The sequence below is a fragment of the Rhipicephalus sanguineus genome, chromosome 6 (genome assembly GCF_013339695.2).
Source record: "Rhipicephalus sanguineus isolate Rsan-2018 chromosome 6, BIME_Rsan_1.4, whole genome shotgun sequence".
Taxonomy (NCBI): domain Eukaryota; kingdom Metazoa; phylum Arthropoda; class Arachnida; order Ixodida; family Ixodidae; genus Rhipicephalus; species Rhipicephalus sanguineus.
In genome coordinates this window covers 26,451,710-26,523,798 of record NC_051181.1, presented here as the reverse complement: position 1 = coordinate 26,523,798, position 72,089 = coordinate 26,451,710, and the positions used below count along the sequence as shown (strand labels likewise).

Here is a 72,089-nt window from a genome sequence, read left to right as displayed (position 1 = left end):
TTGAAACAATTCACTCTCAATTCACGCTTCCTCCCAGAGAAATGCTTCACTTGCCCATGTGCGGGAACCACCTCAGGGGCTGGCTGGCAGACATCCCAATGACACCTGGTATCATTCCAGGTGCCATGGATGCAATAGAATCAATCATTAAAGCTTGGCCTCTGCAAGACAAAGCATGCTGTCTTTTATTCGATTAAATAGCCTTGAAAAGACATTTGATGTACGATCAATCAAAAGATATAGTGATTGGCTACACATATGATGGAAACACAAGGACTTCTCGTGTGGCAAATGCAGCCATTCTAATGGCTGTGTCTGGCATATCGAGAATTTGGATGCAGCCAGTAGCCTTTGCAGTGTCCCGCAATGCAACGTCAGCTCTTGCAATGCACAAGCTGCTATTAGATGTAATTATGCAGCTTGAAAAAAAAAGGTCTTTTGGTAAAAGTGGTCATCTATGATCAAGGGTCAAACAATGTCAGCCTGTCAAGAATGCTGATCCATTCTCTTCATGAACCATGTTTTACTGTCAACAACTGCAAACTATACTTCATGTTTGACATCCCACACCTGATAAAATGCACGCGGAATAATTTGAGAAAACACAAGCTCACGATTGGCTCCGAGGTTGTTGACTGGGCGTACATTGAAACCTTTTACAAAAATACTCGCAAATCACGCCTCTAACACACCAACTGAACATCTAAAAAAGAAAGATTGCTAAGGAAGCTCAAAGAGCAACATATCTACAAGATGCCCTTTGCTGACACACGGCCGCTGGATAAAAAGTGCGCTTTTTCATCCAGCGGCCGTGGCTGACATAAGAGTGAAGTATGCCACACAAGTATTCAGTGAATCTGTCTCTGTGGCACTCCCCACTCTCATTGCCATTCAAGAGCTTCCTCTTGATGCTAAATTTACAGCTCTGTTCACAGAAAGAATGGATAAGATTTTTGACAGCCAGAACAGTTCGACCCCAAAAAATCAGGATGATAAGTTGCGGTATGCAATGATTGATGGGTCGGAACACCGTGCTTCCCTTGAGTCATGCATCAGTTGGATTGCCCAATGGCACTTTGGTAGGTCCTCGGGAAAGCAGCCGCGCACTGTTAAAGGTTGCAGATTAGAATCAAAGCCTTGTTGTTGCTGTGAGACTGGTTTAAAAGAGGACTTGATTTCACTCATCTTTTCACACGTTGATTGCAGCAAGATCACCTAGAAAACTTTTTTGGAATCATTTGTCAAAAACATGGCTGCAATGAGACACCAAATGTTTACCAATTCGTGGCGGCTCTAAAACATATTTGGATTGGCAAGCCTCTTCAAGCTTTCTCAAGGAAACTGTGAGGTGACAACAATTTCTTTCCTCAACAACTTGGAGAGTGCATCTGCATTGTTGTCAACTATAGCAGCACACCAACCACAAGCCACAGCACGCAGCAGGCCTCTGATTCATCTGATGTGCAGGCATCTTCACAAGATGCGACCGACATGGTGTATGAAAATGTTGTGTACCATGTCGCTGGTATCTTGTGAACAGCTTTCTTGAACTGAGGACTATGAGTGCATATGTGAGAGAACACTCCTTGAAGTGGATGGAGGCTCTCTCCATGGACGACACCAATTCTTTGCACTACTCAAGGAAAGTGGTGTACCCGAGAACTCCTCGGTTCCATTGCAGTAACCTCTGAAATCATGTCTGAATTACATAAAGGAATTAGATTCGGCCTTCAGACATGAAATAACTATTGTGCACATTTTTCCAATGTGTGCAAAATCTGGTGGAAGGATGCCAATCCGGCTAAGCTATTTTCTGTTCAGTTGGCTGCACTGAGAAATTTCTTAATATTCTGCCGCACAAGGCTACATTGGCACATTACATTTGTAAACAAAAACACACGAGAAACAAGTCAAGGCACAGTGCTTCTGCCAGCAATAACGTAAAGTAGCAGGCTAAATTTATCCTGTGCCTTTCTAGAACATGATTATGTAAATTGGATTTCCAGTGCAGCCTTCTGCACCCATTTCCTATCCATTTTTAGATGTGTTGCACTATTTCTGTTTTTATGTGTATATGTACGTATTTTTATGTATATATGTATATTTTATGTAGGTATATATTTCATATATGTGTATTTATATTCTGCTGTGGTTGTATGTAATGCATTGACTACTTTTGCTCCTGCTGCGTTACTTTTGTATTATACAAGTTTAACCGACTAACTTTTTTTGAAGCCTTGTGGTGCCCCCTATCAGCAATGAGTATTACAACCAGAGGTTCTGGATTGCTTTAGTATTGGGAAATGCCAACACTTCCCAAAATGCACTGGAAAACCCTGCTCGTTCTGCTTTCTTTCTGTTTGCTTGACATGGTTTTGGAAGGCAATCAAACATCCAGCCTCCCAAAAAATGCCAAAATTTATATAATACTGACGACTCGTTTTACACTGAAGCAGTCTTTACAAACAGTAACAGTGTGTTAATTCACAATGAACGTTGCAAAAATAGGTTGATTAATAAAAATGTGGAGGTTTTATGTCACAAAACCATGATACGAATATGAGGCATGCAGTAGTGGAGCACTTCAGATATTTTGAGCACCTGGCGTTTTTTTTAACGTGCACCTAAATCTAGGCAGATGGGCCTCAAGCGTATTGCATCCATTGATATGCAGCCGGGATTCAATCCCCTACGTTCGGGCCAGCAGTTGAGCACCGTAACCACTAGACCACTGTGACGGGCCACGAAGGTTGAAGCATGCATGAATTCAGGTGCTCGCCAAGTCCAAAAGATTTTCAGCACCCAGGGGCTCTGTCACTTTTCAATTACAAACCTCTGGTCATGACTGTTGTGCCACTGCAAAGAACTGATGATGTCAGCTATTCACAGGAATAAAAGATACATTGATGAAGTGCTCAGCTCTGTGAGGATTCCAGAGGGGTTTGTGCAGAAGCTGCGACTCGGTTGACATGCATGTTAGTTTGAAATAGAAGCATGCATCCATACTCACTGAAACTATTCACAACGTACTGTTTGTGTAGAGCAACTGTGTTTCTTGTTTAACTAAACTCTGCAAACTCCGACATTCCACTTCCTGAACCAACGAATGACAAGCGATGCAGTTCTAGTTAATGACACATTATGATGAAACTGTGCAGCGTTCCCCATCTGCAATTTAAGTACTGCTCAGAAAATCTTCTGACATTGTGATGGATCCAACATGATACCTGGTAGAAAAATAATAGGGAAGCTGCGTTCAACTTTGCACTTTACTCTACTTATTTCTTTGATAAGATGCTTATCTTCGTGTATATTTCATGTTACCTTGAGTATTTCGCACCACTTCCAACTTGACTAATGACCTGTGATCATTCCTGTTGTTCACCAGTCACAACCACAATGTTTCCACAAATTTCAAAGGTCACCTCTGCAACTGAGTCTAGACCATTCGTCGTTGTGTTTTTCTCCCTTTATTACTTGAAAATTAAAGCATCGCGTGTCTTGTTCACATCACGTGAGCTTGCCTGCAACACATTTACCTGGAGGAAAACATGATCAGGGATAGCTGAGCCAAACGGTAAATTTGTCTCACTGCTTTTACAAAATAATATGCTGTAGCACTGCAGCATATTATGACATTGATCTACTTATGCTCCATGGGTTCGTCTACATGAGCCAAAGGCTATGACTGTTAGGTGCACTTTCTGTGTACATATATGCAAAAGTATGTGTGTGTGTGTATGTGCAAAAGGGAGTGACACAACGCAGGGCAATAAAAAAAAAGTACAGGAAAGGGTGTTTTTCCTATACCCCTTGTTTTCTTCGGCTTGCGTTGCGTCATTATCTTTTGCACAGTATGCACCAACCATTCGAACAACTTGTTTTGTTATGATATATTTCAATGCGCGGGATTGTTTCGCTTCATGCTGCTAGTCATAATCTGTACAACTCGTATGTGTACACTTATTTACGCTGATGTAGCACTTTATATGCTTACCCTGCTTATGTGATTGTATTATGCTGTATTATGCGTTTTCGTATCCTATTTATATTGTACGCGTGCTCGATGTACGCATCCTGTATTCAGGTTTTACCACAGCAGTATTTCCAATCTTTTTCGTTTTCTTTTGTTATTGTTACCGATATTATAGCCCAAATATTGCCTAAACGTGCAGCAATTTACGTTTCCTCAATAAATGTCATGTGAAGAAAGTTATATGCGCTTTTTGCTTCTCGAGCGAGCGCCGAAAGCGGCTGCTATGCAGCTGCGACGGCGGCCGCTCGCCACCATTCGCCATGCTACCACAGAGGCTACAACGAAGCAGAAAAACGACTACACACATACGTACGTACATCGGCAATAAAGAGAGAAGGACAGTGCAGTAGCAATTAGTGCGCAAACGCTCGAACCGACGTCGCGGCCGCGGGGCCGGCGGCACCACGAGAGAGGAAGCGACCGCGAACGGGCGCGGCCATATTGGATTTTTTCCTTTCGGATTGGCTCGCTCCAGCAGAAATCCAAAATCCAGTCAATCCCCGCCGCTCCCAGGAACCGCCACCGTCGCCGGAAGCGGAAAAACGTTCCCACATTGGCCCTATGGGTGTGTCACTCCACTGACGAGGGGGTCCATGTGTAGTGAAGTATGTGGTATAGTAGAGCTGTTGGAATTCGTGGATGCCTCGGTCATCTCGTCGACAAATTGTCTGTCGACAGAGCCGGCGGCATGTTGGAACCTGAAGCCACCCTTCGCGTTGGTGAGGTGGAGGCCGTCGAGGCTGGTAGGTCTGGATAGTGCTACGCAGACCAACATCAGTAGCTGGTGTTTGTCGTATTCGTAGGCTACCTGGGCGTATGTGGCCTACGTAGCCTATCCACAAAGCGGGCTGTCAATCAATCTGGCATCATCCTCGGTCGGCATGAGGCCATCGCCCAGCTTCGTAAGAAATGAAGAGGAGACTGCGTCGTTCTGGCGGACGAAAGGCACTTTACGGTGCGGTGATGTGGATATCATATGTAACTTTCGTTAATGTATTCCTCTGGGTTCGAGGAATCCTTCAATATATCTTGCTCAATCATAGGAATACAAATGTAATCTTTATAAGACTGCTCTAAAAGCGGAGTCAACACTGGAACTACAGACGTTAATCTGATATTACGCCTGCATCGTAGGAGTACAGATCGTAGGAGTATCATGTAGTGTTGATTGCGTTTTTTTAAGATTAGACAGCCAGCACCACAACCACAATTGACGTTGCACCGATATAACGCCTGCATATGCTGTTTTTCCAAACCAGTTTATAGGCCTGGCGTGGCTCAGTGGTAGAATATCTGATTGCCACGCAGAATGCTTGGGTTCGATTCCGGCTGGGATCCTAATTTTCATTCTTTCCATTCGTTGAGTCAACGCTGCCGATGTTGGTTTTCCTTAACAATCTAGCATTTAAGTTAACAATGTCTCTCCTCGCTGTTCCTGGGTAGATATAAACTGTCAATCACCTGTGGCGCATACCCGTACCCCGCGGCCCGTGGTAAACGGGTATGTGCCACACGTGTCTAGTGGAAAGGGTTTGACGACGTACGCGACAGGATTTTATTGTTATTCATGTCCTGAACCGGCAATCATATTCGTCAAATACTCTTACACTCCCATGCAAATTTTGGTCTAAACCAAGTTAAGGAGGCGATCATGAGAGCACCCAGACGTAGGCGGCTAGATAGATAGATAGATAGATACGTAGATAGAAACGCTCAAAGTGCCAGAGGTTCGCTAAGAAATGCTTCGCATTTAAAAGGCATATGTAATCAAGCAACGACGAGCGAAATTCGAACTCAGACACGCGCAAAACCACTGATCTGTCCCTTACACACAAGTCGCCTTTCTTCTTTGTCCAAAAAGCTTCCATTAATTCCCGGGCCAGAGCCAGAGGTTTTCAAGCGTTTCCGTTCTTGCCAAAAGCTCAGATGCTCTGGCCCGGGTATTAATGGAAGCTTTTTGGATAAAGAAGAAAGGCGACTTGTGTGTAAGCGACACATCAGTGGTTTTGCGCATGTGTGAGTTCGAATTTTGCTCGTCATTGCTTGATTACATATGCCTTTTTATTGACCTCGTGTTTTTTTTTATGTGTAGTGACTAGCTGATGCAGTGCGGTGTGCGCATGTGTGGCGCGGCACATATATTTTCTGCGTTTCTTCTGAGAATAAACCAGTTGCGAGTGACGTTCTTTCCGTGTGCGTCTTCGTCCTTCTTTCGGTGTTTTAGGCGTCTAGTTTTTTCCCTCATTAAGAACGTCTCTGCACGGTGTAAACTCTACTAGGACACCTACTGGAAGTACAGATGCTACTTAGCCACAACGCAAGCAATCACAATTTTGCCATGTAGCGAAGTACTCCACTACGCGTCTCTTATGCAATACGCGCGCCGATGGAGCTGCTTTGTTCGTGCTGTTCCTGGTGATGATTGTGAATTATGGCTGAACCACTTTGTAACGACGGAAATGCTCTTCAACCGGCCACTCATTGCGCAGTTTACATGTTCTGACGTCTAATGCGATTCTGTGCTTCTACCACACCATGTTACTTAGAACTGTTAACGTGACGCTCCGTCTTATATACAACCAGTATAGAGTTTATTTCTGAAGAAGTTTCACGTAGTTGCGCGGGTGTGCGTGTATGAATTATTTATTGCTGTAAGATAGTTTTAGGGGCGTAGCTCCTCTTAGTCTAACCTTGTCACGTCTCCGTTGTCCGGCGTAAACGGATCTCCCGTATGATGCAATAGATGGCGCTGTCTCCTAGAAGTACATACAAACTGCAGTTCAGGGACGATATTCTAGATGGCGCTGTACACAATCTGTGTCGTCATCACCATTTCTCGTCTCATTTCTTAGATGGCGTTGGTCCAATAGAATTGTGTGCAATATGGCGCTTGTGTGAATCGACACTAGATGGCGCTGGAAGTGCCGCTGCTCTCCGATTAGCTGCCTCGTGGGCCTGCGCGGGGAGCGAGCGCCTCTCATTCTCCTGGATCGTCGCCGTACGTGTCGGATCGTTGGGGGAGCATGGACAATGCGCAGCGGCGGGCGCTCGCTTGGCGGCAGCCAGGCGGATCCCGTGACGGTGCGCGCCAAGGACGCCGCTGCGAAACGGGCTCAACGAGAAGCGAATCCCGAGACCATGATTGCTTCAGGAGCTTCGCCCAAGCTCTTCATCATTCACCCGTGGATATGCTGTAATTTTTTTTCTTTATTTTGGAGGTTCAGTACTCATATCCATCAGTCTTGCTTTTTCGAGTCTGTGCAGGCCAATAAGGAAAACAAGGTCGTGGGGCAAGAATTTGTCCTGTCCTTTGTCCCGACCAAGTACCTGATATTGAACGTTCTAGTGCAACTCTCGGCTGCTTTCATGTATTTCATTTGTGTCCAATATGTCTGACTATTAATTCTGGCAATGTGAACGTAAGCGTAAGCTTTCCTTCCCAATAATAAAGAAAGAAATAGTGGCGTCGGCGTGAGGTAGAATATTTGATGTCCACGCTGAATGCCTGAATTCAATTCCCAGGTTGGGCAACTCTGTGAAGTTTTTCTATGATGGCTTTGCTTTGCCCGTATACAATGCACCGCGCCAATTTCACAGATGCGGCATGTACGCTTGCGCGTAAAAGCGGGTTGACGAGAGAACGAAGTGGAGGACAGAAGCTCCTCTCGGTTGTAAGCATCGGGACAACCTGTTACAAAATGACGTAACAATGAACGTACACGTCGTTGTTTGAGGGTTCATTGTTTTTTTTTATGTAATTTATGTCGGGCTTGCTGTGAACCCTGCGTAGTGACCTGTTTCCACATCCTAATGATGAAAATAGAGGAACTTCCGGCCACCGCCACCTGAGCGGAAACGTGATGCATGATGTTATATCACCGCGTAAAATGTAAATGTCAAGGAGAGTTCTGCCTGGTGTTGAAAAAGTACCACTATTTTGTCAGTTTCAGTGGTACACGTGTGTGTTTGCAGTGTGGGTATTGGCCTAATTACGGTTTTTTCACCGTAAGTACTCAGAATTCGTTTCCTCTCTGCTGTTCAGCTGAAGACTATTGATTATAGTGTAAACAGTACAGATTGCTGAAAGCGTATTTCGTTTTTGATTAAAATTGCAGTTTGTCCTGCGCTGTGAACGCACAGAGCGCAAATAACTATGGAGGAGTAGGTCTGCCATTTGCCCGGGAATCGGAAAGGGGAGGAGGGTAAAAGGTCATGTTGTTCTCGACCGTGGGAGAGGAGGGGCCATGCAGCATTAACCGTGGATCGAGAGTGACGTACGCAAAATATATCTCATTGTTTTTACCGAAATTTCGGAGTTTGGGCAAGGTTCAATTAAGTGTTCTACTAAATGCTTAGAGGGGGAGAAAAAACATGTTTATTTGTAACCGGCCACCCCTCCTTGATTTGTGGACTCGCCCCGGTTTCTCGCTTCACACAAGCCAGCTGGCAGGTGTATTTTCAGGTGCGCACTCATTTTTGTTCTGTTTGCCTTTCGAAACTGTGAAGTGCGCTTGAAAATGCTCCACATGAAGCGAACGAGAGTGCGTGACAGTTTAAGGGCGTAGCATGACATTGGTGAGTCTCGAACGTTCTCGCTCGTCTAGACGCCATGCCTTCCTTTGCGCTATCGGCTGTTTGTTTCACGGTACGTACGCACTGTGGCGATGAAATTAGTGCGATCGCACACGCTGTCGTACTTTCCCATGTAATAAACGGCGTCCGTATGTTGTCTGTGTTTTTAGATGGAGACGTCACGAAACTGCGAGAAGGGACGGGACGTGTTTCTGGTTACGCATAGGGTGTTCCGAAAGAGTTATACTGTGGTAGTAAGCTTACTGTCGCGCGGAACGGGTTGTTTAATGTCGCCGATGTGTTATACAAAACTTGCCGACGTGCACGACGCCGGGGGGCACGGTAGCCTTGGTTACAGTGGTCATGTTAGGCTGCCTCGAGATACGAGTGCTGAAGCTAGCAAAACCTCCGTTATGGCATGACTCTTTCTTGAGCGCCATTCACTATCTATATTTGGATAAATATGCAACAATTTTACAAAAAATGAAATCATATAGCAGTGCTGCTTTGTCCTTGCTCTGTGTTATCCTAATCACAAATAAATACTTCGTGTATGTGTGTACATAAGTGTTAATTACGAAGTGCAGTAAATTAGAAATCCAGACTTGTGCATATGTGTCTGTTCAGAAACGTGAAGGTGAATGCGTTTATTGCATTTGCGCTGCCGTTGCGAATGTTCCTGTGCTCTTGGCAGGAACAGACACGCAAAAAAATTCAAACAGTGACGGATAGCGCCGCTGCACTAATTGAATCTAAAGTCCAGAGCGTTGGGAATGTACAGGTGGGCAGATTGGGCTGAAGCGCGGAAGCAGCTTGTTGACCCGAAAGAAGAAAGACAAACTGGGAACCTAAAGATTATGCTGTGGGTAAATACAGCACGATGACGCTACGCAAAAAATTGGTGAGGCTAGCACTCACTAAGTGGCACAAAACTTGAAGTAGCGAAACTGGATGATTATGATGTCAAATTTGGTTGCTTCTAGGTTGTTGCTAGGCTTTAGCTAGGTTAGTCACGACACGGATGTGCAAACTCTAGAACCGAACGTTCGCATATTTCATAGATCTACGGGCACGTCGTCGTTGGCGTAGGCGTTCCACCGCGTCGTGGTCTTCTCGCAGCTGCCGTTGCCTTTCTCGTTCCCTAGTATGGCAGCTTCGCACTAGTCGTGCGAAACTTTTGTACTTTTTCATGCCTTTATTTCCATTATTTCTCTCCCGCTTTCTATCTTTCTATATCTTTCTCTCTCTTAGTGAACCAGAGGTGAATAGTGGAATTTTCTCCTACTCAGCATCCTATCTCTCCTCCTCATTCTCACTTCCCTTTCCCACTCCATTGCTACACTATAATATACAAGGCTATGCTATGCTCGGCTAGCGTGCCTGTATAGCCGACATGTTAGGATGCTTGCCTTCGGATCGAGGATAGAGGGGTTCGTATCCCGCCTCGTTTTTTTTCGGCAAGCATTTTTCTCCTTTTCTTTCTTTATATATTTGTTTTCGTCTCTTTGCGTCTCTCTTTCTTTCTTTTTTCTTTCTTTCTCTCTCTCTCTCTCGCTGTCTGCACTCGTTCTCACGGTTATTACAGGCTACGCCGTAGCGGTACCCGTTCATGACGATGATAGTTTTCTGATAGGCCGCACGCACAAATTACGTCTAGCTTAAACAGCTTCGCTGTTAAAAAGAAAGGAAGGTATGCATAAGCGAAAGCCAGTATGATTTGCAATACAGACAAGTTCATGAAGCGAAGTCGAACCGTTGTCCTTAAAAAAATGGGAGAATGTCATGTTACTCGCAAACATTCCGACAACAAATAAAATTTCTTCATAATGACTGCACAGACGACACACAAGAAGGTAGCCCATTTAATGAGGTTTACATTTGAAAGAACTGTCGCTCTCATAATTGCAACTTTTCTTCAAAATATCAACTGCATTTATACTTAAGGAAAAAGCACCACATATCGCATGTTTTCGGACGCGCACGTTGGGGCACCACTTAATTGTTTACTGCTGTGGTAAGGGTACTGCATTTTTTTTTAGGGGCGAAGCTCCTTAAGGCGACACCCGTCGTCCATCGTAGTCGTAGTAGTGCGTAACCAGTCGTAACGCTAGTACCAGATCTTGACCTCCAAGGTGGTGCCGGTGGGAGATTTTTCCTGTGCGTTGTTGAACAATAAAAAATTCGCAGCGTGCGCGTTAACTAAAAGCCGAATTCCTCTGTCTCTCCCCATTAGCAGCCATTGGCATGTTCCAGTAGGAAACGTTAGTAGAAGTAGAAGTGTAAGTGTTAGCTAAAAGCCGAATTCTTCTGTCTCTCATTCCCATTAGCAGCCATTGTTACCTCCAAGGTAGTGCCTGGTGAGATTCTCCTGTGCGTGATTAAACAATAAAAATTTTGTTCAAAACGCCGTTGATTGATGAAATAAACCAACGAAAGACGCCAGATGTTTTCTATAAGCAAAACGAAAGAACGCCAGATGTTTCTAAAGCAAAACGAAAAGACGCCAGCTGCTTAACGAAAGATGCCAGAAGTTTTCTAAAGCAGTGGTTTTCTAAACAATGAAAATACACAGCGTACATGTAAAATTAAAGTGAGCTGCAAGTCGTCCATAACTCATCGAACCTTTACTATAAACGCGCCCGATCTCACGTCGGTGATGATGTACTGGGCAGAATTCACGGAAGATTCACGGTTTACCGATGAACCTCCGCAGCTTCGGCCCTCATCATCATTCACTCCGTGGATATGCTGTGATTTTTTCCATATACAGCGGCTCTTCATTTTACTGCTATACCCGTGTTTACGTTGTCCGGTCGGCAGATGCTGGATATATTTACTGTCAGCTCAGAGCCGCGCTTACCAAAGAGCCCGCATGCAGTTATCAGAAGGTTCGGGTATGCTCGCACAATATTATAAGTCACACACGTACAGTACATGGGCGTATCTACCGGGGAGAGGGGGGGGGGGGGGCGTAGGCGTATCTACCGCGGAGAACATAGGCGTATCTAGCAGGGAGAAAAGTTAGGGGAAGCGGAGCCCCCCCCCCCCCTTTTCACAATGGTCCCTTGCCGGCTGCGCACTGGGAAACCATGAACTGAGGCGAACTTTTACTTCTACACAGCAATCACTTAATTATACAATGAAAGTTGTCCTGCGCTTCGCTGTGGAGCATGTCTCCCGTTCCTCACGACCACGCACTGTAGGTGCTGTGCGGCGCAGGCCGCCTATGGAACGCTTTGCGCTGGCTGAGCAGGGGCTCTTAACGTCAGAGCACTCTGTCATTATTCTATCCCGCTCTGCCTGGTCTGAAATTTACATAATTGACGACGCAAATACAGGAAGGAAACCAATAAACGTTTCGTGGACCGATGAGACGCTGTTCCTGTTTCGGGAAATTAATTTTCTTATGTCCAATTTGCTATAACTTATTTGCTAATTATGTCCAATTTGCTATAACTCGATGAGTGTGCAGAACTCTTGAATGTTTTAACGCGATAGCCTTAAAGAGCCCGTGTCGCAGAAATTCCGGTGTCGGCGTCGGCATCGTTGGTTGTGAGCGAGAAATCATCATTGTTCGTGATCGCCATGGATGCAAAAATTGCCATGGATGCAAATAATAAAAAGTGCGTACCCGAGGGGGAATCGAACCCCGGCCTTCGGCGTGACAAAGGAGGTGCTCTTTCACAGATCGAAGCCACTGCTTGGAACTGCAATGAAAATAACTTTCTTGCTTCACAGATATACGCGTCGTGTGTAGAGGCGCCACAGCACGAGATGTAATATCGCAGTAAAACGTGGTGCAAGCGTACATTGCCACCTTATGTGAATTGCATAATGAGTTGGTGGTTTAAAGCCGGCCACCCATTACAAGAGGCACACACATCACTGCGCGTATTCAGTTACACACGCGTAGTGGGTACACTGTTGTAAAAGTGATGTTGAAGAGGGCAGTTACCTTTAATATAGGCATGTCGTGTGTGTGTGTGTGTGTGTGTGTGTGTGTGTGTGTGTGTGTGTGTGTGTGTGTGTGTGTGTGTGTGTGTGTGTGTGTGTGTGTGTGTGTGTGTGTGTGTGTGTGTGTGTGTGTGTGTGTGTGTGTGTGTGTGTGTGTGTGTGTGTGTGTGTGTGTGTGTGTGTGTGTGTGTGTGTTGTGTGTGTGGTGTGTGTGTGTGTGTGTGTGTGTGTGTGTGTGTGTGTGTGTGGTGTGTGTGTGTGTGTGTGTGTGTGTGTGTGTGTGTGTGTGTGTGTGTGTGTGTGTGTGTGTGTGTGTGTGTGTGTGTGTGTGTGTGTGTGTGTGTGTGACTGGCATGGTGGCTGGGTGAGTGAACGTAATTCCAAGCGAAACAGAGCGCGATGAGCATGGGGCCGGATATCGCATCGCGTTCAACCCTTGAAGTGCCCCTGACCGCAAAAGTTTTCTTCGCGACTGTTTTACTGTAATTTGTAGATCCTCTAACACATCGTATAATTAATAGTAGCCTCGTTAATTGAGAACAATATTGCGACAGTTAAAACGCCCGCCTAAATACCATAACGAACTAGCGCCCCACAGCGGCGGAAGACCTGAGATCGCGTACTCTCAAGCTTTGGTGTCATTGAACGCGGAGTTTTCAAATCGGGGCCCCGCGCGCGGTAAAGATTGAAACGATGTAGGTGCTTTTGTAATGTTAAGCACGTGCCCCCCACCCCAAAGAAAAAAAAAGAAAGAAAAAGCATTCCTGGCCGAAGCGGCCAGAACTACGTTGAGAGCAGCCCGACAAGAGAGCAAGAGGGTGACGAAAAATAGTCCTTCGCTGCGTGCCTGTCGTAGTACCGTGCGCGCCCCGCAAATCTTCTCGGACGTCCACAATACTCGCTTTACTCGTGGAACGTCGCGCGGGGCCTCGGTCTACGTCATACCAGTGGTGATTTCGCGAGGTGCTGCCAACTTAGATGGGCAATCACGCTTACTTTAAAACAAAATTATCTTAAAGGCAACGTCCGGCACTAATACAGTGAAACATCGGTTTTACGAATACGAATTTTTCTTTAGTCCCGGCCAAGGCCCATCGGCCTGCAATGTAATGGAGTACGGTTGTTTGGAACAAATTTTCATCCCACGACGTTTGATACGAAGGTAAGCTGCCGCGCAGGTACGGAGAGGTGCTGTCGCGGGAGACACGCCAAGCACGTGCGGACGCAGAAAGGCAAGCGCGGGCATGCCAGCCGCACCACCACTTTGTCAGAATCACGGTGTAAGAAAAATACTTTTCTCACACAGTGATCAGATTAAACTTTCAGTGACGCGTCGTAGCCTCCGAGATTGTGTGCGCGAATCGTGGAGGCCCTAATGACCCTCCGTGTGCCTTTGCGTTTAGAATACAAGGCATGTCCTCCATGCAAGCGATGTCCTCGTGCATCCGACACTCTATGAAACGTGCACGAGGACCGAAAGAAGACAAAGCTGGTCTTCCCGAAGGAGCTGGGCCTTACAACGTCTACATGCATGGGACTGTTAGGGACGCGCGTGGTGCGGGCACGGCTAGGAGTGCCTCCATGCGCGCGCCCCCGGCTTAGGAGTTGTGTCCGGCTTTTGAAAGGGAAGGTGCCGCCTCCGCGGCCTTGGCGGCAGCGTGGCCGCCATTTTGAATCCCCCGCCTGGTCACTGGTCGTGGCGCGCGTGCTCTTTTTAGGTCGGGGCTCGTTTCCCTCCAGTTTTATGGCGCTCGCTCCGTCACCATGGCCGGGTGTTTGCGTGCCGCAGTGACAGCCAATTCATTCCAGAAACCGCTGGCAGCTGTATAGTTTTAGAAGATACGAGGTTTCTTTGGACATCAAAAATCAAACGTGACAAGCGGCATCCGAAGAACACATTATGCACTTGCAGCGTAAGTTTCCGGCCGGTATTTCGATGCACATGCAAGGGTAACCTGCCGGTGTTAACCTTGCGTAATATATGGCCACACTGATATCAGCTACATGCTTAAAATGCTTTGGTTCACGTGTGCATGAATCCTGCATTTTTCTTCCCAAACATTCTTTACTGCACTTGGTTGGTCCTGTATCTGCCTTTGACTTTTGCTTTCGCTACTTTTGTGATTTGAAATGTATCATGGAATATATTGTGCGTGTTTGTCTGCAGATCAGATCCTTCTTTTTTCCTAATAATAATTATTTGTGAGAATTTACGTCCCAAGAACCCCGATATGATTATGAGAGGCGCCGTATATAGTAAAAGGCTCCCGAAATTTTGACCGTCTGTGGTTCTTTAACGTGCACCTAAATCTAAGTACGCGGGCCTCTGTCACTTCACCTCCATCGAAATGGGGCCGCTGCGGCCGGGATTCGATCCCGCAACCTTCGGGTCACCAGTCAAGCACCATAGTAAAAACCACGGCGGTTCTTGTTTTTTATATTCCTTTCCGTGTTTCAGTACGCCTTCTGTGCTGGTCTGATTCCCATGTATGTATGTGTCCAGTTAAATGATTCTTGTCCTTCCCTGTTTCTGTGTTTCAAGGTTGCATTTTCGTCCTGTCTTAAATAATACGCAGTTTCTGTTTTTTTAATCATTTACGATCACTGTGAATCGACTAGTGGCAGTTGTGTTTTATTGTGTGATTTGCGTTTTATTTCTGTAATTGCTTCTGTCAGCGCAGCATTAATGCGCACAAATAAATGGCCTGTACACTGGATATTACACGCCCGCACACACACACACACACACACACACACACACACACACACACACACACACACACACACACACACACCACACACACACACACACACACACACACACACACACACACACACACACACCACACATTCAGTATCTTATTTCTTTCAGCAAGCATAATTTATTTATTAATAATGTAAGCCCTGAAGGCTCATACAGGAATGCGCATACAAACAGTTCTCGCGAAGCGTCTATACAAAGAAGGCGCATGAAAACAACAAGACGGGGAAGCATTGTGTACAGTAGACACGCTATGTCAGTAAAAAATACGAGAAACAAAGTCAAGTTGTACAGTGAGTACGTCATGGAAAACCAGTTAATGAAATAAAAACTCACAGGCTCCCTTATGCGTACGCTTAAGACGGCTCGAAAGCGAAAGCCATCTTCTTCTCAGTTTTTTGCGCACAAAGCGCGGTTTTGCATTGCCTCCAAGATCGGAGGCACCTCACCTGGTTTTGCACTGCCTCCGTGATCTGCCCACTTTTGACCAAGCTACGATGTCATGTGATAACGGCATCATATGACGTCACGCCAAAATTTGTGAAGCCATGATGACGTCTATGGTGACGTCATCAAGTGACGATTTTTTCGTCCCTCGTCCTCAACGTCGTGGTATGCTGACGCCGTAGACGCTGGACGCCGACGGTCAAATTTCGCGTTTGATGAGGCATTTAAGGCTTTCGCTTTAAAAATACGTCCGCCACGGTGGTATGGTGGTGACGGAGCTCGGCTGCTGACCCGAAAGTCACGGGTTCGATCCCGGCCGCAGTGGTCGAATTTAGGTCGAGGCGAAATGCTAGAGGCCCGTGTACTGTGCGATGTCAGTGCAGGTACGAGATGGTCAAAATTCATGGAGCCCTCCACTACGGTGTGCCTCATAATCATATCATGGTTCTGGCAAGTAAAACCCCAGATATTATTATTAATAAAAGAGACAAATAACCGACGCCGTGCATCTGCCGCACAAAGTGTAAAACAGTATTGGAAACACTCAATATTATGTGCATGCAATTGGGCATGCGAGAAAACCTGCAGATACAGAAAAAGAAACTGCAGATACAAAAAGAAGGAAAAACGCACTGATACTGCGCGCATGCAAAGTTTTACGGCATACTACTCAACAACGTATTCATCGTTTTGATAAGGACTCAAGGTGCAACTCGAGTGCCGATACAGTAGCGGCTACAGATTGTGAGCAAGAAACAATAATGATAAAGAAGCTTTCGTTTCATTTTAGCAGGATAATCGCACCATACTTCCCCTCGGCCCTTTATTCTGTGTACAATATGTATGCTGCCATTTATAATAAACGAGTAAATTGTTTGCAAACTTAGCAAAATGAGCCACCTTAATCGCGCTTAGGTAGCTTCGCAACACTAAATTGTGTGTGTTCAGATACATATACTGCTGCTGCTGCTGACATGTATACAAATACTTTAAACGATTGTTTGTGTATTTGGAATGCAGAGCTTACGAGAAAATTAAGTAAGGCTTTAGACTTTGTCGTTTCCGGCGTAAGGAAGAGGATTGGCTTTCAACATAACGGTGTCTACGTCTACCTCTAGCGCATAACACATGCACAGGCCGTCAGCTTACATGAATTACATGCTTCCTTAATAAACATTTAGGCAAAAACAGCAATAAAAGCTGCCCAAGCCTCAAAAAAGAAAAGAAAAAGAGAAAGCTCACTAGCGTGCACTAATTTCGGGACGTATCCGCGCACCGCAAGCGCTTTGTGTAGCGCGTTTCGCATGCTGCCGAGCGGCGGCGGGATTCGCAATGGCGGCCGTCGTAGCAGACGACGCGCCTGTCCTCACCCTCAGCGGAGCGCGCGGGCATCAAGGCACCCTAGGCACGGCCGTAATTATCTCGAAAACCGTCCCCAACACCATCGGGATAAGAAAATAATAGCGTAGGACCGCGGTTGTGAAATTTTCTGGCCTTCATCTAACGCGTCAAAGCACTTCTTAAGTCACTTTTGCCGCTATACAGCGTTGTAATGCGAAAAAGTATATTAAGATTTGGAAGTGGCTACTAGCTGTCGCGGGTCACAACACACCTGGTTCGATAAATACACACGCGCGCACGGTTAGTATATTTACGAGTGCAGGTATGATTGCTGACGTCTAAAAACTTCACTGGTAATCATTCAGAGCTGATCGTGGTTTTGCTGCGGCCCTGAAAAAGAATAAATGAAAATGTACGCCAGCTTTCTTTTGTGGCATGCTAATTTTTCATACTTTCTGCTTATACAAATATCGGATGATGCGAATATTTTTGGTGATCCCGCGAGATTGGTATCACCGAGGGTTTACTGTAATCGGTCAGAAGTGCCCAAGTATACAGGACAATCAAACAACACAGGCATTTGAGGTTTTAATTTTTGTGTCAGGGGTCCTTTAAAGGCGAAGCTTAAGCGTCCTCCCAATTTTTTGTTGGGCCGCATTGGAGGAGCTAAAGAATGTTTCCGCTTGAGTTTCCGATTAATCTGCTTCGCCTAGCCAACGTTTTTAAATTATTTAATTTAAAATTGGTCTTGCTTATCATATGGTAGCTTGCAGCGATCGCGGCGGCTTGGAACAAGGCAAGGAATAAGGCAGTGGGCTCGAGTACATTGGGAAGCCCAGCTTTCAAGCTTGTCCCTCAACTTGATCTATCGTACCAGGGAAATGGTGAAGGTCCACGGTTTTCTCGACTAATAAATGTTGGGATTTAACGTCCGAAAACCACGGTATGATTATGAGAGACCCCGTAGTGGAATGCTCCAGAAATTCCGACCACCCGCGGTTCTTTAACCTGCACCTCAATTTAAGCGCACGCGCCTCAAACATTTTCGCCTCCATCGAAAGTGCGTCCGCTGTCGCCGAGATTCGATCCCTTGATCTGGGTTTTCTGTACTAAAGAGACTGAAGTGACAGCCGGGCTAGTTGGTCTTGAGTCATATCGAATTGACTTGTACAAGGCAAAATACAACTCAGACTGCAAAGACGCACACACGCGCAGCGCTGTTTATTTCTCTCTTTCTCTTCCTCTCTCTCAGCAAGGATGACTTCACAGAGTTGAAAATGCGCACAAACAGCTCAGCATCAATATACTATAACTGACATGGGCGGAGAGTTTTCATTTTACCGGAGGGGGCGGGGCCCGACTTGCTCTTCCACATTTCTCTCTCACTCTCCCCAAATATATATATATATATATATATATATATATATATATATATATATATATATATATATATATATATATATATATATATATATATATATATATATATACAGGGTGTCCCAGCTATCTTTAGCCAAGGGTTAAAAAATACAATATTAGAGGCAGGCGAGTGAAATTACTTGCAAATTGCTGACAGCCACCTTGCGCACTACAGGCAATTTTTTGTTTTGTAATTAACTAATTTGTTAATTAGGACGATTTAACTAAATTGCTAAATATTGATTTTAGGCAAGAAATGCTGCTTGCAAAGTTCGAGAGCGTCCTCAAAAACCCCAATCGCATCATTTGCGATAAAGAAAGTCTCACGTATACCATTTTTTCCGAGCTGCAAAGAAAGCCGGCGAAATACAAAAAGAACCACGTGACTAGCGCGCTCGCGCGCCGCGAGGATGCTGCCCTCAGCCGTGGTTTGAGCGAACGAAATCAGCTGCGGCGCGACTCGCCGTCTCCGTTGCAGCGGTAGGCCGATAAGTTAAAGGTGGTTTCTTGGCCCGCGCTCGCTACAACTTGCACCGTCACGCGCGCAGCTGGCTGGCAACGGGCCAAGAAACCACCGCCCACTTATAGGCCTACCGCTGCAACGGAGCCGGCGAGTCCCGGCCGCAGGTGATTTCGTTCGCTCAAACCTCGGCTGAGGGCAGCATTCTCACGGCGCGCGAGCGCGCTGGTCACGTGGTTCTTTTTGTATTTCGCGGGCTTTCTTTACAGCTTGGAAAAAATGGTATACGTGATACTTTCTTTATCGCAAATAATGCAGTTGGGGTTTTTGAGGACGCTCTCGAACTTTGCAAGCAGGATTTCTTGCCTAAAGTCAATATTTAGCAAATTAGTAAAATCGTCTTAATTAACAAATTAGTTAATTACAAAACAAAAAATTGTCTGTAGCGCGCAAGGTGGCTGTCAGCAATTTGCAACTGATTTCACTCGCCTGCCTCTAAAATTGTATTTTTTAACCCTTGGCTAAAGATAGCTGGGACACCCGGTATATATATATATATATATATATATAAGTGTAGATATAGTTCAATGGGCCAGTTCTTCTCGAGTAATGGGTATAATACAACGGAGGCGTTGTCAACAGTGATATAAATTTCAGAAGGACGTTTTGCTGGGCGAGTTGGTAATATTCCATTATTAAACTTAGCGCAAAATAACACGGACAGAGTGAAGTGGTAACATACACAGCGCAGCGCTGCGCTGTGTATGTTACCACTTCACTCTGTCCGTGTTATTTTGCGCTAAGTTTAATAATGGAAGTGATATAAATATTTATTTCCCAACAGTTTCGGGAGGGGGCCTCCCTTCCTCGGAGGATGAGTTAAAACTCCCCCGAGGAAGGGAGGCGCCCTCCCGAAACTGTTGGGAAATAAATATTTATATCACTGTTGACAACGCCTCCGTTGTATTATACCCATATATATATATATATGTATATATATATATATATATATATATATATATATATATATATATATATATATATATATATATATATATATATATTTATAGAGAGAGAGAGAGAGAGAGAGGAGTCTATGATCCGTAAGTGGGAGAGACTAGATTTATTTTTCAATTTGCACATAGTCATTGCGCCGCCTCGTAACTATTGGCTCAAAGCGAAAAAGGTCGCGTAGGCTGCTACTCGTTGACTGCATCGCGTAAAATAGATTCCCGTAATGCGTGGGATCTGCCGAATATGCACCAGACAGGAGAGAGTAGGCTAATGCTGGCACTGGAAGCTTTAATTATGCCAGTGAATTCAATTCAAGATAGCTGAAAGTAATTCTCAGATGGTAGCAAATACCATTTGCTACCACTACACCTTGTGCAAACCTGCGGTTACGAATCTTTCCGCCAAAGGTTGTTTTCTGGGAGAGTAATTGAGTTGCTCATTGGTGACCGAACTCGTAGTAAAACCCTTTACTGATAAATAAAAAAATGCGTACCGTCTTTTCTCGGCACTTTTATAGGCAGGCATGTCGAAGGGTACCAATATGTAGGCAACCAAAAAATTACCCGTTTTTTATTGGCGAGTAAGTTTGTGCGAAAGCATTCACTGAATGACTGTGTCGGGATTGCTTTGTATTCTCAGGAGCATTTTTCTGTTCTCAAAACCATTCGCTACGGGGTTCAAGATAATTAGAGTGCAGCTCTTAGGCGTCCGTTCCTGTGTTGAGCGGCATCGCCGTTGGCGTCGGCGGCGTAACCGATAGCGCGAACGAGGACGAAAGAGAGCGAACGTGGAGTCTGTCGATATCACGAGATACTGGCCTCTAACCTCGCTTTCTTCCTACATCGCGCGCGCTGGCCCCTCGGTCGGAGCTCGTGGAGGCTCGTGGAGCAGGGCTGGCACATGCACTGCGACTGGCTTCGCTTGTCGTAACGGGGCGGTCGGCGTTTCGCTTGGTTCGCGACACCTGCAATGTACTGAGTAGTGTGCATAGCACTCGAGCGCTGGCAGTGTCTGTGGCAATATGTAACGAACGTTACATTGCTACAACTGCGGATAGTCAAAACTTCAAACACAGGTGGCGTTGCCCGAACACGAAGCTGCGCTCAGCGTATGAGACAGTATCGTAATCGTCGGTGAATTTTTTATCTTGTCATAGCTTAAGTCGTCGCTTCAGTTATTCATCAAAACAACGTATTCTGCACGTACAAATTCGTTTCAGGGGATTTTCCACTGAATGTTTGACTTGTCAATGGCCCACGAACCGAACTTTAAATGCCTGAAATAAAAAAAGAAGCGGGCATAAACAGCCTCTTGTAAAATAGCTGCGAGACAGGACGGCCAACAGTATGTTGTCAATGGACGGGGACCTAAGCCAAGCTCTTCAAAAATATCCTGGGCCGTCGCCAGGGGGGGGCTTGGCCTCCCATGACGCAGTCCAGGGGGGGGGGTGCAAGCCCCCCAGCCCCGACGTACTCTCCCCCTATGATAACTGAAAATATCTATTATACTCATATGAATTTATCTCACCAGTTGCTGTAAGCGTCCGCTGCCAATGTGATCGGCGGGAAGCCTTCTCGAATTACATTGAGAATTAGACACTGTTCGGCTATCCAAAAAAAAAATGTTTAGGTATCGGTCAGCATAGTAATGCGGTGTTTAGTGTCCGCACACCATTTGAATACCACGAGATTTCACAGATTTGTGACGTCGCATAACAAGCACGCGACTTTAAGGCACACCGAAAATTTTTGACGAACGGCGATGAACCAATGACCAAAAATACGCCGTATAAAATAGCGTACTTCCTTATTTTTCATGTAGTCGTGCTCGAGTGGTCATTACGCAGTGGACAAATGTGGGGTTGTTTGTCGCGTCGCGTTAAGAGCAGGTGCTGTGTGTATGGCCCACAAAATTTCCACCAATCATAAACAGCTAACGACCAATGCGAAAGGGAGAAAATGCGGGTTAGGTTTACGTTATAATCATCCATATTATTTTTTAAAACAAAATTTGTGCTTACACCGTTTGCATAGGCGTACTTACTTGGAGGGGCCGGAGAGCCTTCCAAGCGAAGTAGAAAACAACGCAATACAACGAAGACAAGGACGAAACAGGACAAGCGCTGTTCAGCGGTGGTCCTGTGTCTAGGCGGAAGCATGGCAAAATATGAGATACGCAAACCAAAATATCTGCAAGAAAGTGTAGTACTAATTACGGAAAAGAAAATGTGCAGTCGCTGTTGCCTACAATAAAAAAGCGCATTTATTAGTGAGCAGCTTCTAGACCTTAACGAAATTTCATTGAATGATACAAATCTATACTACAAGGGAGGCCCCCCATTGGCATAATTACATTAATGCATAAAGTTCGACAAAATTTCTGTTGTGTCTAGTTGGTACATAGCCTTTAAGATGAAAACTTCAGCGCTAACCCGGACGGACCACGAAGAATAGATGAGACAAGAACAGCGCCAGTGCATGTCTCATCTATTCTTTGTGGCCCGTCCGGGTTTGCACTGTAGTTTTCATCAAGCATAAAGTTGTGTGGGTAATGTATAAAAAAATGTTGCTTGCAATACTAATGCACAGCACGTATATGTATGGTTGTCCCAGTGTATGCTACGTAGAACTGACTGTAGTTTTTCTGTAATGTTATTGAACACTGCTAACCAAATTCTATCTCTTTGTAGGAAGAATCACAGAGTTGAGTGCGAATGAAGTTCTCTTCTCTCTCTCTCTCTCTCTCTCTAAAGATAGATAGATAGATAGATAGATAGATAGATAGATAGATAGATAGATAGATAGATAGATAGATAGATAGATAGATAGATAGATAGATAGATAGATAGATAGATAGATAGATAGATAGATACGGCGGGCGGAGTGAGGGAGGCCAGCCCCCCCTCCCCCCACTCCCGAACAAGTTGGTACGCCATTGCACACGTATTTTAAAGTGAAAGCCTTAAATGCCTCATCAAACGCTCATTGCATCAAACTCATTTGCACAAAGACCCTATACAGGCGTCACGTCGGGCAAAGAATCGCTTTAACCGATGTAATATAGCGTGGTATAAGAGTAAAATAACAACCAGTCATCACACAACGCTAATTGCACAGTGAGTATGTGGTTTAATGCTTCCCACCCACTGCAAGCTGCTCAGCCATAATCACGGAGCAAGAGACATTTATGAGCTGCAACTCCGCTGCTTCAGGCGACCAGATAACGTCACATTTCCGGGGAGCCACTTCATGCTGCCGACGTCTGGCGGCACGCAAGTGAATTGCCGCCGTTTCGGTTTCCGAGAGCACCGGCCACACGCGTTCTTCCCACTCCGCCGCAGTCACAGAGCATGAACGCGGAGCGCGTTCGTTTCTCTTGCGCCCGTTTTTGCAGGTTTCAACAACGCGCGCGGGCGTGCTCGCCCTGACGCGCCCAGCCAGTAGCGCCTCTTATAACACGAAAGTGTTTTATGCCGGGGTCCACCACGGCTCTACTGACGTACTTGCGTCACGCATATGACGTTGTAAAATATAAAGAATATCAGCTGGCAAACAAAGAAATCCAGAAGAAAGAGTTCCGTCAACGGGAGTCGAACTTACGACCCCTCGCTCCGCAACGCGAAACGATTCGGCCACAGACGGCACGTTCTTAGCCGTGCTAACGGCGAGCTATTTATATACACCATTTACCGATGGCGATACCCAGAGATCAGTGGCGCTTCAGGCTGTTTTCGATATCACTAGCGACATGGCATGACGGGCTCGAAGAGCGTGCTTTAAAGGTCGTTGCCCCAAGCGGATGAGCGCGTGCCTCTACAGGACGTGGTCGCTCGTGCGCGACTTATTTCGTGGTGGCGGTGGTGTGTACGTCTTGCGCTCTCACCGCAAGTTTGCGTTGAGAGCACGAAGGTCACTTCGCTCACCGCAGCGGCCACTTTTGCGAAAGGAGCGCGTTGCTCACACAGAAATAAGTTACAACTGTGACAGTTAGTTCGCGCTCATACTGTGTATGTTCGTTCCGTGCGCCCTTTGTGTTTGAGCAGCGCGTTGCAGGTTTCGAGCTGCTTGCCGTTCTTCGCGTGACATTACGATTTGTTGCTGTAGCATTCATTCCTTCGCGCTTGGGGAGAAAGAATGCACAACAAACGCTCAACTACGTCTGTGAAGACACGTTTCACTTTCCTGTGATACCAATTCCTATGACAGAGGGATCAGCCATGTTTTTTTTTTTTTTCTTTTTTGGCTGTTGTGGCCTCGCGCCACAAGGCGCCGCCAACTGAAGTGTCTCCGTCGGCGCATTTTGTATTTTTACTTTTTGTGACGTTATCTGTACGCCCGCCGGCGCCCGTTTTAACGGGAGTTTCGCCTCCTAAATATTTCTTCCTCCGTGGCCATAATTCTTCATCGTCATCAGCCACACGCTGCATCAACTAAGTGCACATAATAATGAAGTGTGAGTTTGTCGGCTAGTTGGTTGATCGTATCGTAGGTGAAACACCGCAAAGACCCGGGACAGAAAAGGCACACATACAACACCACGTTGCACATTTGATATCTTTTTTCGTTTTCCTTATTTTTATTCTTTTGTCTGTTCTTGATTTCTTTGACGACGGCTGGTACGTGGATATGTCTTTATTAACGTTGTTCGCCGCAATAAACTTCCGTTGCCAGTCGGCGCTACGTGTGGTTATGTGTGTGTGCCTTTCTGTCCTGGTCTTTGCGCTCTGTCACCTACGATACGCACATAATACCTTACAGATGTGTAGCGGGCACCTCGGTATTCCACAGAAAGATGAATAATGGCGTAGTGGGTGCTTCCCTATTTCATAAAAATCATAACTGATGGCGTAGTCAATACCTTGTAGAAAACCAAAACTTCGAACACAGTTCGCCTTGCTCCAACACGAAGCTGCGCTCAGAATTCGCATTAGGCATTAGCGTAATCATCGGTGAATTTTCTTTCGGTCATTTTTATATATCATAGAGGATGCGGACATGCTATATTTAGAAAACAATTAATTGGAGAAATAATAAGTAATTTTCTGAAATTAACGCTTGAATTCATTACTAGATTACTAGCCCACAAGTGAAATGGATCACATTACTTATTAGAGCAAATGGTAATTTAGTTACTGGTATTTTACTATTCTAACTTGATTACTGCCAAGTCTGGCCTCGAGCCATAAGATGTCCGGCATGTCAATGTTTGCCTGGATTTTCTGCGATAACTGAGAAATATGTGTCTTAGCTGCCGGATCTCTGTAATGCCTGCCTTTCACCTATTCGCAATGCCCATGAACTATAGGTGGCGCGCTGTGCGATTCAAGCTGGCTCCTGGAGGAGGGTCAACCTCTTTGTTAGCATAAGAGCAGGTAGGACTTGCGCATGTACGGCCCATGTCACTTTCACCGGATGAGGTAATGAACTGCACTGAAGTGGGTATCAGGCCAAAATACAAGCCCATACCATGGAAAGTGTGGAATGCTCGCTACCTCATTATTTACCACGGTGTGAGAGGTTATATTTCGGCACCGTTAACGTGCGTCAACGATGCTTTACGAAATCCTGTGCGCGATACAGAAAACGTATGAACTGAACAGCACTTTAATTATACGTACCGCGCCTGCTTGTCGGATTTGCCGTAGTAATAGACCGCTAGCGAGGAACGCCATCGTTAATTGTTGCACAGGACCGCTTTTTTAACGTGACGATGGTTTCTAAACATGTTGCTCCGCCGTCATTACTTGTGTGGTGAGGAACACGGAGTGCACAGTGCACTTCTCTCGAATGTTACATGTTTGATGAGCACCTCGAAACGCATGCGCACGCAAGCTTTTCGCGAAGTCGAAGAATTTCGGAACAACGACGCCGTTCGGACGGTAATGGCCAAATTCATTTGGCAATTCACGCGATTGCACGTTTCGCTTCCACTCATCGAGCTTGTTGGCAGCATGCGGCCACGAAAGTTGCGCTATACGTGCGTCGCATCAGAAAAAAAAAATTATGCTTTTATTTGATCTCAACGCTATTGTACACCAAGTACATTCAAAGTGACTTACGATTGTGAAAAGCTTGCCGTACAGATGGTTACCCAGCAAAGCACGTTAAAGAGAATCGCTGCTGCAGCATCTTCATCGACGCTGTCGCTATCGGTGCCTTCACAGCCTTCAGTGACCAGTGAAAAATCCGCATCGTCAAGGTGCAAGGTCTCTTCGAACATCACTTTCAAAATCAATCTGTATAAATTTCTCCCCCGAGAGCTGCCTCGCCTACTCCGCGTTATGGGCTGAGCATGCAGTTTCTTACACTTACCTAGAGGCAAAACTGGCGCTTAGAGCTGTCGTACGCATGAGAATGCTGGTATATGCAAGATTCAGACTTGGCTCGGATTGGCACCGTTCACGAATAGCCCGGACTCCGAGAAGAGGCATCCGGCTACAACGCGTTCCTTTCGACAAAATGGTTGATTTCGTGCTGAAGGTGCACGTAGTCAGCTGTTTTTCATCATTGCACAGAAACGACTTTTATATAACTTTGAAAAGATATGCATTGATGTACAATTGTACGAAGCGTAAAAAATAACGAATGGCCGCTAAGCTTGGAAAGCGGGCGAGAATGTCAGCGTTCACTCTGCGACTCTTTGTCGTCTGTTTCTCTCTTTCGCTGATTATTAGGCCGCACATGTGAGTGAACTTTTATTCTAGAATATAATACCCGTGAATAAGATACGTTTATAAATGTTTTGTTTTAGAGAAGCTTTATTTGCGCAGTCGTATCCGCTTTTTAGCCGAAGCCTCGCTCAAGAACAGCCAACACAAGCCTCGCAGACAACGTATACCGTCATTCCCATCGCGGCAACGACGCCCCTTAAGAAATTCGCATAGATGGTGGCGCAAGGTTTCAATCTAGATATTATTGTGAGAAACCCTATGGAGCTGAGAGAACACTTTTCTTGCAGTGTGCTGCCACCTATCAACAAAGTACCAAACATGCAGTGCAGCGCTGGCATTTTCGCTCAGCGTATCGTCATTGGTGTCGCGCAATCAACTATGCTAAAATGCACAGCGGTGCTGCCTACGATTGTGTTCGAGACTGCGTCAGAAGTAACTTTTTTGAGCATCATCGACGGGACTGTCTACTTGTCGCTCAGTGGCCATCTGCCAAGCGCGATATGTCTGCGCCGACCAGGCGCATCAGATCAGAAGGAAAAAATTGTAGTGCAAAGCAACACACGGACAAAGAGAACGGTACTGTCCGTGTGTTGCTTTGCGCTACAATTTTTTCCTTCAGAAATCATGAACAAAGTAGCCCAACAAAACGTTTTGCTAAATCAGATCAGTGTTGACTTGTTTAGACTGCGTGAGAAAAGTGCTGGACGTCATGTGGTTTTTGTCATAAAGACCGTTGTTACACTGAAAGAGACGTGAACGTGGCCGTGTGGCTTCTACCTCTTTCAATACAAATAAAAATAAAAGAACGACAACAAAGATGTCAGAACAAGCTAGTGGAACATTTAATGTATCCAAAGTTAGGTGTGAAAAGATCACAAAAATTTCGTTGTCGAACGTGACTTACACAAACGAGGGAACACGTCAGCTTTGCTTATTAAGGTAATAAAGCGAAAAACGAAGGTGCTATCAGCGTTCAGCCGCTGCCTTCGTCGTGGAACGAAACAGTGTAGTAATCTAACTTGCGTCACTGAAGCTAAAAAACAATAAGAAACAAAGCCTCGAGGAAGATTGGACACTAAACAAATATATGGCCTATTCACCACTGCCATAGAGGCGGAGTGACAGCAGCACCCGAATTTCCTCTAGTAAATATTGGAGGATATCCTACGCTTCTAGCAATGTAATACATTCTTTTTTTGTTGTACTCTGCACAAGTCAAGTGCAATATGACATAATTCTTAAGGCGAAAGCTTGTGATGCCTCATCAAATGCGATAATTTATTTTCGGCGTCAACACGAGTCACGCAAAAAGAACATCACGGGGTGACTTCACATATCGCCGAAATTTGTGTTGTCATCGTGACGTCACTATGACGTCATCAAATGACATGGACGTTTTTTTTTGCCGCTCTTGTTTGTTCTATAGAAATCCAAAATTCTGAGGAATAATTACATCGATACCTTGAAGCTTGGTTAAGCACGTTTTACAATTTAAAATTTGGCATACGTCAAGCAAAATGAACATAGTTCCTACGCCTTCCAGGACAGCTAAAATTCGCCTGCAGGGTACACATAGATGTACCCACAATATGAAGCATGTTAGACTCAGTTCCAGAATTTTAAATGAGACCAAAGTATCTGAAATGTTTGAATGAGCAGGCTTGCAACGCCTTCAGTACTCTTAAAGGTCAATGAATGAAGTGAGGTCAGATTGAACCAGCTGCTCACATTCGTTCCCTGATTAAGGGTGCGCCTCGGAATCTCAGGTTTTTGACATGGAGATTAGGAATCTGTCAGGCTTGTGTCGTGTAAGCATTCTTTTAGCAGTCTTTTGTGTCATCCAATTGTCATCCATTCAAATGTCAAATCGCGCAGCCTGTGCACATAATACTGAGTTTGCAGTTCGGGTCAACATTTCCGTTAGTTCTGAGAGGGCACGGTGCGAGGGGTCTCAGCGTGCTTATCGTTCAGTACAAGACAACAAGGCTTTCGACTATCGTTATCGAGGTCTCTATTGCAGGGCCCTCCAGGCGTGGTATCAGCGAACTCTGCCACTGCGTTTCTCCGCTCTGCTTCGCAACGACGAGCGCAGTAGTGTCAGTGATGGGATTCCTGACAGCACTTGCGCGGCGGTACGGGGTTCGGGCCTGTAGCCACCTCGCCGGTCCCTCGTACCCGCCTCTGCGGCAGGCCACCTTGGGGCAAGTCGTCTCGGAAGCAGCCCAGAAGTGGGGTCACCGAGCAGCTGTGCACTTTCCTGCCGAGAACGTCTCGCTCGGCTATGCAGAGTTCCACGAACAGGTATTTGACTTAATTGTTTGCCAGTTCATTAGTATTGGCGAGGGCCTCACGAATAGTTCAATAGCCATATATATCCTCTTGTCCTAAGCAAGGAAAATAAGGGTCGAATAGTCTGAGACGAACTCGACATCCCTGCTGAAACATTCGCTATTTCATTCTAATAATTTTGGTATGTTTTCTTACGGAATGCATATAGGCTCCATATATTTGCTATATCGCAACTCGGTTCTGCGAAATCCCGCAAGGTTGTCAAGCAAGGCTGTAAAGGGCGATATGGGACGGGCAAGTTTCGAGGCGAGAGAAGCTCAGCGCAAAATGGGGTTCGAAGGGAGGCTGAGAAATATATGAAAGAAAGTAGATGGGCAGAGGAGGTGTTCCATTATTTGTATACGAAGAGCGTGGACACACAGGGAAAAAAAAACTACCAGGCTCACTAGTAAATATACAGCTGGTAGTGTAGCGACGTGGCAACAAAGAGCGTTAAGCGAAAAGTCAGAGAGGCGGAGAGGATTTACTGGATGGCAGCTATAGAGAAAAAAAAAAACGGCTTTGAATAACTACCGAAAGGCCAAAAATGAAATACGGAGGAAGGCATTTTACGATAATTCAAGGGGAAGCGCTTTACTGTTTGAAGCGAGATCGGGCTACCTTAGAACGCTTAGTTATAAAGCGAGATTCAGTAAAAAAGAAGAACAATGCACGTGCTGCGGGGAAGATCAGGAAACGGCGGAGCATGTTCTGATTGAATGTGGAGGCGTCCACCCAGGTGTACGTTTGGGCACAAGCCTCATGAAGCCTTGGGTTTTAGAGACGACAAGAGAAAGCTGAACACACCCGGAATTGAAATAAGTAAGAGACGGTTAGAGTATTGGTGGCAGAAAATTAGAGAGAAAAGACAAAAAAAAAAAGATGGTTGATCCCTCCGTCATAGGAATCGGATTAACACGAAAGCAAAGCGTGCGCTTACAGAAGTAACTGAATGTTTACTGTACATTGATATGAGAGAGTTTGCACAATGTATATTGATGTATGGCAGCTATAGCACCGTTTAACATGCATGCACCCACTTTGATGATTGGTGGTACATCTCCATCCCGACGACTAACGTCCGTGTTAAATGATTCAACAAAAACTTGTGGTAGCTATAGTAGTTAACGGTGAAAGCGTAATCAGAGAGCGAGGTGTGATAGCCAGAAGAGCGTCGCATATTGGACGCATAACTTGGTCGCCATCCCGCGGCATGTTAAAATGTGATTGAACACCACGGCCACACTAGAGGGAAACGCAAAGCGCGTCGCGCCGCCCCGGTAGCCCGGCCGCGATTTTTCTCGGGGCGAGCGCGTGAGCGGGGAACGCAGTGTTACAGCCATGGTGAGGCAGGCGCGCGTCGCAGAGCTATGTTTGGTGTGGATTAGCGTGTTGTTATGAGCGACGCCGACGCTGACGCTTTTACGGATGGATGGATGGATGCTATGAGCGTCCCCTTTATAACGGGGCGGTGACATGTGTGCCACCAGGCTCGAAGGATAAAAAAAGAAAAAAAGAAAAAAAACTTCCTTGTTTCATGTTGTCCTAATGCCTTATCTACATTGATTAAATCTATGTTATTATAACAAAAAATATAAATTCACAGTCCATCTCTCTGCCTCTTAAGGCAGAATAACCTTTTTTCCCCCAATTATTTATTTTTGTACTTTATCTCTACTTTTCTGCCACCAATACTCTAACCGTCTCTTACTTATTTCTATCGCGGGCGTGTTCAGCTTTCCATTGTTTTCCCGAAAACCCAAGGCTTCATGTAGACTCGTGCCCACACGTATACCTGGGTGAATATCGCCACATTCAATCAGTACATGTTCCATCGTTTCCTTAGTTCCCCCGCAGCATGTACATAGTTCTTCTTCGTTACTGAATCTCGCTTTATAACTACGCGTTCTCAGGCAGCCCGACCTTGCTTCGAACAGTAAAGCGCTTCCCCTTGAATTATCATAAAACCTTTCCCTCCTTATTTCGTTTTTTCCTTTTCGGTAGTTACTCAGAGCCGGCTTCTTTTCCATCGCTGTCATCCAATAAGTCTTCTCCGCCTCTCTGACCTTCCGCTTAATGCTCCTTGTTGTCATATCGCCCGCACTGCCAGCCGTATATTTACTGGTGAGCCTCCTAGTTCTTTTTCTCCACTGCGTGTCAACGCTTTTTCTATACAAATACCTGAAAACCTTATCTGCCCATCTACTCTTCTTCATTTTCCTCAGCCTCTCTTCGAATCTCATTTTGCTCTGCGCTTCCCTCACTTCAAAGCCTGTCCATCCCATATCACCCTTCACCGCCTCATTTGTCGTCTTCCCGTGAGCGCCCAAGGCGAGGCGGCCCACCGTCCTTTGATTTACATCCATTCCTGATTGCACCTCTGACTTCATGCACACCACTGAGTTCCCAAATGTAAGCCCCGGAACCATCACACCCTTCCACAGCCCTCGAAGCACCTCGTACCTATTGTATCCCCATAAAGCTCTGTGCTTCATAATTGCAGCATTCCTCTTTCCCTTTGCTACCGATGCTTTCTCTTGTACCTCCATATATCTATCCCCCTCATTTACCCATACTCCGAGGTACTTGTACTCGCTTACCCTCGGTATTTTTGGCCCTGTATTAAGACCGTATGGTCTCCGTGATCATTGAATATCATCAATCCACATTTTGTTGCACTAATCCTAGTCCTAGAGCCTCACACTCCCTTCCGCATATATCTGCCAGTCGCTGTATATCATCTTGACTGTCCGCAAATAAGACAATATCATCAGCATAAAATAGACCTGGAAGCTTCTGCTCAACCATCGTGCCGACCTGTTGGCGGACAAATTAAATCCAATGTTTCTACCTTCTAGCGCTTTTTCCATCCTCGCCATGTACAGCATGAATACAGCGGGGACAAAGGGCATCCCTGTCTCAGCCCTTGCTAATTTCAACGCTGTCCTTGCTACTTATTCCTTCCATTCTATACAAACTGTATTTCCTCGGTATATTCTCTCAAAAGCTGTACACAGTCGTCACCTATGCCCACTTCCTTCAATATATCCACAAAATTTCCTGATTAACGTTGTCATACGCCCCGGTGATATCTAGATAAGCTACGTATAAGGGCCTGTTTTCTATTTTAGATATTTCTATACACTGGGTAAGAACAAACAGATTATTCGTCTAACCAGCCTGTCGATTCGAAATCCATTCTGAAGTTCTCCCAAAATATCATTTTGTTCTACCCACGCTTCTATTTTAAATTTTACTGCCTGCATCGCCAACCTGTATAGCACCGATGTAATTGTTAGGGGTCTATACGAGCGAATGTTATCTTTTTTCTCCCTTGCCTTTATAGATTAAGTTCATTCTACTTTTTGCGCCAACTGTCTGGTTATTTCCCTCTCCTGTAAGCACTTTTCTACTGCTTTCAGCAGTGCTTCTTTAGTGTTATGTCCGAGTTCGTTAATGAGGCTGACGGGAACCCATATAAGCCCGGAGTAGTGCGCTTAGATTTTTCCTTCGGCCTTCTTCCAATTGAAATTCTCTAGTACTACATCTTCGTCGGTTGCTCTCCTTTGCGTACTTTTACTCACCGGGGGAATCCCCTGGGGGACCTTTTTAAACGAATCGGTGTTATCTTTCGAATGTAACCTAGCGCTTCATATCCTTCGAATTTATTTCCTCCGTCATCTACCATATGTTGTTGCATTGTGACAGACTTCCTACCCAGCGCTTTTAGGTGGCTCCAAATATCTTAGGCGCGGCCTTCTTCTTTTCGCGAATCTCTGTCATCCAGCGTTCACTTTCACCTTTAATTTTTGCCTCGACTAATTTCTGCACAATGGATTTTGCTCTAAATATATTTCCCATATTTGGTTAACTTCGTCCTGTGGCCGCTTCTCCTTTTTTGCCTGCCTGTGCTCCCGTGATGCCTGACGTCGCATCTCGATCGCTTCCCGGATTTCTTTTGTCTATAAAGACGTTTATTATGTAACCTATTTTTATGTGACCCTCTATTTATGTAATCAACCCCTCCCGTACAGTGTTACGTTGGTGCGAGGGGAATGTCTGGGGCAGCGTAGAACCCCTCGAAGACGCACAAGTTATGACGAGCCCGATGATTCGCACGGCCGAAGTTCGAGCACGCTCAGTGCTGTTTCGACGTCTGGTTCATCACACGCTGACGTATTTGGTTCCTCCATAGCTGACAACCTTACGCAGGTCCAGCGTTCCCAGCTTTTGGACCTGTTGGAAGAATTTCGCCCTTCTTTCGATGTCGCTCAAACTTCTCTCGGCCGCACGTCGGCCGTTACGCATGGCATCGACACTGGCGACCACCTGCCACTGCGGCAACGTCCATATCGCGTACCTCCTGCCGAACGCCGTGTAATCACCGAGCAAGTCGACGACATGCTTCGACGTGATGTCATCGACCCTCTAACAGCCCCTGGGCGTCTCCTGTCGTTCTTGTTGCGAAGAAGGACGGTTCTGTGCGGTTCTGTGTGGACTACAGACGACTCAACAAGATCACTCGTAAGGACGTGTATCCACTGCCGCGAATAGACGACGCGATTGACAGCTTGCAAGGCGCCGAATTCTTTTCATCTCTCGATTTGCGCTCAGGGTACTGGCAAGTACCTATGGCTGATGACGCTCGACCGAAGACCGCCTTTGTCACGCCCGACGGCCTGTACGAATTTAACGTCATGCCGTTTGGGCTGTGTAATGCTCCCGCCACCTTTGAGCGCATGATGGATACCGTTCTGCGCAACCTGAAATGGCACACGTGCTTGTGCTACCTCGACGACGTCGTCGTGTTTGCTCCGGACTTCTCCACGCATCTTCAACGCCTACGGCATGTTTTGACGCGTGTTGAGCGACGCCGGTCTGCAACTGAATCTAAAGAAGTGCCGGTTTGCAGCACGGCAGCTGACAATCCTCGGCTACGTCGTGTCCAAGGACGGAATTCTTCCTGATCCCGCCAAGCTTCGGGCCGTGACTGAGTTCCCCAAACCTACGTCCGTCAAAGAACTGCGCAGTTTCGTAGGACTGTGTTCCTACTTTCGGCGCTTCATTCGAAATTTCGCGACTATCATATCGCCACTGACGAGCTTCTCGGAAGTAACGGGCCCCTCCATTCGTGGTCGTCGGAGTGCGACGACGCTTTCGCAAAGCTCCGTCGTTTGTTGACGTCGCCTCCCATACTACGCCACTACGACCCTGCGGCCCCTACAGAGGTACACACAGACGCTAGCGGTGTTGGCCTTGGCGCTGTCCTTGCGCAGCACAAACCAGGGTTCCCTGAATATGTCGTGGCATATGCAAGTCGTACGCTTACTAAAGCCGAGACCAATTACACCGTCACCGAAAAGGAATGCCTGGCGATCATCTGGGCCCTTACGAAATTCCGACCTTATTTGTATGGTCGCCCATTTGATGTCATCACCGACCATCATGCACTATGCTGGTTGTCGTCATTGAAGGATCCCTCAGGCCGCCTCGCCCGCTGGGCACTTCGCCTACAGGACTACGATATCCGCGTGCTGTACCGCAACGGACGCCAGCATGCTGACGCCGACGCACTCTCGCGCTCCCCCTTGCCTGACGACAATACTTCCAGCTCACTGTCTCCCAATGCCGTTTCGTCTATCGACATTCAAACCATCGCCACTGAACAGCGCAAGGATCACTGGATTGCCTCACTGATAGCCTTGCTGAGTGATCCATCGGCGACACCATCCACTCGCGCATTGCGTCGTCAAGCGCACCATTTCGCCGTTCGCGACGACCTCCTCCACCGACGCAATTACGGCGACGGCCGCCAGTGGCTACTCGTAATACCCCGCACCTCCACCAAATTATAAGACGTTTATTAGCGGGCACTCGGCGACGATAAACGACTGCGACAGTCAAGGCGGGGTGCCGACTCTGAGCGCGAGGAGCGTGCTGTCCCAGAAGAGCGGAAGAGGACGACCCACTAGTACGCGCTCGAGAGGGCGACCCATTAGAGGCTTCCAACGCTTCGCTACAGTTCCACCAACTTTTGGCTTTTTCTTTCCTTTCCAACAAATAGTTTTCTTCTCTGATTCCAGTTCTTCGTGATTACATGTAGCAGCTCACTATACTTCCAGTCTTCGCCTGGTAGTCGTCTACTTTTTCCTCGACTCTTCGGCTATATTTGTTATCTTGTTTGTCATTTAGATACGAGCTGCCAAACTTTGATTCATGTTCTTATTTTCAGTTTTATTGTCCCATTTGTAATATACGCGTTTATGATCACTACCCAAGCTGTTAATGCCTTCTTCGTCTATTCTCATGTCTCTAAGTTTGTCATATATTCCTTCTGTCATGAGACAGTAATCAATGCTCGATTGCCTGTTTCCGACTTCCCACGTGATCTGCCCCTCACACTTAGGCCCCACGTTAACTATCTCAAGACTATGTTGCTCGCAGAGATCTAGCAATAACTTGCCATTGGTGTCTGAATATCCGTCAAGGTCATGAATGTGAGCGTTCATGTCCCCTAGAAGGATTATTTCGGCATCATGACCAAATTCTTTAATATCGGTGCTTATGCATTTCACTATCTCCAGATTCTTTTCTCTGCAGTTATTCCCCGTCCACAAGTAAGCTACACCTAGCCACGTTTTCTTTCCACCTACTGTGCCCGAAACCCATATGTGCTCTGAACACGTTTGTTTCACTCTCTCCCATTTTGTTCTGCTATGAATTAGCATTCCAACCCCCCACCTCTCCTTTCTGATGTGAACCTGTTACATCCTTCCCAAACATAATTTTCAATATGTGGTGGCTCTTCCAAGTCTCTAAGGTGTGTTTCTGTAACCGCATAAACACCTATCTGTTCCTTGTTTAACTGTCTCTCAATCTCTAACCATTTTGCCTTTTTTCTGCCACCCTGCATGTTAATGTAACTAATTGCAACACGCGCCTTCTCCCTTCTTTTAACCTTTTCTCTGTTTTTTCGCTATACTACCTGTCAAAGAGTCCCCCTGGTTGTTTTCCTCATTACAAGCTACCTTGGGCACCGAAGGGCCCGCGTGCCCCCCAAAAAAGCTACTGCGCGTCCTGCAAGACGCCAACCCACCTCATGGCCAAGCCTCCTATCGAAGTGTATTCCGTCTCTTCGAAAACCACCTCACCTGTGCACCTCTCTGTTTATTTCCACTACCTCGATGCCTTTCTCTCGACTAATTCGCCATATCTCTTTGTTTGCGACGACCCACGACCGCTCGGTCCGCAACAACAGATGCCGGGCACGCTATCCACTGTCTTTTTATTTGTCGACGCTTGGTCAGAGGTCGCCACCTCGCGGTGTGTTAAGGCATTGACAAAATTCAACTTCCATTGAAAACGCGCCGAATGGGACGGACGCTTAAACGTGTTTCAGGTGCTAGTCGCGGAGGCCACAGCATTGACGAATTACTTTACCTTAGCACTCCCAGAGGTCAACACCACCCCGCCGACCGGGAGAGTGGTAGATATAAAAGGCGCGTTCGTAAAGCCTCCAGAGTGTGTGACCGTGGTACAGTGGATAGCGTGCCCGTCATCTGTTGACGCAGACCGAGAAGTCGTGGGTTCGATGCCTGTTGACGGTAGCTCTTTTTCTTTGCCATCTGATTGTGTATATTTTTTCGACGTCATTTCCGTGACGGGATACGTCACTGAAGTCTTGGTGGAACCCCGGCATAACACTTTCGTGTTAAAATAAATATTGGCAAAAGTTAAGGAGGATGGATTTAATTGAAGTAGAGGCAATTAGGCCAACTTAAAGAAAAAAAAGGAAAAAGTCTTTTTATTTGTCGAGCCATGTGGCACACTTGTCACCGCCCCGTTTATAGGGGGACGCTGATAGCATCCATCCATCCATTCATCCGGGAAACTGACAACCACTCGTTTGTAGCACAAAGCCACGAGGAAAATCGATTCGGATTTTGCAGAAAGAAAGAAATTTAATCGTGATAAGAGATCGAACCCGGGACCAACGCCTTTCCGGGTCAAGTATCTTTTTAATAACCCCTCGTCACCTTGCGGGATTCGGCAGAACTGATTTGTAGTATAGCAGATATACGGAGTCTGTATGTATTTCGTAAGAAAACATACAAAAATTTGCAGTATTCTGTGTGTATGCGCTTCGAGTTGTTGATCGATTCGCCCTCGCGCTGCCAATTGCTAGCTTCCTGGTTAGGTCAAATGGTAGAGTGACCGCCCCGGAAGAAGCGTTGCTCCCTGGTTCCATCCCCAGACCAGGAGGAATTTTTCGCTCACTAACGAGCTTTCTTTTTGAGAAATTTGTACGGATTTCCTTGTGGCTTCGTGCTACAAACGGGTGATTGTCACTTTCTCTTCTCATATATGCTACATATTTTTTTAAAGAATCTTGCGGAAACATATGGTATTACTGGAATAGAATACCGAACAGCTGCAGTGAACTAATGAACCAAAATATATTAAGAAACCAGGATAAGCGTAGATGATCAAACAAGAAGAGAAGAAACAGTCCACCTTATTTAGGGACTCGTGGAAAGAGTAATGACTTTCTAAAAATCCATGGGTGCTATCCAGGATGGCCCGAGCTTCTCGGGCACACGAGTTTGCTCCGAGCTCGGGTTACGGCGGTTATGAGAGGAAGACAGTGCGGACCACGCGATAGCAGCGTTGATAAGAACAGCTACAAGAACGAGCATGGCGTCAAAAACGCATGTGCGGCATTTGCGGCGGTTTTCAAAGGAACACCGCGTGCGAACGCGTCAGCGCCGCCACTCAGTCAACATTTCAGCAGTGCAGCGACGTCAGCGTGATTGTAGCGCTGTCTTTTTGCCAACTGATCGTCGCGCCTCCCACGGGCGTGTTCGTGGGCGTTTGTCCTCTTTCGGAATATTCTTTCGTTCCACCTGCAGCATGGAAATTTTCACTCTCGAAGGCAACAAGGGCGCACACGCGGCACTCTGGTGCAGCTCGTTTTGCTTCTGTGGAATATTACAAATAAATAAATGGACAGGTTACTGCTGTACTTACGCTACACGTCTGAAGATTTTCTGTAGCAACGAATTGGTAGAAAGAATGTCTCCACAAATAAGTAAATAGCAGCATTTCTCGCCCCAAATCCCACCAGGGGCGCTTGTTTCATGGCTGTGAGTGGTACGCCGTGAGAACGGTGAAATTGAATGTGAGACATCGTAGCCGCGTGATGATATAACCTTTAGTTCTTCGTGCGCCCCGGCAAAAGCAAACGCGGTGGGCGGACCCGCTCTTCGCCGCGGGCACCTGTCAATCAAATTGATTGACGCGCGAACTCGGGCACAAATTCGTTGATTCTGAAAAGGCCCCACTTCAACTACTGACTGTCATAGAGCCGGTGTGCCTGTCAAGTGCTTCACGCAGTGGACGCTACTCAGCAGCTTCTCTGCATATAAAATAATTTGGTCAGCTTGCACTGCTTGTGCAAGGCTGGGGCCATCGGAGGAGCTTGTGATCACCTAGCTTCTTCCAGCTTATTACGTGGTTCGTCTCAGTATGCTTGGCCTGCTTCGGAGTAGTGACCGTGTCAGTTCGGTCTCAGTATTGGTGCTATTGATTAGGTAGGACTTAACTAACATGACATTGAATAGTCCTCTCTGAATTGTTGATGTTTCAGTTACCACGACATTAATTACTCAGATTTAATTCGCAACGTCCAGAATAGTAAAGAGGTAATTAGCATATTCCTAATTAGCACGATCCCAATTAAGACGATCTCAAAAAGGCCATGATTATCTTGGTTTTATTTACACGCACCTAATTAACGTCGTGTTAATTGGTATTAATTGTTAATGTTTCATTACCACGACATTGATTACTCATGTTTAATTCGCAAGGTCCTGAATAGTACAGGGGTATTTAGAATAATCATAATTAGAACGATCGTAATTAGCACGATTTTAATTACCGTCGTCTTACTTAACGTTAATTGTTCATATCTTAATTATCACGACCTTTGATTACTCAGGTGTAATTCGCAAGGTCCAATAGTACAGACATAATTAACATACTCCTAATTAGCACAATTCTAATTAACACGGTCTTGGTGAGTAAAGGTCTTGATTATCTTGGTTTTATTTACACGCTCCTAATTAGCGTCGTGTCCATTAGCATGAGCTTAATTAGCTTGTGCTTAGCTTTACACGACTTCACTAGCATGGTGTTAGTAAGATGTGGCTTAGTTAGCTCGGCCTTAGCATGATTTGGCTTAATCAGCTTCGACATAGCATGTCCTGACTTAGCTAGGTATACCGCCCAGCTAATTAGCTAATGAGCCGGGCACGCGTGCTCTGGGAGCGAGCAGACGATGCAGAAGAGAACGAAGAGGGCGCGCGCCCGCCGAGCAACGCGCTAGAATGTACAGCCCGGCCGTGGTGATTCTACACGGGACCTCGGCAATAAGCTCCAGCCGCGGTGCTGTAAGGCGCTCGGTCGGTACTAATCTCAGAGGTCACGGTGCTGATTATTCTAAAGAATGCTTAGTGCAGACATTAAACGCTCGAAGATGTATTCAAACGGCCCGGGCACACATAAAAAATACAGTTAGTAGAGCTTTCTGCCACTTTTCATGAATGGGTGCACTTCTGCACTCAGTGGAACGACAAACAAATGAAAGAAGGTGCCTCTAGTTTGACGACACAACCTGACCTTTTCGACTGCCCTTGACGTGGCACCTTGTTCCATCGTAACCAATGGAACGAAGCGCGCACTGAGGGATGGATTTCACCTTCTCGTACTATTAGCTCGTTCAAAAGGGGGTGTCGGCAGAGCTCGGAAAGATCCCGAGTTTCGCCAAACTCGGGCCATCCTGCATAGCACCCCATATTTGTATATTGTAATAATAAGAAAACATGAGTAGCGCGGCCTTAGATGACTATATGGTAACACTACTAAACGACTTCGCATGTACAGCATTTCTGTAGCGTTCGCTATGCCCACGTAAAAGGCAAATAGCACACTGCTACGAAAAGACGATGCAGTATCTTGCTGTACATTTTGCGACAGAAGAATCAGCACAGGCCAGGGAAAGTTCATGCCTGGGAATCATATATAATATTGTGCCAGGGAATCATTTGCAAACAGAAGTGCCGGTCATCCCATGTGCCTGCGCTGCTGATCGCATTACGGGGCTGCATGGTAAAATTATTGCTCAAGCTGAGCCGCCATCTCGGAAAAGTGGCTTCAGCTAGCGGTTTCCTACGTAATTACATGGAATCTAGAACTTCTTTGTCTTGATAAGTGCTTCTCTGAATTTCATTCGGTTTCTACCATTGCGAAGGTAAAGATATTTCATTGACTGCCGGCCGCACGTTTTAACAGCGAAGCTATTTAGGCTGTTCGTAAAACAGTGCTCGTAGATCAAAAACCTTGCTTAGCTATGACGTCACCTAGCATCGCCATGGCAACCAGGTCAACTGCGCATCACCCGCGACCTTCGCCGTGCTCCGCCCACCTGCCTAGACGCTGTGCACGACCTTGCCGTCATGCCGACTCGTCGTCGCCGCGCTCTACCGGCAGTTGTTACGTCGGGAGCGTGTACTGCGCCTATGCTTCGCCATGGGTAGACGTAAACGAACTCCGGAAGAAGAAGCCGCCTATAAAGAACGACAACGTGCCGGCAAGCTGGAATATCCTCGGAGACGTCGAGCCGAAGAGGCTGCTGCGAAGCGTCGCTGACAAGCGGGAGGGCCAGGATACACCGCTGGGCGAAAGTGATACATGCAAAATCGCCGCGATTCTGTGCCCGGTCTGCGTGTGGCCGAGAACTTACAGCGCAGTGTCCGGCATAGCACAGCTTCAGCGCATAATCGGTTTCATTTACAGTTTCTGAGCCCGGAATTTGGGCACGCCCGTCGCGTCTGCGCAAAATCTTGTGATGCCTAGCAACACCTAGCAAAAACCTTCTGAAACCTTGAGAATCGAGCAGCTTCGCTGACCTTAAGTCTTGCGCGACTTAGCGCAAGTTTGCCGCCTTTTTTTAGGCTGTAAATATTTTTGTACAAGTTATCAAACGTTGTAAAGCATGAAAGAAAACAACACGTTTTTTAACTCGGTAATTGAGCAAGAAACAAAGCTTATTAAAATTTTGATAAACGGAAATGTATTATCTAGAACACGCGAAATTGTTGTCATAAAGGCTCCTTGGAAAAGTTTAGTTAATATGTGAGCTTTGCCAGAAAATGCCGCAGGAAATCCGCACAAATGAATGTATACAGTCGTAGTCGTAGGTATGTGGCAATTATCCGCTTTGTATAATCTAATGCATTCAGTTTAAAACCCTGTGATATACCGGGTGTTCAAAGTTAAGCTTTATGGTTTTCTTTCAATTCAGCGCTGGAAAGAAATTGAGAACTACCTTTGCAGATAAGTTATGCATCCAGCGGGACACAAAGAGAGACAATAATTATCACAGTCAGCCGTCCAATTGCCTAAGATTGAATAAAGAACTTTTTACACTGCCCCGTCCCCCTCTTTCTCATGAATACTTACCAACTACCTCAATTTGCTGTCGTTCTGAGACCAATATTTATGAGCGGCTCAGGAGATGGACAGAAGCCAGTCTGAGCAGTTATTTCTCAGCGCTCATCGATTGAGGAAGCGCTAACGTGTAAGTTCGCTATGTTGGATTATCGACTCCTTCGTCCTTGTGGTTCCCGCTCTGTTAGGCTTTGACACGTATAACAAACGGGACCAAATAATTGCTCTACGCTGAAAAAGTTGCGTAACTAACCCGCAGCATTGGATGCATTTACTAGAACAATGGTTTAATCGAGAAATCGAGAAAGTGTGTGGCTCGTAGGAGCTTACTGTTGTTCGATCAAGAAACATCGGTACCGGAGTATGGAGGTCACAAGTGCGCTATTGCCACTGTAGTTTCATATATTGATTATACAGAACCCCACCCTTTTCAAAGAAACGTTTATCTCTCTCGTCTGTATCCCTGTGGTTATAGATACCACATGTTTTTTTTGAGCGATCGCGTTGACGCATCATAAAAATTTTAACTTATCGTTGCTTTGGTGCCGACGCTACGTCCAAATGCATGTCAGATAAGTACCATTTTTGTTAGTTAAAATTATGTAAGCACCTCTACTGTATTGCTCTTTTATTTTTGCTTGTGGCCCTTAAGGTATCAGCGATATGTGCCAATAATGTCTCGTGCCTTTAAGTGCTTCCGGCATATTATCGACCATCTTGTGCCTTCCGGCTATCTCGAACCATTTATGCAGGGGGACACTTTCGGCGCAGGTAAAAAAAAAAGTAACGCATACGATAAGATTGCGGCAAACGTCCTGGGACTACGACGTTCCTCATAATAGGATGGACACTACAGATATGCCAACGAATCACGCTAGACTTATCAGCAGCGAACAATGTCTAGAGATAACCTTTGACAATGCAATTCTGTGATTCCGATAGAAGACACCACGGTTAACACCTCCTGCGAGTGGTCCACTAGGTATTAAATATACCTTAGTGCAACGTTCTTTTGATAGCCGAGGCCCGCGGCCAGGAATTTAAGAGCAACGCCATCAGTTGTGAGGGGAACTGCAATTCTCATACATTGAGAAATTTGAGACGAGATGCTCTTCGCATTGAACTTACTCGCTTTTCATGTGAGAGAGTGGCAAACGTGAATGGTCACCGTCAGATCAAGCCAGTTCTCCCAGTAACTTAAACGGGGCCTGCACCCTAAATTACGCGTGTTGTTTGTATCGGCCGTTTGCTCGCTCTGGCTCTTGGTGACTCCTGTTTTTGAACTAACAGACAATCAAGCCAAGTAAAGTATACGGGATGTTATTTGTAGTAACTACTATAAATGAGAAGAAATTACAGTTGACTAAAAGATAACTTGCCGCCGGCAGGGACCGAACCTGCAACCTTTCAATAGCGCTTCCCTTGCTCTACCAATTGAGCTACGGCGACGGTCATCCTCCCCTCCCCTTTATCTGCTATATCTGTGCGTTGAAACCGGGGAGTGTTAATCAGCGCCGATCGTAGCCATGCTCAGCTGGCAGCTCGTGAAATGATCATGTACTACGTGACGCCAGCAGGCATAAAAAAAAAATTGTTTCCCACTAGCCGTCATGGCACGAGTGAATGTCCAACCGAAACGGAATACTCAATGAGACAGAAAGCTCAACGGAGACCGGAAATACAGGGAGATGGCAAGTTCAACGAGACGGAATGTTCGACGAAGTGGAATACGGAAACGTGACCTGGATACCCAACCGAGATTGAGTTGGCGGAATGGATCGTTGAATTGAGACTAAGTGAAGACAATGTGAATTTCCTCAGTATTTCTGGTGTATAAGTTGTCTCATCGTATTCTGCATCTATCTTAATAATATTTGATATTTCTTTGCATTTTCGTTATACTTGTTTGATTAGTTTCATATGCTGTACAGTTAGTTTACGAATTTCAATTTTTGATGGGTTATCCTTATTCCTTCATTTGTTTGCTTATTTCGTTGGCTTTGCTTGCTTATTTCGTACCTAAATAAATAGTTTTGGTGCACGAGGCTTTGGAAAACGATGGCCTCAAAACGAAATTCTTGTATTCTGTGATCGAGAACAATCAAGTCATTATAAGGCATGTCGTAGTGCGAGACAATGGCCTTTTTCTGACCAGCTGGATTACTTGAGGTTAAACAAGCCGATCAGGCAAAGCTCGGACCTGTCTTTAAAAAGCTAGGCCTTAAACACGGGATAGACAAACGATCGTACACGTCTCTCAATACTGAACGTGCTGTTTATTGGGAAACAGATTGACGCGGCGGGCTGCCGCTACCATACGTGACGCACGCGAACCAAAAAAATAAAAAAGAAAGCAACGTTAAGGGGCCTCAGCAAATTTTCTAACACTAAGGTGCCCGACAGCACGTCATCCCTTTCTTGCTGACACGCCAGGAGGTCTCGACGTCGTGCTACACTCGCCGCTTAAGGCCTGGATATTCGCAACTTTCACGTACCGTGGCGCCGCCGAGTCGTGGCCACCGCTAGCTCTGTCCAGATTATTGAAATGCCGGGGCTACCTGAGAAAGCAAGTATTACCGCTTGCTTCGTCTAGTTTGTTGTCGTTTCGCGACGTTGTGAGCGGTCTCGATGTTAACGTGACGCTGAGCTCTTCATTTGAACACAAAGACCAAAAAAAAAAAAGAAACGGTACGGCTTTAGCTGCGTGCGCCAATGCACGCGGCGTGCAGTGAGTGGCAAAGTAAGCTTCCTCTTCAGGTTAGCGCCTCAATAGGCGTGAGTCGTTAGACGGGTTAAGCTTCGGAAGTATATAGCCAAGGTGCATGAACGTATGTTGTAACGAGTACCGACTTTGGGGTAACAACGACTCATATCGCATTCTCGATCTTCGTTGCACCGCGCCACGCGATCGTAGTGGAAATAGCACCAGTGCTGGTTGTAAATGTGTTCCGTTCGTGAAATATGAGAAAATGTGTTTGCAAGGGTTGACGCTTGGGCAAGTTGGTGTGGATTCATTTCAAAATGTTAACAGCGCATAGAACGGTTAGGAAGGGACGAAAGAACAAAGGTAAAGGGCGCTCTTTACCTCTGTTGTCTCGTCCCTTCCTAATCGTTCTATGCGCTGTTAACATTTTGAAATGAATGACAAAATGTGCGGTTTCAAAACGGCCATCGGATTGTTCCATGCCTGAAGCGCCGGCAAATACCTCTGCGGCCTTCAAAACCCCAGCTCTGCTGTGTCCCTCGTTTTTTTTTTTTGTCGGTTTTCTTTGCTAATGGCGCTCTTTTTGCCGTCCCTTTCTAGTAACGTGCTTGTTACTTCTTGCATGCAGAATAGTAAGCGGAACGTTACTTCCTAAAACTGGCGATTGTGTCTTGCCGCTGTTTTCAATTTCTGCTTGACGACGTGCTGTGGTCTTCCGCTATTATTTTAAGGCGAAAGCCTTAAGCGCCCACGTCCGCGGCGTCAACACGAGTGGTACAAAGAAATCATGACTTGATGGCGCCACCATATGAAGTCATCATGACGTCATATATGGGCAAAACTTTGTGACGTCATTATGACGTCGCTATTACGTCATCACATAATGACGTAATCATTTAAACTCACTATAACGTGACATCACATGATGACGTCATCACGTGACATGGTCGCTTGGTCAACGGTGGACCGGTGAAGGAAGCAGGGCAAAACCAGATGAGGTGCAGAAGCAATGACTCCGATGCTGAAGACTGCATAACTACGTTAGCTGCAGCAAGATTCACAGGGAGCGGGAGAGGATTAATACATCGACTGAAAAGAAAATGAAGAAGTTGGCTTTCTCCTTCGAGTCGTCTTAGGCTGATTCATAAGGGTCCCTGTGAGTTTTTTTTTCTTTATTACGCTTACGTAATATAGTCAAACCCCAGTAATACGTTTCTGAAGGGACCGAAAGAATAAACGTAACATCAGGGAAACACAAGAGCCGACAAGCAGGAAAAACGAAAAAAAAAATTAACGGTACCGAGCAGAGCTCTATTTTAATGCTTACGCTTTGAAAAAAACTTGCAACGTTGTCTCGTGCGTTTACTCATGCCCGAGCAGCATGAAACCTTTTTCGAGCACCTGCATAATGATATCCTGCTAATAAATCTAGTGCCAGCACGGGAGACATCTGGCAAGCGATAACTTTTGGCAATGCCTTCGCGAGATTGTCACCGGATGCGTCGGCGTATTCGAGCGATAATGTAGCAAACTGCATATATATATATATATATATATATATATATATATATATATATATATATATATATATATATATATAATATATATATAGTTGAAGAAATAAATGAAGGAGCACTCTTACGAAAATTGCATATTTTTACTCATTTACGTTTCGGCCGTGGCACGGCCTTCGTCGGAATGAACCTGCTTCGTCTGCTGTGTCCCTCGTTTTTTTTTTGTCGGTTTTCTTTGCTAATGGCGCAAAGAAAACCGACAAAAAACCGTTCATTCCGACGAAGGCCGTGCCACGGCCGAAACGTAAATGAGTAAAAATATGCAATTTTCGTAAGTGTGCTCCTTCATTTCGTCAACTACATGTGCACCGGACCTTCAGAACTTTCTTCTTTCTTTTGAATTATATATATATATATATATATATATATATATATATATATATATATATATATATATATATTAGATATATATATATATATATATATATATATATATATATATATGAACCACCGGTGGCATGTTGTGCAAACGCCGCGTCATTTGCCACTCGTAAGCGAGTCATTCGAGTATATGAGTATGGCGAATGTAAGGAAAGACTAGCCGAAAAGCTCAATTATTGCCATGCTAAAAAACACGTACAGAAAAGGAGAGGCTTCCTTCGATCATCACACGTAGCTCTGTCAATTCAGCAGGGAATGTAAACGGCGCACATTCCGAAGAATTCCACTGAAGTGGCTAAGCCAATGGACGCCGCAGAAATGTTGAGAATCCTTCCAGTTTTTGGAGACGGCAACCACTACGCTGAGAGTCTGATGGACAGATCGAAGTAAGATATTTACGGGGATAACTTGGCGGTAGCTATAGCACATGACCGAGCTAACTGAAGAAATATTGGAGAAGCCGTGATGATGGCAACTTAGTGAAATCTATAGTTGTAGACTTTTCTACGGTTTTTAGACTAAAAGAATAATTGTGCTGAAATGGGGACAAACTAAAAATAGGTTATTGGGCCTGAATACTGGAGTGGGCAAAGCATACTTTTAATCCGTGACGTGGGACTAACCTACATATATGCCAATTGTCGAACTCAAATGAAAATCTATTCATATAGTTGTACAATTTCATTTTCCTCGAGGAATGTTAACTGCAAGAGTAGCCATTTTTTCTAAATCATAAGTAGCAGCAAACTCCTCATTGAAATCGGTGCTCACTTGTCCTCCCTGTCCCTAACGAACAGCCGGGCATCTCACCCCTCATGTGCAGGTTGAGCGCGTGGCTGAAGGTCTGCTCTCGTTGGAAGTGGAGTCGGGGTCACGGGTGGCTATTCTGTCACCCACTTGCCACCGGTACATCGTCTGCCAGTTCGCCGCGGCCAAGGCGGGACTCACTCTGGTAAGGTTTTACGCAGGTGGCAAAATGAAGCGAATTCTTTCAAAAGCACACCCTCGAAGTAGTAGCTCTAATTTGCAAATTAATTGTTCTTTGTTCCATATGTCATACTATCTGTATTTATTGCACGGAAAGGCATGATGATTTTTAAAGATCGAAATACTCTGAAAAATAACGCTTTTTGTTTCACCAAAACAATAAAGGCAGTGCAGTAAGGATGACAGCGAGTTTGGTGGAGCGATGATAGTGAGAAATTCACAGGGATAAAATGCAATTAGCTCGCGCACGACAGGCTTATTCGAGATCATCCAGCATGATGACGGTAATGATCAATAAAACGAGGCACTTGACGAACATTGAGTGAGCACTGTGACAGCTCGAGATTGTTGATATTAATACGTCGTATATAGCCTGCGAACTTTTTAATCAGCTATCAACGCTGACAACTTAGTTGCTAGGGGAGCGATGCCTTTTAATAATTCGCAACCTGAACATCCACGTATCCTGTCATTGATGTTACACAGTGATAATCTCGCATGATCACTCCTTGCACATAAATTATATAGCAATGCGAATTCTTTACCATACGAGTGCGCCAACAAAGCATATACTGGAACACATGGTTTGCTATGCGAAAATATCGGCCACATTATAGCCATTCATATTACGACGATCAATCACTGTGCTCTAAGCGATATTAGCCACTATGTGTTGCTTTTTCTACAAGGGAGCCCACTCGCAGGAAACAACATAACCACGGGTGTTGTTAAAAATTTCGTCGAACACTTCCTTTATTCCGCCGGCCAGATCAACAAACAGAACGAAATACTTCGAAATGGACGGGAAGTTAAGAGTCCGCACGCGGAGTAATCCCTGTGCTCCATATAGCGACAACACGAAAAATACAGGAACTTCGATAAAACAGAAAAGGTCAAATGCTGGCCACATAAACGACGACGATTCGCAACAAACACCGGGTCGAGACGTCGAAATCTGGCAATGTAACTTTCGCTCGTTTTGTAACAGAGCAGCAGCACATCACACTTTCATTCATAAATGTATAACCTTCTGTAACCCTATAATTTATCCCGCCGAATTGAAATAAATTCAGTCAATACCCATTCCTGAGCTCAAACGACACACCCACAAGCATAACCGAATGGGGAGCCTAGATTAAAGAGGCTCATTAAAATTCACCTAAACAAATTGCAGAATAAAAGTTAATGTCATAGGTGGCCACCGCTTAAGCTTATGGGAAGAAAAGCGCAAGTTATGCAAACGCTGGAAACGCAAAAAAAAAATCACAGCAGAGAATGAAGCCTAGTACAGGAGTAGAACGAACACGCAAGAAAGCATGAACCACGTAACTAAGTTCGCTTTGATATTTCAACTACGTCCAAATGATGGAGGGCGGTGCTAAGTATTCTGAAAGCAGAACAAGCGAAAGCCGAAGAGGAGGACTGCGTAACAGAGATAAAGGGTCTGGCCATGAACGTTTTCAAGCACATAGACACCCACGCTACTGCGACCCCTAGTCTCCACCAGTGCACAACTCCTAGGAACTATCGGGGCTAACCGAACCAATGACTAGATGCTCCAGTCACAGAGGCTGAAGTATTCGCCGCAGAGGAATACGCGGTGGAAAACGCGACCGCAAGCACAGACGAAATTACCACTAGTATACATCAAATCCTAGATGGCCCTAATCCTAATCCCACATTGAAATACGTTGAATAATGTTGGCTAACTACCCGCTATTGCTGGGTATATCTATTGTTATAGCTACAGTTATTGCTGGGTGCAGTCGCATTATGTTGGTTAACTGGGGTTATGACAACGTTATATATACACGGTATATATGACACGTTATATGACGAAAAAAATCCGTAAACACTGGGTGGGTGCTCGAGCCGGCCTTTCGACAAGTCGACTTGTCTTCTTCAAGGCTGGAACTGATTTCCCTAGCGCTCGTGTGTACGTTCTTCGTGCCCTCTCCACCACAAGAGAGAAGGGGAGGGCAACTGCGAAAGTTGGGGTAGGGGATGGGGAGAGAGGCGTAAGCGCACTAGACGCATTCATTGACCACTGCAACATGTTTCACTCTAGTATTAAATTTACCATGCACCATTCTTCCAGTGAAATTAACTTCCTAGACATGACGGTATCTATTGAAACAGCAAAATTAATGACGGAGATTTACAGAAAACCAACAGACAGCCAGCAATACCTTGATTACACTAGTAATTGTCCGCGACACTGCAAACGAGGGATATTTGTCGGGCAGGCGAGGCGTATAAAAGGATCTGTAGCGACGACGGTGACCACGTTCACCACTTATGCAACCTAAAGGTAACATTAGCTGATAGAAATTACCCTCAAGATGCTCTAAACAAGGTCTACAAGGAAACATGTCAACTAGATAGGAAATCATCACTAGCCAAAAGGGCTTCCGTAGCACAGCCCAACCAGCCGCCAGCATTTGTAACCAAATAGTCATATGCGTTACCAAACATAAATAATATCCTCCGTAAGTATAACCCAATACTGGCAAGCAATGAGCGCCTTAGAAAAGCGTTTCCTGAAGTACCAATGGTCATGTATCACCGCAATAGGAATTTTAAGGACATGTTAAGGCATAGAAAGTGACCCCTCATTCTACGGCCCACATAACATCTTGTTCTCGTCCAATATGTAAGACTTGTAAACACCTTCAAGATGACGTTATTATTAAAAGCACCGGAAGTGATTACGGCCATCATATAAAATCTACTTTTATAAGCACTAGTTCAAGCGTTATCTACATGATCGAATGCTCATATTGCCAAAAATAGTACATTGGCGAAACGGGGCAGCCTGTTAATGTTAGATTAAGCGGGCATCGTGCGGACACGGCGAAGAAATTACTCGAAGCAGTGGCACAGCATTTTAATGTAGCAGCGCACAACTTTGATGATCTCCAACTTTACATACTGGAGTCAAACTTCCGGTCCCCAAGAGACAGAAAATATACAGAGTTATACCTTATTCACAAGTTCAATACACTCCAGCCAACAGGTATTAAAGTTTCCAAGGAGGCTCTTGAATCCATTCGATATGTTACATACACAGAGTTGAGCCCTTCTTCTAGGAATTTCTAACCTACCATTGTTAAGTGGCACGTGCTTCCTCTGACAATGATTATGCAGCAGCCACCCCCTGTTTACGGATTTTTAAGTGCGAATGCACTTCTTAAGCGACCCCGAAAACTCCGCCGGCATCCACGCTCCTCCTCCTCTCCCCTAGCAACGGCGCGAGGAGCGGAGAGGAGCGTCTGTAGCAACGGCGCAGCGACGTCACGCCCCACGTGACTGCGCGTGCTCCGCCCTGCGCTCCGTGGCTGCGCGCGCCCCGCGCCGGCTCCGCACCGATGCCGTCCTGGTTGTGACCGTCTACCTAGCCCCGAACCTCTCGCGAGATGCCGTCTTGGAGCAGATGGATGCGGCGATGGAGAGTGTGTCTGTGCGCGCGCGTCCCTCGGTTCCGGTTGTGGTGGTGGGTGACTTTAACGTGGACGTTAGAAAGCACAATGGCTGGTGGGTTGACCACGTGCTGAACAATTACTCGATGACGTGTCTGTCTCTCGAGTTTCCGACCACGATCAACGGTGGCTTCATAGACTTGGCGTTCAGTAGGAACTGTACGGTCCGCGCCGTCTTGCCGGATCCGCTCACCATCCATTTCTCGGATCACAAAGCGCTGGTACTAACCGTGAGCTACAACGATAACACGAATAGGTGCTGGTCTGTAGTGACGTGTGTAGTGTGTGTATGTGTGTGTGTGTGTGACGCACTCGCGAGGTGCATTAATGCATCATACGAAAAGCGTGAAGTGTAAAATAAATAAATAATACTTCATATATAAATGTGTGTGTGTGTGTACAAATGCATCATGACAACAACACTTTAAATCATTAATTACACTTAATCATCATCATCAGTAAAAGTGCTTTGCACTTTAAAACGGCCAAACCTCCGTGGGTCGGCTGGCGCGTGCTCTCTCGCTGCCGTCTCCTTCGCTCGGCTCTGCAGTTTAGTCGCGCGCGCCCCCTCATAACATCACCCCGTGCTTCGCACTTCCTCATACTCCCCTTCGGGGAAATGCGGGTTTTTTCATCGCAAGCTTCCCTCTTCCCCTTCCTGACGTTACATATGATAACGAGCGGTTGCAATGAACAACGCATACACCTTGAATGAACATGCAGACAGAAGATGGAAAAGGAGAACGGCGTTGGGTATACTGCCTCGAATGCCTCCACGGCTGACGTATTTTGTGGATCTGGTCATATACCTTCTTTGTAGACCAGACATCCCAGCAGAAGTGTCGGTCGTTCAAGGCCCGCCTTCCCCAAGCAGTTTAGTACCAAGTCTAGGCGCTCGTTATGCTCAGCAAATGTTCGTCCGACGATCACAACGTCGTCTAAGTAGCACATGCAGACGTACTATTTCAAACCGCGAAGTGTCGTATCCATGAACCTTTGAAACGTTGCGGGCGCGTTACAGAGTCCTGAAATGCGCCACGTTAAGTTCAAACAGTGCGTAGGACGTTACAAATGCTGTCTTCTCTGTCGTCCGCGTGCATAGGAATTTGCCAGTAAACCGACCGTAAATCCACAGAAGAGAAGGAAGATGCCGCAAAGAGACAATCGATGGCGTCGTCGATTCCTCGAAGAGGGTATACGTCTTCTTGGTAAAGGCATTTAGGTGGCGGTAATTAACACAGAATTGCCACGTGCCATCTTCCTTTTTGACCAGTATCACTGAAGCTGCCCGTGTGCTAGACGATTCTTGAATTACTCCTTTGCTCACCATTTATTCGACTCGCGATGGCGATTTCTGGATGCAGGAATCGACGGCGGGCCGTCGTGTTGCCCAAAGTAGAATATTGAGGAGTGCTTCGAAAGAAGGGTGACCAACACGCGACCCGCGAAGTTCATGGTCATCATACCGTATGGTCAAGTAGCGCACTTTTGACGGGGACAAAGGGGACAAGAAAGACACGACACTCGCTACAATAGGGAGTTTCGTGCCTTTCTTGTCCCCTGTGTCCCCGTCAAAATTTCGCTACTTCCCCAAATGATATGTCACCAACTAGCCCAGCTCTCCACCATATCGAACGTTTATGGTCACTGAGGGATTCAGCAACCATTCGCAGCATGTGTTCGTTTGTGGGGCGCGACGCACTGGTTTGTCCTCTATCCGGTAGTTGTGTCAGCACTGCCATAGGTATACAGACGAGTCTTCCTTAAACGTAGCAAGCTTTAGGCCTGGAGGCAGCACTTCCGCTTCAGTGGAGCAAATTATCGACCGTAGCCCTGTGCATCCATTGGTAACTGAAACCATGCAATGCGAACCAACACGTTTTTCTTAAGCCAGTTTTTATGTACCTGTCTCCGCTGCAGCATCGAACGAGGTATTAATCGAAGACGAACAGATGACAGGAACGCGCATCGCGGATTAAGCGGGCGCAACTGTACCTTCGGAAACACAATGCACGCTCTCTTGCTGGGGGGGGGGGGGTGGATTCTTCCAAGAGTGCAGACAACACACTTCCGCAGATACTGAGTTCTCCTGTTCTGCACTTAACACTGGCGCCACACAATTGCAAAAAGTCGATCTCGAGAATTATGCCGTGTGTTGAACGCGGAAGAACAGTACACTCCGTGCTGAAAACTTCACCGCCCAAAACGACATCCACGTAACACACACTAACCGGGTATAATGCGTCCCTACTCACTCCGCGAAAACTTGTGCTCTGGTCCCAACATAACCTTGCGTCCCAGCAGACTTGTAAACGCCAGACTTATGACAGAAACTGTTGCTTCCGTCTCGACTAAAGCCATGGTAAAAACGCTATCAATAACTACATTGACCTTATTCTTCAGCATGAAGATTGTTGGAGGTATCTGAGTCGGCAGCAGATATTTTCCAGCGACCTCACCTCCATCGGCGGCGCTGGCTAGTTTCTCGGCGAGGGTGACGCGAAGCGACGTCGTGTAGCTGATGACGTCACAGGCCGTCTGGGCGATGCTAAGTTCGTAAAGCTGGCGGTGGCGTCTGAGTACGTTTGGAGGCAGGGGAGAGTAACGGTTCCGGTACCTTTCTTCTTCTCCAGAATAGCTTTCCAGAGGGGGGTCGGAGCCTCTTTCTTCTTGGAAGTGGCCTTCAAAAGCAAAGTTTTCTGGCCAGTGAGTGTCCAGGATACGACCTCTGTGTCACATAAACGATCCCGGCTGTCTCGATGCTCGATGCCCGACGTCGGCTACACAACCTTGCTATGTGTCCAGGCGTGCCACAGTTGTGACACACGGGCAGAGGGCGTACTTCCGAACGCTGATTGAAGTATTCCGCAGTGGCCACAGACTCAGAGTAACGCAGCCCCTTTACTTGGAAGTCGTAGGCAGTGCTGGGTCTTCGTGGGTGAACGTGGCGTGGGTGCTGATCGAAACGCCGATCAATGGAGTCGTAATGGCGTGGTTCGGTCTGGTCATAATGCAGGTCGTGTCGGTAGGTATTACAACCCGCTACATTTACTGAATGCTGCAAGGTAGTCGGAGGAGATGCGCAGACGGCGTCTCGGATATCGGAGGAGGGGCAACGCGGCACCGCATAACGTGCTTGTTCTTCGTGCCGCAGGAGATCCTCGCGGACGATGTGCCGATTGGTGGCTGAGAGGTCTGTCTGCGGAGTCGTGTCAACGCTGGCCACAGTGGTGACACAGGTCAGCCGTCCAAACTTCAGTGTGACTCGGCCAGTTTTGAGCGCCTCGAATGTACGGCAGTGCCGTATTACGTCTGATACGGTGTTCAGGTTGTCTTTCCCAATGGGCAAGTTACATTAGTCTTCCGCAATACCTTTTAAAAGATGTCCCACTTTATCATCCTCTGGCATTCGAGGCCTCGCACAGCTTGAGAAGATCCTCAATAAACGTAGAGCAAGCCTCGCCGATGACCTGAGGTCTCTGAGCTAAAGTTGTTTCCGCTGTATTCTTCGTCATGTCCGAGTCGCCAAAGCACTTCTTCATTTCTTCAACAAGACTGCTCCATGTAGTAAGCGTGTTGGCGTGGCTCTCGTACCAAACCAGGGCCGTGTCCGGTTTGGTACGAGAGCCAAACAACATGCCTGAGCTGGCTGGCAGGCTTCGATTTATTGCATTGGCTTACCCTTTCGTAATGGGTCAGCCATTCATCGAAGGCTTGCCCTGGCTCTGCTGAGAACGGTCGTGGCTCTCGGTAATGCTGGTACAGCGCTGGTCTTGCCGAGGCATTACTGAGGGCTTCATTTCGCTCGAGAGAGATGATGGGGGGCGACGGAAAATGCCCGACAAGGCAATGGCTTCTACGAAGATCTGGTGCTGACGGCACCGTCGGAGGTCGTGGGTGGCACCCAGCACCTCCTCGAAACGTTACATGCAAGGCGTTGAGCAAACGGTTGAAAAACAGGCAATCCTGAATGGTTCGCTTTTATTTCCGAGGGTGGTCTCGATGCAGCAGACCAAACGTCGTTCTGCTTTTCCACCTTCTGTCTGCACGTTCATTCGCGCTGCATGCGCTGTTCATTCAAGCGCTCATGACGATATATATCACATTAGTAATGCTGTGACTTTTCCAGTGATAGCGTAGCTTTGCTGCACCTCACGAGATGTGTGATAAGAACGCTGCACATAGGTACGAAAGCAAACGCTGACATCGCGGAGGTCTACGAGCTAGACATTACATGTAATTGCGCTGCGGGACACAATAACCTTAAAAAGAAGTGCAGAAAAAAATACACGAAAGGAAAGTGTGCACTGTAGAAGCTGCAAGTACGTCTCCCTGTTTAGCAAGAATGGCATCATGGCAAAGGCTAGAGATAAGGGTGAATTGGAGGTTATCGAGACATTATTCACAAGGCAAAGTGGTGAGAAGGGTGTTACGTCATGCATCTGTGTCACTTACAGAGTGCTGGCGTTACTTGACGGCCACATTTAATCAAATTCAGAATCAATATTCAAGTCCTGTCATGCATTTTAGAACAAAATTCACTGATTACTTTAAAATTGAGTTAGAGTAACATGTTATGTTACTTTTTGTATTTTATTTTTATAGATAAATATTAGGGGTGTGCGAATATTCCAGTTTCGAATTCGAATCGAATAGTTCCTAATCGAAGAATTCGATTCGACTTTCGAATGGCTAGTATTCGAAGTTTCGAATAATTCGACAGGACGAATATCTAAAACGCGACAAAGGCCAATGGTGCAACTTGGGTAGGTTGGCTAAAACTAAAGCTAACGTCGCCGTTCGTTAAACTTTCACTGACATCCTGGTTCAAAAGCGAGCGCATGTTGATCTTAAATGAGATTATGTTATTTCCGCACGTAGAAAAATACATGAGAAAACTGTCAAGTCCTTCACAACTTCGCTCCCGAAACGAAGGCACGGACTTCTTGCCTAGTTCGGTCGCATATGCCGCAGCGCCGTAAAACGACCTCCATTTGGCCTGCGATATCCTCGGTGATTGGCTTTACATGTAAAAATTTGTTCACGCTGGGCTCATGAACAAAAACAAAACTTTACTAGCGCGCGCGCCTAGCGTCCACAAGCCAACATCCTCGGACGCCGCTAGAGTGTACTAGAATATTTTGAGTGGAGCAACCGGCTGCCGTGCAGCGGTCAATTTTGTGTGGAAAATAGCGGTGGCGCTGCAGTCGACTACTCTTGAAAATGTCCCCCGGCATCGCAGGCGGCTGCTTGCCGGTGCGTTTCAGAGGCGGCGAGATAGAACAAAAAGAACGTAGAAATGAACGTTCCATCACATCTGAATTACATTAACGTGCCGGCTACAGCTAATATGCGCCGTACGAGCCCCTGGCAGACTGGAGTTTTTTTCCTTTTTTTAGGAGCGAAGCTTCTTAGGCCCGCACCCCGCCGTTGCTATCGAAGCTCCCGGCAACATAGATGCGGCGCCGGCGCGAAAAAAACAATCAAACGCTGCGTGCGGTGCAAAAAAAAAAGATGGTTGATCCCTCCTTCATAGGAATCGGAATAACACGAAAATAAGCGTGCCCTTACAGAATTAAATGAATGTTTACAGAAGTACCTGAATTGATATAAGAGACTTTGTACAATGTATATTGATGTCTCGCAGCTATAGCACCGTTTACCGTGTACTTAGTTTTAGGTGCACGTTAGTCAACTCTAGGTGGTCGGAATTACCGGAGCCCTCCACTACGGCGTCTCTCACAATCACATCGTGGATTTGGGACTTTAATTCACCGTTTAGCGTGGATGCACCCACATCGATGATTGGTGGTACATCTCCATTCCGACGACTAACGTCCATGTTAAATGATTAAGCAAGCCCTTGTGGTAGCTGTAGTAGCTAACGATGAAAGCGTAATCAGAGAACGAGGTGTGATAGCCAGAAGAGCGTCGCATATTGGACGCTGAACTTGGTCGCCTTCCCGCGGCATGTTAAACTGTGACTGAACACCACGGGCGGACTAGAGGGAAACGCAAAGCGCGTCATGCCGCCCCGGTAGCCCAGCCGCGATTTTTCTCGGGGCGAGCGCGTTAGCGGTGAACGCGGTGTTACAGCCAGGTGAGGCAGGCGCGCATCGCAGAGCTATTTTTGGTTTGTATTAGCGTGATGCTATGAGCGAGGCCGACGCTTTTGCGACGCCTGGTCTAAGATCGCCACCCCGCGGTGTGTTAAGGCATTCACAAAATTGAACTTCTATTGAAAACGCGCCGAATGGAACGGACGTGTAACGCGTTGCAGGTGCTAATCGCGGAGGGCACAGTAATGACTAATTACTTTACCTTACCGCTACCAGAGGGCAACACCACCCCGCCGACCGGGAGAGTGGTACACATAAAAGGCGGGTTTGTAAAGCTTACAGAGTCTGTGGCCATGGCGCAGTGGATAGCGTGCCCGGCATCTGTTGTTGCGGACTGAGCGGTCGTGGGTTCGATGCCCGTTGACGGAACTTTTTTTCTTTCACATCAGATCGCGTAAATTTTCCCTACGTCATTTCCGTGACGGAAATACGCCACTGAAGTCTTGGTGGACCCCGGGATAAAACACTTTCGTGTTAAAAAAAACGCCAGGCCTGCGCGGAAAGCGCAGCACAGTCACAGCGAAAGCTGGAAGAGCGGCATTTCTAGAGCTGGTTGTAAACTCTCTTGGGGCTACTCATACAAGTACACTAGCAAGGTACCCACTACGCTATAAATCACAATATTTGTGAAGTTGGGAAGCACCTACAACGCCATTATTCATCATTGTGCGCAGAAGCGAGGTTCGAGCTACACATATGTAAGGCATTATGTGCACTTTGTTTACGTGACGACTGATGACGATGAAGAATTGCGGCTCAGCCCTTGTAATGGGTTTGAAGCTTTAAACAGCTCACCAGTTACGTAATTCGCATTATGTGACGCCCGGTCGCTATTTCACTCTCCCATCATGCAATATAACATACGTTGACGTGAGAAAGAGAGACAGAGAGAGGAGGGAAGAACTTTATTGAGACCCTAAGGAAATTGATGATGGGCTTATGGGCTTCCTTAGTAACCAATGCAAGTGCACTTGCGAGGAACCCACTACGCTATACCTCATCATAATTTCTGTGACATAGGGAAACAGCCACTATGCCATTTTTCGTCATTCAACGGAGAGCCGTGGTACCCGCTAAAAACATATAAGGCATTATGCGCACTTTGTGTTGTGCCTGATGACGATGAAGAATTATTGCAGAGCCCCTTGTAATGGGTTGGAAGCATCCAACAGCCCACTCGTTGCGCAATTCGCATCGTGTGACGCCTGGTTACAGAATTCGCGTTGTGTGCTGCGTCGTTGTTATTTCACCCTTCTACCACACTAAATTACATATGTTAATGTGGTTCTTTCTGGACATGAAGCCTGTATAGCGTCTTTTTGCAAGGCAGTTCCAAGCACCGGCATGGCTCTGAGGTACAACACTAGGCTCCCACGCAGAGGGCCCAGGTTCGAACCCCGTTCCATCCTGGAAGTTTTTTCTTATTTAGTTTTTTTTACTTATTTCAAGCGATAGTGGTTACGGACACCGGCGGCGGCGGCGGCGGCGGCGGACAACTACGGCGCCAAAAACGGCCGGTGAAATGATCTCATAACAGCTTTCGCTGTAAAAATTCGGCAGATCCCACGCATTGTGGGAATCGATGTAATGCGAAGCAGCCAGCAAAGAGCTGCATACATCGCCTTGTTTGTCTTTGAGCCAAATGAAATCATTCATGCCATGGCATCTAGTCCACCATATATCGCATCTTTGCCATGCACGCGTGCATGCACAATCTAGTGTACACCATGCCAATGAAACGCATATTCTGGTATATAAATGCATGACCTGTCGTTTATGTTCATCACGCACTCGTGTCGTGCCATACCAATTTTGGTATATATCACTTAACAAAACGGCCGGAAGCGCACCATGACAGTGGCATGTAAATCATACCGTACATGACATGCATAACATGATTCGCATGTTAAGACCTCTCATTTATGTTCGTCATATAGTCACATCGCGCAATACCAATTTTGGTGTATATCAAAGAAGCGAAATGGCCGCGAGTGCACCATGAGTAGAGCATGTAAATCATGCCATACATGACATGAATATTATGGTTTTTCATGTTACCACCTGTCACTAATATTCATCATACAGTCTCATCGCGTAATACCAGTTTTGGTGTATATCAAGCTATCGAAACGGCCGCGAATGCACCATGAGCGTGGCATGTAAGTCATGACATACATTGCATGCATGTCATAGTTTTCATGTTACCACCTGTTATTCATGTTCTTCATACAGTCACATCGCGAACTACCAATTTTGGTGCATATCAATCTAGCGAAACGGCCACGAGTCCGCCATGAGCATGGCATGTAAATCCTTTCATACATTTCATACATGTCATGATTATCATGTTACCATCTTTCATTTACGTTCGTCATACAGTGGCGTCGCGCAATGCCCAATTTTGGTGTATACCAAGCCAGCGAAACGGCGGGGAATGCACAATGAGCGCGGCATGTAAATCATGACATACATAACCTGCATGTCATGATTTCCATGTTACCACCTCTCATTTACGTTCGTCATGCAGTCGCGTCGCGCAATACAAATTTTGGTGTATGTCAAGCAAGCGAAATGGCACGAGTACGGCATGAGCATGTCATGTAATCACGTCGTGCATGTCATGCATGTCATGATTTTCATGTTACCACGTCTTATTTACCTTCGTCATACAGTCGCTTCGCGCAATACCAATTTTGGTGTACATCGAGCTAGCGAAGTGGCCTCGAATGCATGATGAGCGTGGCAATTAAATCATGACATACATGACATGCATGTCATGGTTGTCATCTTACCAACTGTCATTCATGTTCTTCATACAGTCACATCGCGCAATACCAATTTTGGTGTATATCAATCTACTGAAACTACCGCTAGCGCACCATGAGCGTGGCATGTAAATCATGACATACATGTCATGGATGTCATGGTTTTCATGCTACCACCTGTTATTCATGTTCGTCATAAAGTCACATCGCACAGTACCAATTTTGGTGTATATCAATCTAGCGAAACGGCCGCGAGTGCGCCATGAGCGTGGCATGTAAATCATGTCATACATGAGATGCATATCATGATTTTCATGTTACCACGTGTCAGTTATGTTCGTCATACAGAAATGTCTCGTCATACCAGTTTTCGTATGTATCCCTTCATTTAAACGGTCGCGAGCGCCCCGAGACCATGTCATGTAAATAATGCTGCACATCACATGCGCGTCATGATTTGCATGCTAGGACCAGTCATTGTGTTCGTCATGAACTCTTGTCACGCCGTACCAATTTTGGTATATATGAAATTAACGGAACGGCCGCAAGAGCCCAAAGGCCGTGGAATGTAAATCATGCTGTTCATGACATGCGTGTCATGATTTTCATGATATGACCTGTCATTTATGTTCGTGATAAGGCCATGTTATGACACACCAACTTTGGTATACATCAGATTAACGAAACGGCCAGGAGAGCACAAAGTCGTAGGCGGCTAGATAGATAGATAGATAGATAGATAGATAGATAGATAGATAGATAGATAGATAGATAGATAGATAGATAGATAGATAGATACGCTCAAAGTCGCAGAAGTTCGCTAAGAAATGCTTCGCATTTAAAAAGAAAACAATGCGCGCGCGACGTTCGGCGCGCGTTGCGCAAAAAACAAGGCGCACGGCGGAAATAAACAGTTTCAAACATTCATAGTCGTTTGCGTCCCGTTTCTAAGGAGCTTCGCTCATCAGTTCTATTCGTACGCAGAAAAAGTACTTTTAGGGGCGAAGCTCCTTAAAGCGGCACTTGTTCGTCCCCGTCGTAGTGCGTAACCAGTCTTAACGCTAGTACCAGATCTTGACCTCCAAGGTGGTGCCGGTGGGAGATTTCTCCTGTGCGTTGTTGAACAATAAAAAATTCGCAGCGTGCGCGTTAACTAAAAGCCGACTTCTGTCTCTCATTCCCCATTAGCAGCCATTGGCATGTTCCAGTAGGAAACGTTAGTAGAAGTGTAAGTGTTAGCTAAAAGCCGACTTCTTCTGTCTCTCATTCCCCATTAGCAGCCATTGTTTACCTCCAAGGTAGTGTCTGGTGAGATTTCTTCTGTGCGTGATTAAACAATAAAAATTCACAGCGTACATGTAAAATTAAAGTGAGCTGCAAGTCGCCATGACTCTCATCGACCCTTTAGTATAAACCGGCCCGATCTCACGTCGTTGATGATGTACTGGGCGTGAAGCTGCGCGACGGCCGCCGCCAAGATCCTGCTGTACGAGAGCTTCGCCCCACTCATCATCATTCACCCCGTGGATATGCTGTGGAATTTTTTAATTTCTTTACGACGCGCAGAGTGATTGTACCTTGTGCTGTGGTGAAGCGCGACAATAATGTATTTATAGAAGACGCTGTTGTGAACCTGCCGTTTCTTCAAAGTTGCTCTAAGCGTTGCATCAACTTGCACGCAACGTATACATCGTTAAGCTCAGGGAATTCACGCACTGCCCACGACGGCAATGGAACGGAGAATTTGTGCAGGTCGTCAACGGAGGTGGCTTGCTCAAAAGCAAAGCCCACGACCGCACCCGTCGTTTCACTTTACGTTTCACCGCCTTGGTTCGAAGTAGCGACTTTTGAACATTCGTCGGGCAAAGATTCATTGCCCTGCTCGATGCGACGTCGTTTGCTTTCACTGTGATCGTTAGACGCAAGTTGACGCCGTTTTGTCCGAGGTCGCGGTGCCGGTGTTTCCTTGGAGAGATATGACGGTGCATTCGGTAAAATTGTCGGCACCGCGTCAAGTCGAATAGACGGCTTTGCTCTCGGCACTCGAACTTCCGCTCCGTTAATTACATGCGCGTAGTCTCTCTCGATGAAGTGAGGCTCAAAGTGATATTCACACACAGCGCAATCGGCACCGAGGAGCTTGTCAAGTCAGCACGAAATTCTTTACCACACTAGTTGTCGCTCTTTATCATCGGGAGTATGGTGCCTTGACGGACGCTTTCTCCGCGCATGGAGACACACTAATTTGGAGCTTTAAAAAGCGATATGTTGCGGCCTTGGTTCATGCGGGCGTACACAGTCTTGCACCCGAGCGCGTAGCAGTGATTTAAACGCTGTTCCTTTTTTTAGGGGCGAAGCTCCTTAAGGCGGCACCCGTTCGTCCCTCGTAGTCGTAGTCGTAGTGCGTAACCAGTCTTACGCTTTGACCTCCAAGGTGGTGCCGGTGGGAGATTTTTCCTGTGCGTTGTTGAACAATGAAAAATTCGCAGCGTGCGCGTTAACTAAAAGCCGAATTCTTCTGTCTCTCATTCCCCATTAGCAGCCATTGGCATGTTCCAGTAGGAAACGTTAGTAGAAGTGTAAGTGTTAGCTAAAAGCTGACTTCTTCTGTCTCTCATTCCCATTAGCAGCCATTGTTTACCTCCAAGGTAGTACCTGGTGAGATTTCTCCTGTGCGTGATTAAACAATAAAAATTTTGTTCAAAACGCCGTTGATTGATGAAATAAACCAACGAAAGACGCCAGATGTTTTGTAAAAGCAAAACGAAAGAACGCCAGATGTTTCTAAAGCAAAACGAAAAGACGCCAGCTGCTTAACGAAAGACGCCAGATGTTTTCTAAAGCAATGGTTTTCTAAACAATAAAAATTCACAGCGTACATGTAAAATTAAAGTGAGCTGCAAGTCGTCATAACTCATCGAACCTTTAGTATAAACGCGCCCGATCTCACGTCGGTGATGATGTACTGGGCAGAATTCACGGAAGATTCACGGTTTACCGATGAACCTCCGCAGCTTCGCACACTCATCATCATTCACTCCGTGGATATGCTGTGATTTTTTTTATTTTGGTCACTGATGCGCGGCGCAACTCGCAGACGCGAACGCAAGCGAGTCGGCACATGCCAACTTTCCTCGGCGCGGCCGGGCAAGAGGGAAGACGCGCGCGTTCCTTCATTTACGCGTGTCGCGTCCCCGGCTGTCTTCAAGATTATGCGACGACAGCGCCGCCGCTACTTTCTTCAAAAGAGGGGACACCGGTTTGCATGGTGCGCCGGCTTTGGCTGCGCCACTCAAAATATTCTAGTACACTCTACCTGCGGCGTCGGCCGCCGTCCACACCCCCACTGCGCATGCTCGGCTCGTCTCGTGCCGCCAGCAAGCCTCTCATCTCCCTCCCTCGCATGCTCGGCTCGTCTCGTGCCGGCAGCAGGCCTCTCCTCTCCCTCCATCTCTTTTCTCCGTCCCTCCCTCCTGTCGATCGAACGTGGGCGGTGTGTATTAAGCAGCGGAGCGCGCGTTCGGAATTCAGTCAAGGGCGTCTTTACTTGGCTTTCGCTTGACTTGACGCTTTGCTTGACTCGAGTAGATGCGATGGAAGCAACAGTACCTTCAATCAGCGCCCCACCACTCGTTGAAGGCAACTTTACCCCACCCTCAATGTCGTCGGCGTCAACAACAGCAAGCAACGCAGAAGACAAGGCTGCGTAGAGACGAGCATACGACGCTGAACGCAAGCGTTTGAAGCGAGCTGCGGACCGGGAACATCGTGCTCGAGAAGCTGCTGCGAGACGGCAACAACGGGCTGCGGATCCTGAGCGTCGTGCTCGAGAAGCAGCAACCGTTCGTGAACATCGAGCAGCGGATCCATCACTCGGGCAGCGCGATGCTTCTGCGAAACCCAATTACGCAACATTCACGCGATACCCCCACCACTCTGCAACGCATTTACTCGAGTTCCCCCGGTGGGAAGATGCGGGCGACATTTTATTGGTTGGGCTTAAAAATGTCACGTGACGCTCCCTCCTAGTTTTCTTTTATTCCTCCACGCATTTATCCTCCCGCGTCTGACTAGATGTTCATGCGGCACATCGCCAGTCTCGCGTCCGTACAAATGTCGTAACTTTCGTGCTCAGTAATAGGTTGAAAGCCAAGTGATCGGCGAGGACGCATTCGGCATAACTTGCAGAGATGAAGCGCAAAGAACGCCGCCACAACGAACGTTTTTAGTTCTAAAAACGTTGGCCACAACACCGCTTGCGTCTCGGGGGCTCGGGCTGGTTCGGGCACGTCATGCGCTCGTGACATTGTGTGCGTATGACGTGTTCATGCATATGCCTTATGTGATCCTCCTGCTCGCGTGCCGAAGAGGGCAGGGAAGGGATTTGGCTTGCGAAGGCTACACGGGGCGAGCGGCATGGGCTTGCAGCTCACCTTCTCGCATCATGGTTTCACGCCGCTACAAATTATTGTTTTTCTCAGCTTCTAACAGTATGATTAGAAAAATTCTTGTTGCATACTGCTCTTTATTGGGCTCGCAACAACATCCAATGTCTAACTATACTCGGGGACAACTTTCTGTGGCAATGAACGGAAAGCTACAGAGCCACAATGCACGTATCCTACCGCTAATGAATGTAGTCCCACAATTGCGTCCGTATTTTCTGCGTGAGATATATAAAATACTCCTTCATTTTCCACATGTAGCTTTTTGAGACGGAACGCAGCGCACACAAGCGAGATATTTGTGTTTCTTTTACTTTATACCTTGTCACTTTGCGTTCTTGCGTGCGTGAAAAAGTCGCGCTTTTAGCCCGTACCTTAGACGCCAAGCAGCGTTTGCGTCGAAATGCAACGCTAGCCATCACTTTCCACGGCGTTACGAGACGCGCGCCAAACCAAACTACTTCGCGTAGCAGTACATGTGCAGACGCTCCGCCCCCGTAGCTTTCCCTTCATTTCCAAGAAAAGTTTTCCCCGAGTATAAAGGCGGCAATACACTCCGACGTGACCCGGCGCGCGCGCGCGCGTTGGTTGCGCTGCGTCACGCCAGGTTGGCTACGCCGCGCCAGGCGTATGTCCGTCGCCCTACAGTTCAACGTCGCGCAGCTGCCGTAGCTCGAGTAGCGCATGCGCAGAAAATCGCGCCGCTCCGTGCCGCCTGTGGTGGAACCATAGAGTAATATAAAAAAGGTTAAGAGAGGACACTCCCGTAGGCCCCTGCGGCTGATTTGGGTTCGCAGCGCACCAAACGGATGTGGGGAATCCTAACAGCCGCCTCAGAGATCAGAAATCGCAAAAAAAAATTAAAAATGCGAATCTCAGAGGCCATTATTTAGCTATAGGGTAAAATTACACGGCCCCCGAGACCACTTTTGTTCGTGTGATTGTCTCGGGGGTTATATATATATATATTTTTTTTCTTTTAACGCGTTACTTGCATGCATAAGTAGCTTCGTGTAAGCCACACCGCCAGAGCGGCGAGCACACAATGCCATTGTTTATGCAGACATGACAATCGTTGGGAGAGACGAAACATTTATTTCAAGTCACATTCTCACTAAGCACATACAAAAGATGGTGCACTGCACAATGCAAGACAGCTGCCACATGTTGAGAAATTGCACAGTAGGAATAAATAGGCGATATTTAGAAAATTCTTACAATACAATAATGTGCAGAAGACAGCAATTAGCATCACAGAGGAAAAGGGGACTTCAGAGAGAAAAGGGGCCACTCGATTTAAGCGAATGAAGAATATGTATGACCATCCAAACACTAACTAGCTGAACGGCAAAATAGTGCGAAAGATACGGACATACTTTGATAGTTAGCTAATGACAACCACAACTTCAAAATTACATCTTGGAAAGGTGCAAAGGGCTACCTGTCGTCTCGCGGAATCCTGAACCACTTAGTCGTTGCACCACGCAGCGCAGCAGTAGCTGCCGTAGTACTTGACTCCGGACGGCATGACCTGGAAAAAGAGAAAAAAGTTTACCGTATTTTCTCTGGCCTTCGCGCAAATTGTCTCCGACGCACTTCTCAGCGCCCTTTCGCGAAAAAACAGTCTCAAGCAGTTGCCGCAGTGAACACAAGCAACCTTCGGTGCATGAACTACTGAGGCAGTATTTAACGAGAATATTACGTCGTAGCCACGGCCAACGACACAGTTCTCATTTTCTCAAGTTCTCTCTTATTCGGCTCTTAACATAGGCGTCAAGCAAACTGTGAATACCACAAATAACGATTCTAAGCACAACTGCACTCTTCACACGTTTGCACACACCATGCAGTGAATTAGAACTGCGTGTAACGGCATTGAATGCACAAAGAAAACCTTACGACGCAAGCGGCGACTCATTTTTGGCGCCAAGAAACGATTTCTTCGCTAACGTGCTGCACAGCATTTCAAGTTGCTATTTCTTAATGCAAAGCAGTTCACGAGCATCATACGCGAAGCGTGAAGCAGAAAGAAGCTTTCGGCGCTAAACACAAAGTGCGTCAAATGTCAACTTAAAGCTGTAGCGACAAATACATTGCAAAGTAATGAAGGGAAAAAAGAACCTAATGAAGGCGTTCTTACCAAGCAGCCGCCAAACAGAGAGTGAGTTCCCGGCAGACGATCCCAGCGAATTTCACATGCGTCGCCGCTCATGCCGCGTCGTCTTGCCATGCCGGCAATCCCTGACCATATATGGTCATGACAGCTACCAATCGATGATTTCGAACTGTCCAATCGCAGATGATAAAGACGGATTTAGAGCCGCACTACGAGCCAGCGGAAGCCACTGCCGCAGCCACATAGTCTGACAAAGACAAGTAGATGTATCGTGAACCAGAAAAGGTACTGCAGTGGATAACTAGTACGCGCGTTCTCTTGGAAACAGGGAGTGACGTGCTGCCGTCTAACGGCTGGCGTGAAGCTGCGTAGCTCCGCCGCTTATAGGCTCGTGTGTCCACTCTTGTCATTTTCTGTTACTCTATGGTGGAAACATCGAAACAAATCTTTTCGCGCGCTATCGCAGTCGGTAGCGATCACCACCGCGGACCGGACTGTTTCTCCGCGATGGCGCGGACACAGACGCATGCCGCAAGACGAAAGATTATTCTCGCGGTTGTTGGTGCGTCGTCTGAGTCGCAAGAGGAACAGGTCTCTCTACATAAGGGATATATTTGACAAGCGTCCAGAGTATGGAGAATACCACCACCTAGTACAGGAGCTTCGGCACAGTGATCCGAATATCATTTCAAGTATTTCAGGTAAGTGACAACGTTGCTCCTTTCGGAATTGTGTAGCTCCAGCTCGGTTAAGTATGTTATACGTAACTTTCATGCATTTGTCGCACGCAAAATGACAAAGGCATCATTCGACAAGCTGCTGAGCCTTGTTTACCACAGGCTGTTCATCCTCCAACTCACAGGAGACCATCTCTCACCGGCAGAGAGGCTCGTGGTGATATTGAGGTAAAATATATGCTGATCATATGTGCTAGAAGTTAGCCAATGCGGCCACGAGCCGACGAGCATGCATACGTACTGTTGCTTTAGAAAATTACGCTTTTTGCTAACATGTCGCAAGAATTCGTTCCCGTAATATGCTTTTTTTTTCGTGTTCCCTACTTTTCGTAATTTCGAAGATACGGAACCCATGTATTCACCTCCGTGAACTTCCCCGAGCATGACATTAAGTAAATACTGGTTCACGTTAACTTTTTTTAGATGCGAAGTTATCTTGATCACCGGTTGGTGTGCGGCGTGACCGCCTATGCACAGCGCATACCCTCCCACACACCTCCTCTCCACTCACCCTCTCCCCTTCCCATCTTTCCTCCCCCTTTCCACTCTTCCTCTGAAACGCGGGCTAGACATGCCGAAATTCACCCTCGCCGCGCGATATAGCGGCATGCGCGTCCCCTCCCTTCTCTCTCCTCTCCTAGTGCTCCCTCCGCCCGCCTGTCGACCGCGTTCCCCGCTCGCCCTGTGAGATTAAACCCAGGCTAATGGAAGATAGAGCGCGTCGTCCCTCTTCGCGTTCCACCGAGGTCGAACCCAATAACGCCAACGGAACGCGATTCAAGTTCCGGCTTCGCACGCCTATGGTCCCCTTTTTTCTCATCGTTATATTTCCGAAAATTTTCGGCTATAATAGTGCTTCCTATGGCCTATATGGAGTCACCGACGAACTATTCTTGTCTGTCTGTGGTCCTATGGTGTCTGTGTGAACGCGATGCAGACATTAAAGAATATAATTATGCTGGTAACACTTCGGTTCAGTGTAAACATGTATGTCCAAATATTTGAACCATAATTATATGGACTGTTCTTTTAACAACTTTGCAGATTTCTGGCCACAGGAGGGTCCATGGAGGACATTGCATTGAGCTACCGAATGCATGCTTCTATTGTAGCTAGCATACTGAAGGAGACATTACCAACGATCTGGGACTGCTTGAGGCCTCTGGTACTCGCACGCCTAAACACACAGAGGTGGCGCGACATAGCTAAGGAATACCATGACAAATGGGATTTTCCAAGCACAATAGGGAGCACTGATGGCAAGCATTTTGCGATCAAATGTCCTAACAAGAGTGGCTCCGACTTTTACAATTATAAAGGTTTCTATTCACTAAGTATGCTGGCTATAGCAGACGCCGAATATAGGTTTCTAATGGTGGACGTCGGAGCCCAAGTGCGATATTCAGACGGTTCTTCTTTAAGAGGAGTCCCATCCAGGCAGTTTTTGAAAAGGGTGCTTTGGGGGGCTGCCTTCAAATATTTCGGAGTGACCACTTTGTTTGGTTGGCGATGCAGCCTTCCCTTTGCGGACCTACTTGATGCGGCCCTACCCTGGGAGAAAGCTGGATGATAGAAAAAGGTCTTCAATTACCGCTTGTTGAGGGCACGCAGGTGCACTGAAAATGCTTTCGGCATTTGGTCTCCCGGTGGCGGGTGTTTCTTGGAACGGTGCAAGGCGAGCCATAGCTCCTCAACAACATGATTCAGGCTGCCGTATGTTTGCACAATTTTTTTATGGAGGACACTGCCTACTGCCCTGACGAGTACAGCGACACGCTGTGCGGCGAGACGGTGCATGACAAAAATGGCGCGACACTGTCACTGAAATTGGCACAAAGACAGTGCCGCCAAACAAACGCCCCACCTCAGCTGCCATGGTAACGAGGGACGAAGTAGCAGGCTATTTTATGTCTCCAGAAGGTTCATTGCCGTGGCAGCTGAAGGTTGTCAGGCGATGCTAAAATCTCCTGTAATCATGCATGCATAGTTTGTACACTTTATGCTCTCTCCCTTTATTCCTAGCAGAATACAGCACATTCGAGTGCTGTGTTTTGTAATAAGGCTGTATTATATGTGATACTTTGACTATTTTTGCCGCATTTCTCTTAAGTTTAGCACTGCCTTACAAGCAGATTTTTGTGGCTTATTCATTTCTGTTTGTTTATGTGCTTGAACTATGTGCACATTTTGCTGGCTTTATACGCAGACAATCCACCGCTTTTTGTGTTACCAAGAATTGTAGTTTTCATTCTTTTTCTGAGTAATCCGATTGTTTCCCCATTCAGTTCTATTTGTAAACACCGTTTTCAAGCGCATTATTTTCAGCATTTCTGGATCTTATATGTTTTTTCTGTCATTTTTCTGTGGTGCCCCATAACTAAAGTACCTTGAAATAAACAAATAAAGCATTCACTTTTTTTTTCGTTTTTCAACTGATCGAAAGTGATTTCGGAAATGTCACCCTGACATGTTAATTTCAAGCCCTTCTTACATAAGATTTGTTAGCAATGTACGCCAGTAAGTGAAAATCGATGACCAACAAGCTGTTATTTTGCTATATATAAGCCAAAAGCACGCCGTAGCTAATGCTTTGAACCACGAGGCATTTGTGTGTCTTTTTATCAAGTGTGTATTGCAGAGGTCTGTGAGCACGATGTTTTTAAAAACATTTACCGCATGCATAGATAATACAGAGAGCATCACGTAGGAAAATTGGAATTTAATGATAAGTTTCGAATGAAGTGCACAATAAATCAAGAGCAGTTACACTTACCTATGTATTAATAACATCATATATATTGTGCGCAACACAGAGATAAAAATGCAGCAAGTGAAAAAAAAAAATGCAGATATTCAGATAATTTTACACACCCACACACACACACACACACACCACGCGCGCGCGCGCGCACACACACACACACACACAAACACACACACAAGGTGTACGTATACATGTTATTCTCAACTGCCAGCCTACGTTGTCTGTTTGCTTGTTCTGGGATAATGCATTCGAAGAATATGAACAAACCTCTGAAATGTGTAGAAAAAAACCTGAGAATAAAACATTCATCCTCACAGTGGAATGAGCCTATTGTTTGATGCTGCATGCAATCTATTCCCTATGTATTAGCACAAATTGTGAAGCTTTTGTACTACTGTATACAGTGCTCAAATACCTTGCATGTGGAAAAGTGAAACTTTTGATAAGGTGCACAATAACAAGAAAATAGGCAAAAATATCTGTCACATATTGTAAGATATTGCCACATTGGAAAGACAGACTAAAATGCAAACCAAGTGCACTTTTTAAAGCATGTCATGTTGAAAAGGCACACAAAAAACAGAATACCACTCTTAATTTAATGCAAGAAAAAGATCTTGGATAGTAATGGAACACATCACCGAGAAAGAAATACTCACAGTAACATACTATTTGGTGTTAAACATACATAATATTGTATACATATGAACAATTGTCCGTGTACTGGCACTTACAATATTTATCAAAGTATTGGTAAACCGCGTATCACACTTGCATATATCGCATTGCATTCTCTGTATTGATAACCCGGCATGTAAGCTTAGCAGGCGAAGTGTCGCTCTGCGAATAAAGATGGTTTGTTTCTGAACCTTGTCGCCGCATATGGATAGGGCGAAATGGCAGAACACCCGTGTACTTAAATTTAGCAGCTTCATAGTGTATCACAGGCAGTCAAAATTAACTCCATATTACAGTGTGCCTCATAATGACATCATGGTTTTGGCATGTAGGAACCTTAAATTGCATTATATCGATTAGCTGCCTTTTTAATGCGATAGCATTTAGGAAAATTGTTCGCAGAGTATCCAGTGTCCGCATTGCCCACGAGCAAGAAGAGAAGCACAACAAACAAGCAAGCAAGTAGACCTTACATGATTTCCGATGCGAACATAACATTTACGCTATCCTGTTAACTCTCGAAAACTTCTAGTTTTTAAAGTGCAGCATTACTTAAAGAGAAAAATATATATATTCAAGATTATCATAAGCAAAGTTTAACTAAATGTGGTGGTGTGCACATCGTTTCTTCCTCCATTTCTGCAATTAATGTCATTATTCGGACTTTGCATTTCAGTGCCACCTTACGTGGCATGTTGTCTAAGCTATGCTTAGACAACATGCCCACGGATATGGATATCCTGTGGATATTCCAAATGCCTCATTTTCTGACATTTTGCCGTCGAGTCTGCACAACAGCTGCTCTTCAAAGTTGTCGTTCTTTTTCTCTTTTTTATGCTTTGGTGCAGCCTCTTGTTTACCGGTTTCCAGTGGTCGTTCTGCCCATGGTGGCGGCGTTGCTGGCACTGATAGCTCCTGTGGGGAATCCATGGGACTTTCAACACCTGAGGGTGATGGCGGCGTATTTTCCATAGTTGCAAAGATGCTCTCGCGCGGTCTCGCCATCATCACCATAAGTGGCTGGCTCCAGACTGCATGTCGTTCTGCAGAGAAAAGGCATACATTGTTGCAAAGGGAAAACAGGTGCACGACTGTCAACTAAAACATACTTCTGTCCCCGTAAATTTGTATGCATCGCTCGCTCAGAATACCGAAGGAGTATTCGGACCAATAGTACCATGTGTAAATACAATAACCGTTCTACTCACTAAAAAAAAAAACGGGTTTTCAGAAGTCGCGTGCCAATCGCGGAGCCGTCCACATGCGGATAACTCAGCTTGTATACTTGGTATTCACGTGACGTCACGGCAGAGCAGGCTGGCGGGCTGCGCAGCGCGGAAAGGGCACGACCTGCGTTGGCCACTAGGGTAGCGCCATATTTTGGGGGGACGGTGCCAACGAGAACAACGGCTGGGATCTCTGCCTTTCATTACTTACTTTAAAAGAGTTGCAGTAAAGCACCATTGCTTTGCAACCATGAATGCGGGCCCCTCTCAGTAAGTTGAGTTTCGTACGCGCAGAATTTATAGAGGCGAATGCGAAGAACCGACGTTAAGAAAGTGGGAGCTTTGCGGTGGCGTCGATCCACTTTTGCTTACTTCGAAAGAACGTCGTTCGATCTCGCGCTCGTGCGTAAGTAGAACTTTCGGACATCAAGGATTACCTTGCACACGACGAGTTTCACACCCACGAACAACTGAGGGCCAAAAATCTCGAGTCGCATATTACCTGACCAGTGGATTCGTGCAAAGAGCCCCAGCTGCGAAGACACGGCGATCAAAACATCGCGCGCACCAAGGTAAGACAACTTTGACTAGGCTGACTGTATTTC

The 72,089-nt window shown here is 46.3% G+C and overlaps 1 protein-coding gene across 1 annotated transcript; it reads left to right on the top strand.

The window, feature by feature from the left end:
• The first annotated feature begins 28,777 nt into the window (after positions 1-28,777).
• On the top strand, positions 28,778-53,824 carry LOC119397144 (uncharacterized). Its single transcript, XM_049416464.1, has 3 exons — positions 28,778-28,975; positions 46,992-47,120; positions 53,789-53,824. Exons 1-3 carry the CDS (start codon positions 28,778-28,780, stop codon positions 53,822-53,824), a joined length of 363 nt encoding a protein of 120 aa, XP_049272421.1.
• The last annotated feature ends 18,265 nt before the right edge of the window (positions 53,825-72,089 follow it).

Excerpts from the sequence above, each read along its gene's own strand:
- LOC119397144 (XM_049416464.1), top strand. The coding sequence starts at position 28,778 with ATGGGATTCCTGACAGCACTTGCGCGGCGGTACGGGGTTCGGGCCTGT. Across the intron at positions 28,976-46,991 it reads ATGCAGAGTTCCACGAACAG|GTTGAGCGCGTGGCTGAAGG; the intron begins GTATTTGACTTA and ends CCTCATGTGCAG. Across the intron at positions 47,121-53,788 it reads CCAAGGCGGGACTCACTCTG|GAGATCCTCGCGGACGATGT; the intron begins GTAAGGTTTTAC and ends TTCGTGCCGCAG.